The sequence below is a fragment of the Setaria viridis genome, chromosome 9 (assembly GCF_005286985.2).
Source record: "Setaria viridis chromosome 9, Setaria_viridis_v4.0, whole genome shotgun sequence".
Classification (NCBI taxonomy): Eukaryota; Viridiplantae; Streptophyta; class Magnoliopsida; order Poales; family Poaceae; genus Setaria; species Setaria viridis.
In genome coordinates, this window is record NC_048271.2 from 12,502,397 (window position 1) to 12,572,662 (window position 70,266).

The 70,266-nt window shown below is 45.3% G+C and overlaps 6 protein-coding genes and 1 pseudogene across 8 annotated transcripts in view; 5 read left to right on the top strand and 2 right to left on the bottom strand.

Annotated features, from left to right (window-relative positions):
- The window catches only part of LOC117836565 (potassium transporter 27), a 5,254-nt gene extending 463 nt beyond the window's left edge, over positions 1-4,791 (top strand). For 2 of the 3 annotated variants that reach the window (XM_034716019.2, XM_034716020.2), the window contains 9 exons: positions 1-157; positions 748-996; positions 1,113-1,163; positions 2,067-2,327; positions 2,453-2,505; positions 2,633-2,747; positions 2,839-3,093; positions 3,219-4,024; positions 4,139-4,791. The exon at positions 1-157 is cut by the window's left edge. In XM_034716019.2, the coding sequence (XP_034571910.1) occupies positions 1-157; positions 748-996; positions 1,113-1,163; positions 2,067-2,327; positions 2,453-2,505; positions 2,633-2,747; positions 2,839-3,093; positions 3,219-4,024; positions 4,139-4,393 (2,202 nt within the window). In that variant the 3' untranslated portion in view covers positions 4,394-4,791. The remainder of the gene's footprint in view (positions 158-747; positions 997-1,112; positions 1,164-2,066; positions 2,328-2,452; positions 2,506-2,632; positions 2,748-2,838; positions 3,094-3,218; positions 4,025-4,138) is intronic. The other variant, XM_034716021.2, reaches the window with a different exon arrangement.
- A 6,421-nt stretch (positions 4,792-11,212) lies between these two features.
- On the top strand, positions 11,213-12,284 carry LOC117836571 (uncharacterized). Its single transcript, XM_034716027.2, has 2 exons — positions 11,213-11,509; positions 11,883-12,284. The coding sequence occupies exon 2, from the start codon at positions 11,891-11,893 to the stop codon at positions 12,131-12,133; it is 243 nt and encodes an 80-aa protein (XP_034571918.1). The 5' UTR covers positions 11,213-11,509; positions 11,883-11,890; the 3' UTR covers positions 12,134-12,284.
- Positions 12,285-15,190: 2,906 nt separating this feature from the next.
- LOC117835282 (disease resistance protein RGA2) lies at positions 15,191-19,675 on the bottom strand. Its single transcript, XM_034714645.2, has one exon. The coding sequence runs from the start codon at positions 19,610-19,612 to the stop codon at positions 15,539-15,541; it is 4,074 nt and encodes a 1,357-aa protein (XP_034570536.2). The 5' UTR covers positions 19,613-19,675; the 3' UTR covers positions 15,191-15,538.
- A 7,109-nt stretch (positions 19,676-26,784) lies between these two features.
- On the top strand, positions 26,785-32,857 carry LOC117839585 (protein DETOXIFICATION 40). The gene is made up of 7 exons (XM_034719959.2): positions 26,785-27,225; positions 29,136-29,767; positions 29,877-29,933; positions 30,032-30,270; positions 31,602-31,720; positions 31,798-31,884; positions 32,530-32,857. Exons 1-7 carry the CDS (start codon positions 26,944-26,946, stop codon positions 32,611-32,613), a joined length of 1,500 nt encoding a protein of 499 aa, XP_034575850.1. The 5' UTR covers positions 26,785-26,943; the 3' UTR covers positions 32,614-32,857.
- A 1,854-nt stretch (positions 32,858-34,711) lies between these two features.
- LOC117835938 (protein DETOXIFICATION 40) lies at positions 34,712-39,856 on the top strand. Its single transcript, XM_034715270.2, has 7 exons — positions 34,712-35,124; positions 37,764-38,395; positions 38,493-38,549; positions 38,665-38,903; positions 38,982-39,100; positions 39,190-39,276; positions 39,606-39,856. The coding sequence occupies exons 1-7, from the start codon at positions 34,765-34,767 to the stop codon at positions 39,660-39,662; spliced, it is 1,551 nt and encodes a 516-aa protein (XP_034571161.1). The 5' UTR covers positions 34,712-34,764; the 3' UTR covers positions 39,663-39,856.
- Positions 39,857-43,960: 4,104 nt separating this feature from the next.
- LOC117835939 (anthocyanidin 5,3-O-glucosyltransferase-like) lies at positions 43,961-46,463 on the bottom strand (annotated as a pseudogene).
- A 15,596-nt stretch (positions 46,464-62,059) lies between these two features.
- Positions 62,060-66,526, top strand: LOC117839084 (protein DETOXIFICATION 40). Its single transcript, XM_034719333.2, has 7 exons — positions 62,060-62,656; positions 64,465-65,096; positions 65,200-65,256; positions 65,374-65,612; positions 65,730-65,848; positions 65,950-66,036; positions 66,145-66,526. Exons 1-7 carry the CDS (start codon positions 62,315-62,317, stop codon positions 66,205-66,207), a joined length of 1,539 nt encoding a protein of 512 aa, XP_034575224.1. The 5' UTR covers positions 62,060-62,314; the 3' UTR covers positions 66,208-66,526.
- The last annotated feature ends 3,740 nt before the right edge of the window (positions 66,527-70,266 follow it).

Consider the following 70,266-nt stretch of genomic DNA (forward strand, 5'->3'; position numbering starts at 1 on the left):
ACGTCGCCGCTGTTCGTGTACTCGAGCACGTTCCGGGACGGCGTCGGCCACCCGGACGACCTGCTCGGGGCGCTCTCCCTCATCATCTACAGCTTCCTGCTCTTCACCGTCGTCAAGTACGTCTACATCGCCCTCCGAGCAAACGACGACGGTGATGGTCAGTAATTTTTTTCGTTTTCCTAGCTACAAGAAGAGACATGTATAGTACTTCATCTAGAGTGCATGCATGGAGTACGTATTAACAATCATACAGCAGTGTTTTTTTTCCCTTACATGTTGTTCAGATATCAGTGTCATTACTTTTTACTAACTATACCCAATAATATATTGGAAGGAGAAATTTTCTTTAGGGGAAAGACCAATTACTGTCTGTGTCTGTAGTAGGATGGTCCAATATAATGTGTGCAAGACTAATTCGGCAGATATGCATGCACTGGACCATATGACTGATGGATGTTGGTATATGACTGAATTACTTGGACTAATTCGACCAACTTATGAGGCTTTGAACTCAGTCTAATAACCACATAAAGTTTACAATGCAAAAAAAAAAAAATCATGCACTTTTTCCTTCCCCTTGCGCATGCCCAGCCAAAGACTTTGGCTGCAAGACGAGATTGTATAGAAGACTACAAGCGGTCAATAGCTGGCATAAGAAAAGTAGTAAAAACAGAGTAATAGTAACCCCAAGAATTTGATTCAATTTCGTTTCAAAAAAGAAAGAAATTGATTCAATTCCTTCCTCAGGAGGAACGTTCGCGCTCTACACTCTGATTTCGCGCCACGCAAAGGTCAGCCTGATCCCAAACCAGCAGGCCGAAGACGAGCTCGTCTCCAAGTACAACCGCGCCAAGCCACCAGCGACGCTGAGGAGAGCGCAGTGGATGAAGGAGCTGCTGGAGACGAACAAGGCCGTAAAGATTTCGCTCTTCCTGCTCACCATGCTCGCCACTGCCATGGTCATCAGCGACGCTGTTCTAACTCCTGCAATTTCAGGTACTATCTTGAGTAGACTATTTTTGCCATTATCTTGAGTGAATTCAAAGTAAACGTTAAATCTGATTTTTCATAGCCTAACGTATGGTTTTCCTTTGTTCCTGAAAACGTGTCAGTTCTCTCTGCGGTTGGCGGCCTGAAAGAAAAGGCACCTTATCTTACAACAGGTATGAGAAAAAAGAACCCAAAAGTCATGCATTCTAGATTCACTTCATGTAAGAAATCCTTGAAGTAAGTAGGAACCGAATATTGCCACAGGAAAAATATCAAGTCTTAATTTATTTTTGAGTATGACATCTCCACCAACTAAAAAACTGAAGACTTGGAGCAGACTGTCGTTGTTGGCAATTAATGGTCCAGCCAATCTATGCTGATGTTGCGTCATTAACATCCAATTTGCCTGGCTATATGGTTGAAGCAATCTTTACATGGACAAAAATGTATTCTTTGGATGAATATGATCTGGTCACCAAAAAAACTCTCCATGTATAAGGGTACGAATTCAATGACTCTAAACCAAATATACACACTACAAGATGACTCTCCAGGCCTCGATCTGTTATCGATTTCAAATCCGCCGACCATCTAGCTAGGCAACTGAAGACTTAGAAGTGAACTGTCGCTGTTAGCAGTTAAGGTGTGGTTCAGCCTGAGAAGTTTTTATGTGGTTGTAGCGCCAGTATCGTTGTTGTTGTCATCTAATCCAATGATTCATTGCTTGTTTGAACTCCACACAATCAGCAATACATACCAGTGTGAATGTACACACCTCACTGCTCAGTACATGCAAATCGCTCTAGCACCACTCATGTATCATAGAAAAAATCCGGTCGGTCTCTGCGGATTACTTTCACACATATACTATCTCCAAAATATGTGATAGGGACGATGATGGAAACACTTTCAGAGGACTTGTGAACCGCTAGAAAACACTTGGTCTACATTTGCCATGTACCCAAAAATCCTGAAAATGAATTCTCACTTCGAAGAAAAGATTGCATAATTGATTTCATAGTGCATACGAATACGGGGTGTGCATGCATGACAATGACATGTGACATTTTCCACAGATGAGATAGTTTGGATTACTGTGGGAATTTTGGTGTTGTTGTTCGCGATCCAGAGGTTCGGAACTGATAAAGTCGGTTACTTGTTCGCCCCGGTCATCCTCCTTTGGCTTCTCCTCATTGGGGGAGTTGGGGTTTACAACCTAATAAAGTACGACACCGGTGTTCTCAGGGCATTCAACCTGAAATACATCATCGACTATTTCAGAAGGAACAAGAAGAAAGGATGGGTCTCCCTTGGTGGCATACTCCTTTGTTTCACAGGTATACCACTCTGTAGTGTGTCAACAAGTAGTGTCCAGCAGAACAATGGTGGTTATTGCACTCGAATCAAAAGTCTGAACAGAACAATATACACATATACTGAGAATATTGTGCAAATCTCGTAGGCACAGAAGCCCTTTTTTCTGATCTAGGATACTTCAGCATCAGATCAATTCAGGTATGTAAATGCTTAATTAGGCATTAAGTAAGAATCAAAGATCTTATGTGTGAAGTATATAAATTAGAGTACTCATCTCTTAACATAGAAAGTATATCAGAATAACATTTTGTTTCCTCTGCTTCAGCTAAGCTTTGGCTTCGGTTTAGTCCCATCAGTGTTACTCGCTTATATTGGGCAAGCAGCATACTTGAGAATGCACCTAGAGGATGTAGCAAATAGTTTCTACAGATCAACTCCAAGTATGTGTAAAATCCACGCAATTATTTCACTTGTACATATATATACAGCTGAATTCTTTATCTAGGTTTTTATATATCCACTTGGATGCAGTCTCATTATTCTGGCCAACATTCATCCTTGCGATAGCGGCATCGATCATTGGAAGCCAAGCCATGATATCCTGTGCCTTCGCAACCATTTCCCATTCCCAAACACTTGGTTGCTTTCCGAGGGTTAAGATACTGCACACCTCAAGGCAATATTCAGGCCAGTTATATATCCCTGAAGTAAACTACTTGCTCTGCTTGGGTGCTTGCCTCGTCACAATCGGCTTCAAGACAACTGTCATCATTGGGGAAGCTCATGGTAAAGATCCTAAGAGTGTCTCATTATAATTACATTTCCTTTTTCTGTTTCAACAATTAAGCTCAGTTTTTTCTATGTTCACATCTACAAAAATGTGACGATGTCTCTTCCTTCCGTACATGCAGGGATATGTGTTGTTCTTGTGATGATCATCACAACACTATTGTTGACAATAGTGATGCTCCTAATATGGAAGATCAGCATATGGTGGATTGTCTTGTTCTTCATCGTTTTCATGTCATCTGAGTTAATCTACCTATCTGCAATCCTATATCGATTTGTGCATGGTGCATATGTGCCCGTAGCAATGTCAGCGGTCCTAATGGTAGTGATGATTGTGTGGCATTATGTGCATGTGAAGAAATACAACTTTGAGCTCGAGCACTCCGTGCCCCGTGACAAAGTGAAAGAACTCCTTGGCCGCCGTGACGTTCAGAGAGCCCCAGGGATAGGCCTCTTCTACACCGAGTTGGTTCAAGGCATACCACCGGTGTTCCCTCACCTAATTGAGAAGATCCCTTCCATTCATTCAGTGCTTATTTTCGTCTCCATGAAGCATTTGCCAATTCCATCTGTTGACATGTCAGAGCGATTCCTCTTTAGACAAGTAGACAGAGAAGATTATAAGGTGTTCCAATGCGTGGCACGATATGGGTACCGAGACCCCTTTGAGGAGGCCAAGGACTTTGTTGGTAAACTTGTAGAGCATCTCCAGTACTACATCCGGGATGTCAACCTTTATGGTGTGGGTTCTGAGCCAATGATGATACAGTCCTCCAGCTACCGTAGCTCTCATGCTGAGAGCTTTGGCAGCCATGAAAAATCCTCAGTAAAGGCAGTATATGCTGAGGAGATGCTCACACCGGCCGAGTCGTTCTCAGAGCACATAAGGCAAGCTAGTGGAAAGAGCAAGCTTTTTACACAATTTCAGGTGACTAGTCTATAGCACGATTTTTATCTAAACATAAGGGGTTCGTTTTATCAGTATCATTTGTTTTCTGTTCAAATGGTTGCACTGATATGCTTGTTTAATTTTCTGTGTCAGGGAGAGAAGATGAATATAGTAGAGATGATGAAGATCCAACAGGAGCAACAGGCTATCCTTGAAGAGATGAACAAAGGTGTGGTGTACATATTTGGAGAGAGTGAGGTGGTGGCAAGACCCCACTCCTCGCTCCTCAAGAAGATTGTTGTCAACTACCTATACTCATTTCTTAGAAAGAACTCAAGAAATGGTGAGAAGATGATGTCGATCCCCCGTCGTCAAGTCCTAAAGGTTGGAATCTCATATGAAATCTAAGGAATGTGGATGAAGAACATGATATCTGATTGATGATGTCGATTGCACATAACTTGAATGCCAGTTACCAAGAAACACACTATCAAATCCGCTCAATTCTTCTGAAAGTCAATATCTTAATGAGCTGGAGTATTTGGACCTCGAGAAATGACGACATAACCTTCAATCCTCAATCTCCGACAATGACACATGTGATAAGAAATTTTTTTTCCTGAATTTGCATTGGTCGTCCACAGAGAGCAAAGAAAAATATTTTACAGGCATCTTACAATAGCGAGAAGCTGTCTCTTAGTTTTTCATGTTGGTTTTCTTTGGGTTTTTCTTCTTTTGTTTTTTAGTGGTTGTACATACTTCTTCCTTTTTAATATACTATAATCAGTAGGGGATTGCCCCTCCTATTCACATCAAAACAAAACCTTTGATGCCAAGAAAGTCACTGTCAGGATTCCAATTTCGTCTTATGATTTTTTTTCAGTCTCCATCGAAATCACCGAAATTCATGAAACTCATGTTAGGAATAGAACGACAACCTCCTGGTACAAGGGAGGGGTTAGAAGTTGCCATTCGTTCTCCAATGATTATCCAACCTATATAATCATATTCTAATTTAAATTTCCAAAATAGTTTACCAAAAATAATTTTATTCAGTCACCAGCAAAATTTGTGAAATTTCGCCAAAAATTTGAACCAGTGTATTCTTTTATTTGACGGGAATCAATGTGCTTGATTTAATTTACTGTAGTGAAGGATACAGAAATTTGCATGTACGCATTAGTGCTTAACTTTATTACTAAAGTACTGTAGAACAAAGATATTGGCAAAGGGAATCAGAGTTGCAACCCTATTTTATTTTCACCAAATGATTCATTCATACTCAATCTGGAAAGACCACAATGTATTCAGGGCATATAGTACAAGGTTAGGACCATCCTAAGAAACCTGCCTAAACACAATAAGACCACAAAAGTAGATATCACAAGCACCGCCGCTTAGTCAGACAGAACACTACAATCTCTACTCTCTACCCAAAAAAGCCGCAAGAAAAAATCCTCTCTCAAGAAAAAAGATAGAATTTTCATATTCTCGGGAAAAAAAACTCTCAGATAGATTTGTTGTTATGTGAACCTCAAACACAATGCCGTCTTTTCAATGAAGCCCTAGTAGAACATATCCGAGCTGCAGTGCAGAGTGTTGTAAAAATTAATACAACCTATTATCTCGACCTATTTCATCTCAATAAACCTTGTTGCTTGCCACCAATTTTGATAATATGTGACAACAAGAGACTGCTCCTCGAGACTTATAGTTCGTGGACACTCTCTCAAACTGATTTTCACCACAGAAATCACAATAAGTTTTAAATACTATGTCAAACTCCATCGCATATTATATAATAATTATATCTATTTGGTTCGAGAGTGGAAAAAATTGAGAGACAATACATTGATGCCATTTTCTTGCGCCGCTACTCTTACTCATTTTTACTAGTTAGTTCTTGACCATATTGAAGCTTTAGCTATTGAACTAGCATAGTGATGGAGTTATTTTTTATCCAAAAAGATTCCTCGAATTCTATTATAGAAACTAAGTCGGCATCGTTTTACTGACCATCATCCTACTAGGAAATATTATAGCACATGCTACTGCCAAGAGTACCCCAAAAGAACACCTTCACACACCAAACAGTAGAAAAAGTGACCTAACACATTGCCACAAAAAAAGGACTCCACTGCCGGCATATCATGACCATTTATTTGGAACCAACAATGGTATATAAATATTACAAGCAGTTCATTGTAACTAATGGTGAAAAGCTGCTACTACCTTTTCTCGTTTTTCTTTGAAACCAATGCTAGAGTTAGGGTTTAGGATTCTTGAAAAAAATAATAGAGATATAGTCATTGCCGTGTTATCTCTGAGGCCAGCAGTGAGCAAACTCATTGTGACCTACTGGACCGGACTTGAGAAAATCTCATGGCTACACGTCCTCTCTCTCTCTCTCTCTCTCTCTCTCTCTCTCTCTCTCTCTCTCTCTCTCTCTCTCTCTCCTAGATCCATACATCAGCCCTAAGGAGAGGAACCCAATGAAAGCTTTGACCTTTGTTCCCCAACCCCATACATGTGCCATCGAGAGACTGCCTCCCTTCTCATTCCTTGCACCACAAGCAAAAGACTAATGGAGGCTTCATTCACTACAAGAAACTCATTCATTTCAGGTTATTTTTAATAATGGCATAAATGGATAACTTAGATGCAAATATATGATTACTTTTGGTATGTTTATAATGGCATAAGTAAATAATTAGATAAAGATTATGGGGTTACTTCATTTTTTTTATAATGGTAGAGGTGAGTAGTTTAGATACAAAGGTTAATTTAGACTTTTTAAGTGATAGAGGTGGGTATTTTTTAGAAAGTTAGTATAGATCCAATGACTGTTACTCCCTCCGGCTCTTTTTACATGTCACATTTGGTTTGCCCTAAGTCAAACTTATCCAACTTTGACCAAATTTATCAAAAAATATAACATCTTTAATACCAAATATATGCACCATCAAAATATATTCCATGGTGAATTCAATAAAACAAATTTGATATATTGGATCAAGCAAGTGAGAAAAGAAGAGGAGGGGAACAGGTCTCCTCTACAGCCATGGTGCCACCACCAATGCAGGACAATGGAGGCAGCAACGGGATTCATGGAAGAACTGGCTGTCGAGTGTCTATTATGTCTGGTGATAGGATTTTGAGGCAAGATCTAGAGGCAAGTTATAACTACAGATCCAAGTACAGTAGTCTAGCTAGTGATGGGACTCATGGGTGGGAGAGCCCAACCAAAGATGAGAGCGTAGCGATCCATTGTCGGTTGTTTTCTACAACACCAACCTTTGGAGGGGAGGCAAATGGATAACTGATACCAACCGATCACATAATGCCAGAGGTCAATATATTTTAGCAATGTTAGTTTGGAACATAGAATTCATGAATTACGTAGTAGTGTAAGCATCTTCGTCCTTCCCATCTCCTTCCTTTTTGCTTACGCTGACTCCATCTAATTTCCAAATGGACTCTAGAAGTCTTTCAAATTGATTGATATAAATTTCAAGGTAAAAAAATTAAATTAATTCTTGTAAATTTGAGATTGGTATATGAAAACTTTATAATCCATTTTGGAAAAACACTCCAATAGATTCAAACAACTTTTAAATTGACTCATAAAAATTCAAAATAATTTGAAAACTTTCGAATAGATATTACTTGAGAAAACATAGAAATCTAGGTACTCCCTCCGTACCATTATGTTTTAGACATCTCCAACCAGATCGATGAAATTAAGGAAAGCATGTAACTAATCTTTTGCCCTTCGTTCATTCATCTTGGCTCATTGTCGTTCATCACAAACGCCTATTCGCTGCCCCATCCCACCATATGAGCCTCATCATGCCAGCCACTACTCCCTTTGCCTCCCTGACTAAACTCCTCCTACTGTCACTCCCTCCACCATGGCCTTGGTGTCGTACTGGTGGGGCGAACAGGTTAATAATGGGTTGGATGACATGGGTACTACTGTGGCAGAGGTGTGAAGGGAGTATCTAGTTCCTCTCGGGAAATGAAAACGTCCTTCCTCCCAGTAACACCGATCGAGAAGCATGAGATTCTTACATGAACTGATGCGGATGTGGCAGTGGCTCTGGATGTGCCTAAGCACGGCATTGCGCTACAAGGGACAGTCGAAGAGCAGTCTATGAACTGAAACCTTGAACGGGATGAGGAGCTCGAGGCGGCAAAGCTCATAGCAAGGAGAGGTTGGGGCTTCAAGAGGAAGATGATGGCGGCAACAGCTTCGACTTCAGCCTCTAGGCACTGTGTTCATAGTGGCTTAGATAGGGGTAGCACAACATATTTGGTGGTGGGAGGCATGGACGGCAATGGCGGAAGTTGAGGGAGAAGTCACAAACAGCGATGGCGGAGGCAGATGGGAGCAAACGCTCAACCGAAGGGGAAAATGAGAAATAACTTTTCCCTGTACAACTAGCATCAAACATTTTTAGTCCTTCTAATTTGAATTATTGGTGTCAAATAAAATTATATGGAGGGAGTTTTTTTTTAAAAAAAAAAAGAGGACTCCATAAAAGGTATAACCACAAGAATACCAAAAACATCATCATAATCTATAATCTATCTTGCAATATTTGCATTTACAACATCGAACTCTTCTCAACCTAGTAAGATCCTCCAAATGGACAAAAAATCTACCTAGTAACATAGAGCAAAAAAAATTGATATTTACTGTGGTGCGACTTACTTTGAAAGAAAATAATTTTCTACCTTTCCAGAAGGTCCTGCACAAACCCACCATGGCTACCAAGATAGTAGTATTCCACTAAGATTTAGCAAACTACTAGTATCTAGTAACAAGTTTACAAGCATATCAGCTAGCCATGTTCATGGGCTGGGTTCTACAGTTTTAGGCGGTTAGCAACCCAACCTGTTTGCACGTGAATTGGTCCCACTTGAGTATGGTTTGCAGCGGGTTAAATAATTGACTGGGTTGGATTGACCCGGAGCAACTTTACGTTTACACACGGAATAGCTACCATTGTTTGCATGCTAGAGTTGGATCTACATACCCTTGGACAGGCCTTAGTTTTGCTTTGTCAATATTTTTTTGCATTGCATCTTTTTTTGTTCTTTTGCCTGCAAATAGTTTTTGTATAAATATTTTCTCAAATGGAGCAACTCGATATTCTCAAATATTTTTAGATTATTATGTCGGAACCATACCTATTACCTTCTAGGCGAAACACTAACATTTAATGTGAAGTAGAATTTATTCAGTCCAATATTAATTTAATTTAACACAAATTCTTGAATGTATAAATGAAAAGAAACAGGGAAAGAAATTAGTTCAGTTCATTATTAACATTAATATGAATTTCAAGAACATCAAATTGATTAACCCGTAAATCCAATTGTTGTAGCATTTGGACATGCTTTAATAAAAAACTTATTCTTCAAACGTAGTGAAATAAGCAGTAAAACAGGCAAACATATTTCTCATAATAGTTTATTATTACACTTTGGAACTTTCTGTCTATAATATGTAAATTTGGCTAAGTTGTTATAAGCATGGCATATTAGAGACTAATTGCTCCTCTACGTAACATGGTCATTTCATAAGATACGTAGCATCTTGTCTCTAGATCTAAGGACAAAAGACTTCCTTGATATTTACTCTAGATCTGTATACTTCTTGTAAAGATTCAATATCTTTTTTTAGCATAAAATCTTCAATCTTAATGGTGAATACCTCACAAATTTAACTGTTATTGTTATTTTGTTGATAGAGTTACGTCCTTCCTGTGCATACTTTACAACTAGGTTAACTATGTGTGCATGGCACCTCACATCTTTGATACAATTCCCTTCCAATCTTTACACACTCCCTTCAACTAGTCAATTAAATTGTTATTAGAGGTAGCATTTCAGTGGTGATTGTGAATATCCAATGAATACCCTACTTGAATAAGCATATAATATCTTGATACTGTGACTCTAGAAGGGGAGTTCAAATCCTGGTTGTAATACTTTGGAATATCTTTTGAACCATACACCTTCAATAGATTTGAAAGGTACTTTGCAACAATCTTCAACGTTTAAAGAATGCTGGTGTGTGTCCCTTTATTCTTTCTTTGCAAATCCTGACCCTTCAGTGTCTCTTTGAGAAACTAGAGACACAAGCAAGCGTAGAAGCCGGCCATGCTTAGCATGGAAGGGTCAACAATGGAGATCGACCCTTGAATGCATCAGATGTTGGCATCCAGCTCCATGGCGACAAGCTGTGACGAGTTCACGTTCATATCAAGGCACCTAGCCGTTGAGGCAACAACTTCACACAACCCTTGCAGTGCTTGCACGGCCTCCGCCTCAAGGCCTCAGGCAACGCCATCATGTGACATCACCGTTGTCGCCACCCTTTCTTTCCTTTTTTTCTATTTCTTTTTGTTATTTCTCTTTTCATCGGTTCTATTGCTCTGTATGTGATGCCATGTTTCAGTGAGATTCTAAGGTTGAACCTAGAAACTGGCTAAGCGATTCGTGTTTTGTCCGCCCCACGTATCGGCCTATCAGTTAGCCGGGATGATGGTTCCATCCAAGTTGAGTGCGTACTCTATGCAGTTTTTCAACTTCACCAGGTTGTGGTGAGACCGCCTCCATCAAGTGCACTATGAGATCAGTCTCAGTGCACAGTTAACAAGATTGTGTTTGTTGGTTTTTATAGGGATGAAACTCATCTCTCGTACGATGAAACTTCCCCCCTCCTCTATCCTTATAACTACTTGCCAAGTCATGAGCAACCGGGGCTAAAGGTGGTCTTTAGTCCCAGGTGGAATGATCGGGACTAAAGCTGGAAACCTTTAGTCCCAATTGGAAATCCAGTCTCTTTGCGGTTTTCTGACTGGAACTAAAGTCCAATTTGTGATGTGGTATAAAATTTAATATCATGAAATTTCTTATCGAGACTGACCTGAGGAGATTCGTAGGTGTACCAACTACCAAGAGAAAAAATTAAGTATAGTAAGTAGTAAAATGGTTGCATATCTTTGCTAGTAAATCCATTTTCCATTGGCATTCGGTGAACCTTGGATAATTCTCTTGCCCCTTCTTTGCTTTCCTCTTTACCGTTGGGGCAAAAGGGTGTCCCCATCTGGCATCACCGGCTTGGATACACTGGAAACAGCAGAGAGAGGGACAGTTGGATCTTGCATTCTGCAATGATAGTGCAGGGGCACTGGCAGAACGGCAGCACAGAGCAGGCCGACAGCTCACGAGTCCAGAGGATCCAATGAATTTGTTCTATTCATACTAGGGGAAAAGGCATAAAGAGGAGGAGTAAATATTCTGTCCTGAAAGGAAATCAAAGCATGGCATCTTCACCATCTCCTACTGGTGAAGCAAAGCCAAATTTCTACTCCTGCAACCTGTGTATATAAGACAAGCCTGCAAGACACGAGCAGGCAGAAGAAAAGGGGAAGCTCTCACCCTTGCTTGCTTATCCTTGGAGCAAGAGGCTGCAAAAAGGAGAGCCAAGCAAATTGTCTACTGAAGGAAAAGGTATCTTGAATTCGTCAGATATATCTGTTTTGTTTTGAAGAAAAAAATTTGTCAGATTTCTCGACGTTGCATATATAATTGCATCTCTACGTTCCTACCATAAGCTGTTTTTCCCTGCTTCCGTTCTGTTAGATGTATAGGAAAATGGTAGGAACATTTCTAAAATAAAAGAAGAAGATTTTACGAGGAACTGTTCTGTCGATCTATTAGCAGACGAGAGTCTTCGTTCTGCTGTTCTGTTCCATTGGAATGGGACAACAGTCTAGGAATTCTAAAGAATACAGTTCTGCTGGTATCCCGAATAATCTAACTGATCTGCTCTGATATATATGCAAATTAAACAGTCTTTCATTTCTGCTTGTTCTGGCTGCAGGTCCTGCCATGGGTTCCAAGGATGACGCGCCAACATGGGCGGACCAGTGGGGCTCCGGCGACGGCGGGAGCAGCAACGGCAAGGCGGACGATAGCAAGAAGACGGTGGCCGGCAACGTGAAGGCGGCGGCTTCGGAGGGGTTCGTGAAGGCCAAGGCGGCGGCGCTGGTGGGGGCGAGCAAGGTCAAGTCCGGGACGAGCAGCGGCATCAAGTGGGTGAAGGAGCAGTACCAGAAGAGGGCATCCAAGTGAGCTGATGCGGCGGTCATGTACTGAGCAATAGATTTTCTCTTGCGTGTGGGCTTTTCTGCTTTTGGGATGGCTAGTTTGGATGAGCTTGTAAGGCAGCGGGCTTTCTTATGATTTTGCGTGGTTTTAGACTAGTCAAGATGATTTTTGCACATTTCATGCTCTCTCAGGCATAGAGATGAGAGATCGATTCCGGTCAGTGTCAGTGGCGGGGGGGGGGGGGGGGGGGGGGGGGGGGGGGGCATGCACGCCCCCCATGTCAAATTTCTAAAAGAAAAATCAAATTTGTACTTAAATTTTAAATATTTTTAAATTTGAATGTTTAACTATGTCATTGCTTCCGGTAAAAGTGCATGTGCCGTCAACCATAGTAGCTTTCCCTTTGTCCATGAATCTACATAGAAGAGAATAAAAGAACATGACACGGGGCGTGAATTTTTGGGTACCCAACATTTTCTCCTCTAATAATATCAAATTAAAAATCATACAATTTTTTCAATATCAGATTCAAAATTTGGTAATTTTTCGGATATTGGTTTTGAATCCAGGGAGAGCAGTACAAGTCGGATGTTGGATAATTTTAATAGGGGGTGAATCCCAAATTTGGATGGTTGTATACTCGTCGAGTCGTCGTATCGGGATACCATTCATTAGGTCTACCCTGCAGGCCCAGTTTAAATAAGGAGCATCATATCATTGACGCCTTGGGCCTGGCCTGAGTTGATCGTGTAGTAACCAACAATCGGCCCAAAATTAGTTGAAGCCCAATAGCCGCCCACACAACACGACAGAAGCAAAGCGGCGAACGGCGGCGAGCTCGTCCCCGTGGCGACGGCTAACAGGGCGGACCCATAGTGTATGCCGGGTGGGCCACGGCATACCCGGGGGGCCCCAGTTCCTGCACCTCCTCCGACTGCTCATCCTCAACCGTCTGCTTCACAAAGGCAAATACTTGCTCCGGAGACCCTGGGAGACAATGGTAAACACCGCGAGACAAAAAGCCGGCACCGAGACGCACAGATGTTGCTGAGTGATGGTGCTCAGCAAGCCTGCTGAGGTCTACCATTAAATCTTGCCTCTGTTGTTGCTCTTAATCTAAAACTCATGATGCATCTCATTCCCAATACAAAGCTCTTCAAGGATCGCCATTGAATTCTAGTTACGATGCTATTCAGCGTACTCGTCATTTCAGACTAAGAGTTGTTTGGCTCTGACCTGCTAAAGTTTAGCACCTGTCACATCGAATGTTTGGATACTAATTAGGAGCATTAAACATAGACTAAGTACAAAACTAATTGCACAGATGAAGTTTAATTCGCGAGACGAATCTATTAAGCCTAATTAGTCCATGATTTGATAATGTAGTGCTACAGTAATCATTTGCTAATGATGGATTAATTAGCCTTAATAGATTCGTCTCGCGAATTAGCTCAGGGGTTCTGCAATTAGTTTTATAACTAGCTCATGTTTAGTCCTTCTAATTAGCATCCGAACATCTGATATGACACTGCTAAAGTTTAGCACCTGGTATCAAACACAAACACCCCTAAACGAGGTATGAATTTTGTTTTTAGGCTGTAGCCATCGTTGCATCGGTAAGCAGGTGATCTGCTGTTACTTCCTCGAAGGATGCAGTTTTATAGGCATCCATCGTAAATTCAGCTTTATGTTCTCATCAATTCACCCACTGTGCAGTGCGAGCACGTACACACATTATTTTTTGGACAATGAGAGCAAGTAACATATGCATAAGTTAAGGAATAAGCTAGGTGATAGTGTTTTGGACAATTGTCTAGTCACGTTTATTAAGCGGGATATTTTCTTTCACGTGAATGAAGAAGATATAATCAAGACATTCATGTCATTCAAAAAGCGGTGGGTAAACCAAGCAAACAAGTAATATTGTAGGTTTCTTTTATGCTATATTTCGAACTATTTGTATTTCATTTGAACTATTTATATTGTGATTTGTTATTATTTCTAGCTTAATCTTTGAATTTAAGACTTATCATGTTACTTAGTGCATGTGTCTTACCGAATTAGAATATGGTTTTACCAAGTTGTAAATGATTTTATTAAATTGCATAAGATTTTTTTTCAGCTAGCCTGAGATAAAATTTTAGGTCCACCACTGGCACTAAGCTCCAGGGCGAGGAGCGGCTGTTCAAGCCCGGTCGTTGCAAAGCGGCGCAGCCATCCTAGGGTGCTGGGTGCAGAGTTCGCGTCGTCCGTCAATCATATAAGCAGCACCAATCCCAATCTCAGTGATACAGCAATTGCCTTGCTCCAGCTTCAGATGTCAGCAAGGGCCTATGATTGGAATTAAAGCCTACGGTTTAGATCTCAACTCTCCCTCTCCAAAAATGCCATTAATGTGTTTTTGGCTTCTTTTCTGAATGCAAGAATGAGGTCAGTAATGCCTTAGTTCCGAGGTCTGTGTTAAGGCCTTGTTAGGTTGTTCATGATTGAATCATGAACGGATTCGTTCTTGAGGGGAATGAGTGGATCCGGTTGTGTCACTCAATCCTGGAGAATTTTGTTCCGGAGATTAAGACATGGGGATTGATTCTGAGTCGCTAAGAGGCTGGAATAATCAAAACGGGCTGGAATAGAATCAAGGTCGGCTCTATTCCGATCCGAACCGAACGGTTATTTTATGGTAGGTTGGATTTTAACCAAGTCAAATCAATCTGTGCGGAATAGATCTCGTTCCGAGCGGTTCCGAGAGAACCGAATGAGACCTAAGTCAGTAATAAGATGTGGAACGCATCTAATTCCTACGGTGTTGAAATCAACAATTCAAAGTTCGTGTTAGCTCTGTGACCAGGAACTTCGAAATTTAGAACTTGCTGGTAGATTTGGCATCGTTGTTGAACTTGCACTAATTCCGTCTCATGTTTTTGTAGTGTTGGTATTTTTAATAAAAAAACAAATCAGTGGTTTTGACAGTTATTTATTTGAAAAGCAAGAGAAGATTTCCATTTCATTCAGTAATGTCCTTTACTATTTAATAATATGTCTGGCAGCTTTCCTGGATTATAACTTTCTATGTATACCAACTCAACCAGATGGATACCAACCTACTGCTTGTTGGCAATATATGTATGATATTTTGAGAACAGTAGCAATTGATATACAAGACTTACTCTGTAAAACTCTGTTTTGGGCCCAGCAAGCCTGCAGTATTTCTATATCAAGATTTTCTTTTGTACATCAAAGAGCAATCCAAGGGTACTACAGGAACTAATGTTCAGGTACAGCAAAGCAGATCATATAGTATCATTTTCATCACTGGCCTGGGGATTGCAGGAATCATTCTCTGTGTATGATGGAAAGACTTACGGCAAATCATAGGTGTGAAGCAATGGACAGCCTATGTATGATCTGAAAGAAAAATTACATGTCAACTTATTTTGGTCCAATGCATTGTCCATCAATGTAAACTACACCGATGATTGCAATCTTTGGCCTGTCAAGTTCATCGTCACGACACCTCTCAATCAGCCGCGAACCACAGTTGCAGATTGAAAGTCTTTTTAGAGATGGTGGCAGGCCGTTCTCTGGCAATGCTTCAATAGCCGGACAGTTCTCCACGCACAGTTCTTCCAACACAGGAAGCGTGCATAAGTTCTCTGGTAGCCTCGACATTTCCCTACAGTTCCTAATGCTGAGGACCTGCAGCCTCTCAAGCCATGTAAAGTCAAATGAATCAGCAAAGAATGTGTCACATCCATCGATCTCTAGGATCTCAAGAGAAGGAAGCTGATCAAACATGCTTAATCTTAGGATCAGTGTGTTCTCCAGGTGAAGGTTGTACACATTGAGCAGGGAGCTCAACCAATCCAACTGCTCTATTTTGCTGACCTCATCACTTCTTACATGAGAGCACCCTGTTATTCTCAGGTTCCAAACCGAGAAGAGGATCGGATCCTCGTCCACCCATCCACCCTGCACAACGAAGCATTCACTGATCTCCATTGTTCGCACCGACGTGTGGAACTTGTCGACGAGCATCTTGGGGCAGTCATACAGGGAGATATCCCTCAACGCAGTAAGATCTTTGAACCCATCAGGGATGTCACAGATGACATTGTCACAGTTCTTGATTGAAAGAAACTCAAGGGACTTCAGGAGGTGCTGCTGCTGAAGCAGGCTGGTTGCTAGTGACCTCAGCCTGTGACACTGATGAACTCGTAATGTGGTGAGCCCTGATGTCCATCTGCCATGTTTTGATGTTGCCTCCAAGGCTTCTTCTGTTGATGGTTGCTTGTCAATAATCCTTGGCAGCATCTCGAGACCAACATTCTCGATGATCATGATAGTGAGTGAAAGGGGAAGGTCAGGAAAGGTTGTCAGCTTTGGGCAGCTCCTTATCTCGAGCTCACAAAGACATGGAAATGCCATACTTCTTGATTTTGAGTTGCCTGTCAACCATTCTGTGCAATGCAGCGCGCCTTCAAAGATGAGTCTCTTGAGCTTCAGAAACGATTCTTGGTCTGATCGTTGAGGGATAGCACTCACTTTGGTGATAGAAGGCATCCTTCTGATCTCCAGGACCTCAAGGCTTGGCAGTACATGCAGAGGAGGCAGGGTCTTACAGTTCATGCAGTCAATTAAGTACATCGATGTCACATTCGACAAGGAACCAGAGGTCTTCGTCATCCAAGATGGGTATCTGACGCCTCGATACCCCATAATTTCCAGACTCCTTAGGTTGTCATGTGGTTGCAAGCACTCAAGCAACTCTTCATCCTTTGAGATCTCTTTGGTTTGGCCATCACAGCTACTCCATGAAAACTGCAGTGCACTCAGGTACTGCATTCCCTTCAGCATGCCCTTGCTGACCTCACTAACATCAACCTGACGGAGATCCCTGATGCGAAGTTTGCCTCGCAGTTGAGTCATTTGTCGCAAGGTGTCGATGTGCATGCTACCACCAACACAGAATACATCCAACTGCTGCAAATTCGAGAGACTCTTCATGTCACCTGTGCTTGAAAGGAACACCTCACTTGCATACAAATGCCTCAGGTGAATCAAACTTGTAATGCCATTGGGAGGTTGCAAACGAGGAGAATTGCTGCGGACATCCAGCACTTGGAGGTGGTAAAGCTGGCATACTGTCTCTGGAATGTCAATTATTTTGTTTCCTGACAAGTTGAGATAACGGAGGTGTTGGAGTCGGCCGATCTCTGGAGGCAAATATGTTATGTTTGCGCATGACAGGCCAAGGACTCTCATGCTCTTGGTCATGGAGAAGATGTGAGCCAAAACATCCAGAAAATCATCCGATTCACTGAAATCTGCGTGGAACAGAATTGTGCGAACTCGGTACAGGAAATGATGATCAGGGGAAGGCGAAACCTGCAACTCCAAATCCTTCTTCAGCTTGGACAGGTTACTTGTCCTGATCGTCAGGTGACGAACATCCCGTGGGACATCTCCTGAGCTTTCAGTGATGGTGAAGATTCGGCTTGTTGCAACTGCTCGTGCAAGCTCTTGCATCCAACTGTGGACGACATACCTGTTACTTCCAATTGGCTGAAAGAAGCACCTATGAACCAGTTCATCAAAGAGCTCACCGCCGATGTCCTCCAGCCTCATGGCCTCACGATCAGAGTATATCAGTCCCTGTGACACCCACATGTTCACCAATTCTTCCTTTCTGAACACATAGTCATCTGAGAAGACTGCACAATATGCAAAACACTGCTTGAGGCGGGGATCGAGATGGCGATAGCTCAGCCACAATGCCGGTGAGATCCCGCAGACATCTTGGCTCTCCCACAGCTTGTCTTCCAGCACGTTTCTCCAGTGATCCTCATCGTCCCTCCGGAAGTACAGCGCCCGCCCGATCGCCTGTGCTGGTAACGGCAGGCCAGCCATCTTCTTCGCTAATTCTGAAGCAATTTGCTCCATTGGTGACAACTCCTCCTCATCCTCCTCGACGTCATCCCAGTCGTCCCCCAACAGAGTGCATTCTTCGGTATCCTCTGTGCTGCCAAATGCGAAATGCTTGAACATCTTCCAGTAATCATCGGATCCTAGAGGGCCCAGGGTTAACACCGGCATGGTGCCGATTGCTGTCGCAACAGTCTCAGACTGAGTTGTCACAATGATCAAGCTCCTCCTAGCCGCCGGTTTCAGCAGCTCCATTAGATCCCCCCGCTGGTCTTCGACGACGTCGGTGATGCCATCAAGCACAAGCAGGAACCTCTTGCCTGTCAGCTCCTTGTGCAGAAGCTCCCTGGCGTCACCGGCGTCACGATCATGGCCGGCAACCGCGTGGACCATCTGATCCATGAGCTGCCTCCTTAGCCGGAACGCGCCAGAGACGTGCACCCACATCCGCACGGCGAACTCGGCCCTGGCGACCTCGTGGTGGAAGATGAACCGCACGAGCGCCGTCTTGCCGATGCCGGCGTGACCGGCGACAGGAAGGACGCCGATGCCTAGGCGGTAGTGCGGATCCTCGCCGAACCTCACATCCTGCAAGATCTGCTCCACCTCGGCTTCTCTCCCGAAGATGTCATCCTGTTCGGTTTCCTCCGTCTGCCCCGACACGACGGTGGCGTAGTTCCTCTGCGGCGCGGCGTGCTCGTACATGGACGCGCACCTGTACGCCGCTTGCGCCATGGTCTCGAGCGCTTGTCGTAGCCCGTGCAGATCGACGCCGCTGATCTTGGACTTGGAGCTTTTGCCATGGCCGCCGCTGCCGCCGGCTGCGGCAACGGCATTTCTCGGCGGGCTGAAGCAGAGCAAGAACCTGAGCGGGCTGCGCGGCTTCCGCGCCACGGCCGTGGCGGCGGCGGCCAGGCGCGCCTCCTCGGCGCCCGCGCCGTCCCTCGCCACGCCCGGGGCGGCGGGCTCGACGTCGTCGAGGGCGTCGTCCGCGGCGTAGGCGGCGTCGAGCAGGTCCTGCAGGGCTCGCCCGCCGAGGTCGACGGCGCCGGCGTCGGCGGCGTCCAGCACGCGCCACACGGACGGGAGGAGGCCCTCGAGGCGGCGCAGGTGTCCCGCGGCGGCCTCGTCGAGCTCGGACAGCAGCTCGAGGCCCTTGCGGATGAGGCGGGCGAGCACGGCGGCGACGAAGCCGGACGCCGACCATCCCACCGTGGACGGCAGCGATAGCATCGTCCCGGCGGGCTGCGGCGGCGCCATTGGGGTGGTTGCGTGATGTGTTCTTTGGCGGGAGTGCTCGGGTGGTGGAAGATCGGTGGAAGAAATGGTTTTGTGTAAGAAATGGAGGAAAGGCAGCTGTTCTGGAAAAAAAAACAGAGAGAAAGAAAAGTCGCCGGTGGCCGGACGACGTGCGTGCACGTACGCGCGGCGAAAGGGCCGCCAGAGTTTGGACAACATCTTCAAGTTGAAAGTTGGGAGGTGCACATAAATGGGTTGTTGGGCTGCCTTGGAGGATGATTTTACACTGCCAAGTTCATGATCCAGCATGGTAAGTTGGTAGCATTGGCTGGCCTGTTCCATCCATTAGGGGGGAAAAAAGAAAAGGTGTTGGGCTGATCTGACAGCCGGACTGTACAAACAGCCGTTGAAATGAGCTCAAACACAATGGCTATTTTGTACGTCGTACTACATCCCTGACACGGTCTGTATAAAACTTTGCCTACCCATGTGTATAGAATTGAAAGAATTGCATTTATAAAGCTATTTTTCGTAATCAGTCTACTAACATCAATAATCTTGTATTGTCAATCTACATATTTTTTATAAGTTGATGGTTAAAGTTAAAGAGGTATGACTTACAATTCTAAGCTACGAAGTATGTACCAGCAGCTACCTGATAATCGGCTAACCCGCAAGCAACCCACCTATCAAAATGGAGGTCCTAGTACCCCAAGACGCATGTCGCGGTCAATCAGCTCATCAGCTGTCTTATAATTTTCATTTTCAGGCCTCGTTCGTTTTCACCGGATTGGCTCGGAATGAGGTCCATTCCGGGTGGTTTGAAGTGGCCCAGTTTGAAACCAGACTTGCATTAAAAGTGTTGTTCGTTTTAGTCTGACCTGGAACGAAAACCGACCTGGATTGGAATACTTCTACATTAGATAACTCGGATTGAAACCATATCTCCTCACCCCTAGAATGAATCCTGGCCGGATTGAGTGACACGGGTGGAATCACTCAAACCGGACCTAGAAGTAATCCTGGTTGGAATCCAATCCCGGTGAAACGAATGAGGCCTTAATTGAATCCTCTCCCCCTCCGCCCGGTTGAAGTTTTCATTTCAAAAGTTTAAGAAACATTCAACTAGAATTACAAATTATTCGCTCTACGCGGGCCGACTTTTTTGTTTTTTAGCCCTTTTTGCGAAAGATTCTCACAAATAGGCCCCTGGCGGAACCAATTCCAAAAATGGACCCTTAGCTTGGCGCCATCCACGCTGGCGCCAAGCTACAACGTCTCGGCGCCAGCCATCCTGACGCCAAGATCTATACATAGCTGCTGACGCGGATGCCGACGTGGTGGGGGCTTGGCGCCATCCATGATGGCGCCAAGCCTTGACGCCATGAATCTTGGCGCCAAGCTTGGCGCCGTAGATCTTGGCGTCGAGCTATCTACCCCGTACCCCTACGCGTTTCGAACTGAACAAGTATAATTATTCCGAGGAGTATGCAACAACCTAAGCTGTGGTTCAACTGGTTAGGAGGTGGGCTTCTTATCCTGGAGACCTGAATTCGAATCCCATTATTGAATCTTTTTTTCTACATTTTTTTATCCTGGAGACTTGAGTTCGAATCCCATTATTGAATCTTTTTTTCTACATTTTTTTCTCTGTTTTATTTTTTCCTTTGTTGTACGGGTAAACAAACGGTGCAACTTTATTTGACGAAAAAAATATGGAAGGATGCTGGCGCCGAGCTTGACCCCAGTGTTGAACTGGTGCATGTTTACCTGTAGAACAGAGCAAAAAATAAAATGTAGAAAAAATGGTTCAATAGTGCAATTCGAACTCAGTTCTTTAGGATAAGAAGTCCACCTCCTAACCAGTTGAACCATAGCTTAGTTTGTTGCATACTCCTCGGAATAATTATACTTGTTTAGTTCGAAACGCGTAGAAGTACGGGGTAGATAGCTCAGCGCCAAGATCTACGGCGCCAAGCTTGGCGCCAAGATCCATGGCGCCAAGGCTTGGCGCCATCATGGATGACGCCAAGCCCCCACCACGTCGGCATCCGCGTCAGCAGCTATATATAGACCTTGGCGTCAGGATGGCTGGCGCCGAGACGTTATAGCTTGGCGCCAGCGTGGATGGCGCCAAGCTAAGGGTCCATTTTTGGAATTGGTTCCGCCAGAGGTCTATTTGTGAAAAAACAAAAAAGTCGGCTACGCGGGTCGCTTTGGTGTGGTCTTTTGAAAGAAGCAGGGGGGCAATCATCAGGGAGGGAAGGAAGGGTCGCAGGAGCCGAGGGGTCACCATTAGGAGAAGGCTGAACGCCTATGGCAATGTGCTTCGTAGTGCTGGAGAATGGTGCCCGCTCCAGCAGGTGACGACCCATTGTTTCCAAAAGTTTTGTTAGTCTTTCAAATGGTTCGTTTGATTTTTATAAAATTCATTTACAATTTCGTTGGTATACACCAATATATTAAAGCTCCTAACTATACTGTTCAGGTGGGTCTCGCCACGTACTATTTGGGTGGAACTCACGATTCATTGAGTGGGTTCCATGATTAAAAAAATTAATACATTCCCATTCAGCAAGTATGGAAGGTCTCAAGTTACTGTAACGCACTTAATAAAGATTGACAGTTAGGTCTTATATTGTAAATACCTTCTAGAAATATTTATCTCTATGTTGTGTTCCCTACAGTTTTATTATAGGACCTGTTGTGTTCCCTACGGTTCTATTGAGTGGTGGGTCCTATGAGTAAAAAATTATGTTTTTCTCATTCGTCGAGCGGGAAAAATCTCAAGTTACTGTAACAAATTTAATAGAGATGTTATGTCCCTGTCATTCTGCCTCGTAAACAGAAGCTAACACCGTTTTAACTGATTTGTTTTCCAGGACAATAATTCGGAACGGGCGCGAAGGCGCCGATCCGCCTAGTTTTAATTGATGTTTCCAAGCTCTGCTGAATTTTCAAAGTAGTAATCGAATTTAAATTCCAAAGGTCATTTCGTTAAAACCAATTTCTGGATGTGGAACTCGCGAGACGGTGGATGAGAATCTAGACCTGAGCTTTTCGGACAGGGCTAACGAAAGGCCCGTTAGCCCACCCCAATGCTCAGGTTTAACAGCCCGATCCTAGCGCGCACTGAAAATAGTGCACGGCCCAGTCTAACTTGGGCCCAAATTCACAGGTCCAATAGAGTTATCGGGCAGGCCGGGCTAGGCCTATTTTGCTTAGGTCAGGATCTAATAAAGTTATTTTTATTCATTATTACTGATGGCGCTCGATAACAGTTTTGGGCTATGGAGACTAATATTTTAGGGCTTCAATGCCACACTGTTGCTTACTCATACTACATTGCCCATGACCTGTTGTGTATTCATACTACATTCGGTTGTTCAGGAGATTGATAAATATATGAGATAATACTTTGAACAGTGATTTCTATTAAACATAGATTTCGTAAAGATAAGAAATAGATATTTTGAAAAAAATTCTTCATGATGAATTCAGTAGAATATATCTTACACTGTCAACCGCATAACTCTTTTTATATTGATGGTCAAGTGTAATTTTTTTTCCAAACACATGTACTACCTAGCTCAATATACCATAATAGCTGAAGTTGTTGGCTCAAGTGGCCCATTATAGTTGTAGTTGGTGGATTTAGTACTACATTAAAAGTTTAGGGGGAGGGTGGGGACTAGCTTATAATCCTTGTCATTCCAAACGTAGCATCTCCGGGTTAATCCTTTTACACGAATCAAGAATATAAGTGTAAGAGAGATACTATGCGTATGCGGGCGCATTACTTTAAAATGGGGTGTTACACTAACGTATAGGTATGCAAGCTCACCCATATAGACACACGCATGCACATCGCTATAAATGTCTAAAGAAAACGGGCTAGCAGATTTTTACTGGGACGACCACATGCGCTTATTGTCGGAGACTCGAATACGGGTGGATAAGTTTCACCACAATAGACCTAATCAACTTAGGTAGATTAGCAAAGTTAAAAATTATTGACTAGCGAGAATCTTAAGGCTACACTTTGAAATCGAAGAAGCGCGTATCAAAGAACAGGTGCTGCTTAAGAATATTTTCCTTTGTTTTTTGGAATCAGAGGTAGCTTAAGTTGAGAGCATCCATCCTGAGCACAAAAAATACTGTTGGCTTTGTTGACATTAATAAGCTTCGATCCTAACCCAGTCAGCTTACGCGCAAAACAATAGTATACACTAAACAGCAGGCGTATGTGCGTGATTGGGTCCAAAATCCTCGATGTCAATAGACGTCCGCATAGGCCGGCCGCGCCACCGCCACTTCTCCCAGCGACAACCCGGAACCCCCGGCGCCGCGCATCGTCTAGCGCTTGTGGATATGGAAAACGACGAGCTGGGAGATCGATCCTCGCCGTCCCTGCCGTGACGAGGTGACCCCGCTCGGCAGCCGATCGACGAACTCGACAAGCGCATCGCTTTCGGATATACCGAGCCCCCCGGCCACCTGACCTTCGTTGATGTTATCACCACGCTTGCCGCTTGTTCCTCGCACATCTTTGGATTCACATGGACGCCACGGCGTATTTAAATCACTCGTCAGCTCGCGGCAGCTCGGCACGAGCATCAGTTGCGCCAGCAGCAAGCTGCACTTGCCACTAGAGGTAGCAGAGAAGACCAAAGGTGTGCAGCGGTAGTTTCAAAGAAGCTGCGGCGGCGGCCATGAGCAAGCCGCGGGCGCTGCAGGACCTGATGATGGCCGTGGAAGCCGGCCATGTCGTCGACAACGACAAGCTCCTGGCGCCGCGGCGCTCGAGCAGCCATGGCCAGGGCCGGAAGAGCGCGCCGATCCCGGCGCCGGCGGTGGCGGAGGCCTGCTCGGACACGAGCTTCGAGTTCAGCGCCGTGGTGAGCTACAGCTCGGCGTCGCCCGCCAGCATGGTGTTCTTGGACGGCCAGCTCCGGGCGCACCAGTTCCCCGCCGTGCGGTCGCCCTCCGCGGCGGGCACGGCGGGCAGCAGCCAGGCGGCGTCCCCGGTGCGGCGGCGGAGCGCGTCCACTGGCAGCAGCGGCGCCGGGGCGGCAGGGGTGACGACGACAGGGAGCAAGAAGCGCGTCAGCTTCGCGGAGGACGGCGCGGCCAAGGCCGCCGCCGGCGGCGGCCAGGGGAAGAAGAGCGGCGGCTTGCTAGGGTGCATGGGGTCGGCCTGCGGGTCGTCGCGCAACGAGGTGGTGGAGCCGGCCAGGAACGCCAACCGCAAGGTGGTGGCCGTTTGATCGGTTAATTGGTTGGATTTGGAATTTTGGATTTTTAGTGGATGATCTATATATCTTGCGGACGCACGATCATGCAAGCATGCGTGATTGTGCTAGTTCATCGTGAAATCCTATGGCACGTGATTAAAATCACACCTTTTATCATACTTTTTTTTTTAAATTTCCGTCTACCTCTCGATCCTCATCCTTAAGCCTATCATGCGTGTATTTGCATAGAAATACATTCGCACATGTTCTTAATTTCTTTTTCTATTCATAAAATATTTTTTCCCCACCTTCATAGATGCCACGATGTCCCACCTATTGCAAAATGTAACTTTGTGCAGCCCACATTGACAGATGCCACATGTCCCGTCTTGCTCGTGTCAACCATCACATATTTTTTTCCTCGAGAAAACATAGAAGAAATTGATGGAGGCACGCAATAGTAAAAAAAGAATAAATTACACCAACCATGCATTAATTTGTATGGTTGTTTGCATGTTTTACAACTTATTAGATTACTCCCACTGTTCCCTTTTGATAGACCTATTTCATCTTAGCACAATGATCAAGGAGAATGAACTCTGATTATCATCTAATAAACATGTCATTATGTACTCCTCGTTATCATATACATGCACCTCGGTATCGATATCATCATATACATTGTACCAATTATTTTTATAGAGGTCGAACTGTGTCAAACACAAGACACACAACTCAAATAGGACTATCAAAAAAGAAAAAGTTTAGTCTTGCAAATAGTTGGGCTGCCCATGCGGCCGTGTGCCCGTGTTTGAGTTCGTACGCGCCTGGGCCCATTTCAGCAAGGCCAGGTTGTTCGGCTGCACCGCTGCACGAGATGACGAGAGTAGTTAGGCGCAGGGCAGGCAGTTCAGACGAGCACTCACAGATTTGGCGGAGGCTTGGGCCTTGGGGCCCAAATAGCCTAAACTTTTTTATTTTGCGAGTACAAATGGCCTAAACTTTCTTGGCATGACTATACCATTTCTTAGGCTTGGCCATACACTTGCTGTTTGGCAATTCGGCCCGTTTATACACAGTAGAATGGTGACCAACCCACTTAGTCCGGAATGGGTTCCGGTATTCGAGCGCGCTCCATTTCAGCCCAGAAATCGCCCGCTTTGTGAGAGAAACAAAATCGTCACAACAACAGAGTAGCTATTTTTTTTTAAAAAAAAACAGCACGGATATTCTTAGAACAAAGCTTTTGACAGAATAATTATTCTATTAGTATTTCATTTACGTGATACAAAAGTATACTCTTTACCTTTTTTTTTCAAATTCGAATCTACGACGGGCCCGCCCTTTTTTCTGTACATCTCTTCAGCCTTTTCTGTACAGATTGCGAAACGCCAACTATTTGTTGCTTTTGACATTGGACGACACAACAACAACATTGCTCTACAAAACAGTACTATGCGTATGATGTGGCGGTACTCTTTCTAGAATCTAGAAACCGGAGTGGAATTTGCATCTGCGCTCCGCCAGGTATCTTTTACGTGCAGGCCCCGTCAGGGGAGCAGTTTTCAACCGGAGATCGTCCGCCGCTGTCAGTACGCATGTCTCTGTCGGCTTGAGGTCAGTGCGGGCGTGTCTTTGTGGCGATTAAGAGTCCACCACATGCAAGAATTTCTCAACTGCTCATGTCTAGAAAAACTTTACCGGTGAAGCCAGGATTTCGAGCCTCATCAGCTGCCACTAGATTTGGCAGTTTATCTCACGAGGAGGGAGAGATAGAGCTCATGTGAAGAGCGTGGGAAGAGGTCGAAGCGCCTCCAAGTCATGGCGCACGGCCCATAACAATTATTCACTCCTACTGACAAAAGTATAAGACCAGTATCTTTTAAGTACGAATTTAATGACATCAACATTGTTCTACAAAAATAGTACTACGCATATGATTGTTTACCAAAGACTTGCCCGAAATGCAGAAATGCCTCCTAGTCCTAGAAGCAAATAACAACCATGCATCGTGTCGCGTTTTTCTCCTGTAGCGTGTCGCCATGTCCATACCACCGCTAGAATTTTTAATGCACCTCCGCAACTACCCGGAGAAGCCAGCGACTGGCCGAACCCGCACAGTGAGCAGAGCACCTACTGGTAGTTTCTATTTTTATTCAGCTTCAAACAAGGAAGTTTCATGGGAAAACTCGCAATAATAATCCACACAAAAATACAAACATTCCACGACAGTGCGCGGCAGCCCCGGACGATAAATTCGCCGCCCGCCTGGCCCCAGCAAAGCAAAGGCCGCAGCGATAACCCCACGGTTGCCTTCGCCTATCCGAGACACCCCTGCCGCCCAAGAACGGCTCGCCGAGGCGCTCCGTGTCTATAGCTGCCGCCGCCTATAGCAGCAGCAGCGGCGGCGGCGGCATAGCCGCGGCTCCGCCATCGTCCATGGCCGGCGGAGGCGGGGACGAGCACGGCGGTGGGTCGGGGGGCCGGCTGGAGAGCATCCTGACGGACGCGTCGTCGCCGTGGACGCGTCGCGCGTGGGCGGCGGGCGGCATCGAGCTGCGGCTGCTGGCGCGGCTCGCGGCGCCGGCGGTGGTCATGTACATGATCAACTACCTCATGTCCATGTCCACGCAGATCTTCTCCGGCCACCTCGGCAACCTCGAGCTCGCCGCCGCCTCGCTGGGGAACACGGGCATCCAGATGTTCGCCTACGGCCTCATGGTGCGCCCCTCTCTCGCCCTTCTCCAGATTCCCATCTCGCGTTCTGATTAGACTTTACCATGGATAGCCATTTTGTTTTTCCGGATTGGCCAGGAAAACAACAGGACATTTCTTTTTCCTGATCGAACCGCTTGCACGTCGTCTGTCACATTAACAAGAGTTAGGGATGTTTGATACCCCTGCTAACCATCTGTCACATCGAATGTTTGATACGGGAGTATTAAACCTAGTCTAATTACAAAACTAATTGCACAGCCTAATTCGCGACGAATCTAGCCTAATTAGTCCGGTAACTATTTGCTAATAATAGATTAATTAGTCTTAATAGATTCGCTTCATCTGTGCAATTAGTTTTATGATTAGCTTATGTTTAGTTTTTCTAATTAGCATTCGAACATCCGATGTACCCCTGCTAAAATCCGATGAGCTCCTGCTAAAGTTTAGCTTTAGCTCTCGTCCAGGAAAAACCCAGAGCTCCAGAACGCCGCCAGATAAGGACAGCGCTAGGTTCCGACTTTTGACCAACATGCACACCCCTGATGATGGCTCTCCAAAATAATTGAAGGAGGAGTATTATTATCGGAGCACGAGTTCCTCTCGCTCTCGTCTTAGTCTAGTATATGACTGTATGTGGACTTGTGGAGTGCTACGAGAACTAGTCGTGTGCGTGGCCGCTGAGAGAACTCTGATTCCTTATCCCAACCTCCGGCGAGCGAGCAGCAGAGCGGCACCACCCGCTCGCTAACCGGCCGGCCGCCGGCCGGTTAGCGAGCGGGTGGTGCCGCGGCCGACGAGACGAGGCGTGTGCGGTTGCTGGGGCAGCCACGTAACAATCCAGCTGAGGGCTGACCAGCAGTATAATATTGCTGACGAGGCCTGTCGCTCTGCTGGACTGCTACTGCTACGGTACAGTACAATGCTTACAAGCATGGGCCGGTCCGCCGGCAGTGTGTCATGGGCTCAGGCTCACGGCCGTGGCTTCTTTTGTTCTAGCTCCATCGTAACGTCCTCCCGAAATTCGTTAACTCCTAGAGGGTCTCTCTCGAATTTTGTTTGCCTGCTGAACGAGGCAGATTTTGAGATCACGAATTGTTGAGGCGAGGCAAAGCGAACGTGCTGCCGAGTCAGACCCGGCGGCGCCGCTCGTGTAACGACGACGAGGAGGAGGAGGAGAAGGAGGAGGACGACGATATATATGCAGGCCGCGGGATAAAACACGGGGGCGGTCACCGTCGTGGACGTTGCCGTCGATGTTTCCAGTGGCTCTCGGTGGCCGGCCCCTCGTAGCGCACCAAACGTTAGGATCTGGAGGTTTCCCTTGACTCTCTCTCCAAGCGGAACAAAAAGGATGATGCAGAAATGATTACACCTGCACATTATATATATGTGCTCACGCGGGCGCGGCCATGTATTTTTTACAAAATAATTTCTATATTCTATGATTCTATAATTACCGGAATTTATATGCCTCTCTGAATTTTTAATTGACTTTTTGTTCAGATATTTATTCCAAATGGTCCTCGTTTTTTCTTAAAAAAAAAACCCTGCATCGAAATCCGCATCGCACAATCAAATAATTAGTCTGTCTGCAAATGGACCTTGTTTAAAATAAGCCTACTGTCTGTTGATGATTTATTTGTAGCTCTAGAAACAATCATGTTGCTGCTTGGTGTGGGGTGTGCCCATGGGCCTGCATCTCTGTCGGCTTGCTTGCTTAGTTGGCTTTTGGGCCTTATAATACTGACAATATTATGGAGTCGGCCCAAGTCTGTTTAAATTCATCCCTTGTGATTCAGGGTCAGGGGCCACCCAAAATCAATAGCCGAATGTTTCTTTTCTAACCACCTGATGGAACGAACAATCATAGATTTCAGTGTTCATGTCATCCCTGCATCATTTGCAATTTGCAGCTGGGCATGGGCAGTGCGGTGGAAACACTCTGCGGCCAGGCCTACGGCGCCCAGAAGTACGAGATGCTGGGCATCTACCTGCAACGCTCCGCCGTGCTCCTGTGCGGCACGGGAATCCCCCTAGCCATCATCTACGCCTTCTCCGAGCCGATCCTGGTGCTCCTGGGACAGTCACCGGAGATCGCCCGCGCCGCGTCCATCTTCGTCTACGGCCTGATCCCGCAGATCTTCGCCTACGCCATCAACTTCCCCATCCAGAAGTTCATGCAGGCGCAGAGCATCGTGCTCCCGAGCGCCTACATCTCCACCGGCACGCTCCTGCTGCACGTGCTGCTGAGCTGGGTCGTCGTCTACAAGGCCGGCCTGGGGCTGCTGGGAGCCTCCCTGGCGCTCAGCATGAGCTGGTGGGTCATCGTCGCCGCGCAGTTCGCGTACATCGTGATGAGCCCCAAGTGCCGGCACACCTGGACTGGGTTCAGCTTCCAGGCGTTCTCGGGCCTGTGGGACTTCCTCAAGCTCTCGGCCGCGTCTGCATTGATGCTCTGCCTCGAGACCTGGTACTTCCAGGTCTTGGTGCTCATTGCTGGGTTGCTCCCGAACCCTGAGCTCGCCTTGGATGCGCTCTCCGTATGGTGAGAAATACTATTCTTCCCATCATTCTACCATATCCCCTGTGATTTACAGCTCCAGCTAGAAATTAAGTCAGCAACTTTTGTGTTGACTTCTTCTTGTCATCTGCAGCATGACTATTTCAGGGTGGGTGTTTATGATTTCAGTAGGATTCAACGCCGCTGCGAGGTTCGCGTCTCAACGAAACTGCAGCTGAAAATTTATGCATGGGTTGAGTATGGGAGTTTCTAACTTACGTTGATCCTGACGTCTGAACCTTTTTCCAGTGTCAGAGTGAGCAATGAGCTTGGTGCCGGCAACCCAAAATCTGCATATTTTTCAGTGTGGGTCGTGACTGCGGTCTCTACACTAATCACCATCATCCTTAGCATTGTGATCCTCTGCCTGCGCAACTACGTCAGCTACTTGTTCACGGAGGGTGAGGTGGTCTCAAACGCCGTGGCAGACCTCTGCCCGCTGCTTGCCATCACGATCATCCTCAATGGAATCCAGCCTGTTCTGTCAGGTTAGATTTTAGATACTTTTTTTGCAATGTTATGAAATTTTAATTTAGTTATCGCATAATCTAAACAAAGAGGCCTCTCGATTTAGATTAAATCGAGAGCCCTCCTATTTTCGAAGGGAAGAATATGTCGGAAAGAAACAAAGACCAAAATAGGGAAAAAACGAAGAAGGTAACAATCAAATTGAAGAAGTAACAAATCGAATCGGAGCTCGAACTCCGGTGACCTTCGTGTTAGGGCCGGGCTTGGGGGTAGGGGTTAGGGTTTCGGGGGTTGGGGATTGGGGTTGGGGAGGGGGAGGTGGTCTGTTCCTGTTGGGTCTAAAGGGATGGTCGGGGGAGGTTGCCGGACCGGCGGTGGTGCCGATGTGTGGGCGGGACGGCAGGACGGCGCCATCGCCGCCCCGCCACGGTGGTGGAGGATGGTGGTTGGGCAGTGCCGGCGGTGGGGGCTCATTGCTTTGGTCGGATTAGGGTGGGAGCGGTCGTCCGAGCGGCGGCAGCGCCGGAGCCGGAAGAGGCGGGGGAGCTCATCCTAAAAGAGTAGAGCGTGGGAGGAACGGGAGGGAGAAGTGGAGGTGGTGGGGGAGAGGGAGGGGAGGGGAGAGCATTTCTCGCTGGCGTCGCCTTCGACACCGGCAATGGGGAAGCTGGTGGCAGGGTGGGGCGGGTAGGATTCGTCGTTGTGGAGTCACGGGCGGAGAAGGAGCGGCGCGAGGAGGAAGATGACGGGATGGGTTTTTTTTCCCGCGGGAGGCTGGGAGCGGGTAAGGAGGGGGGCTCTATGCGGAGTCTTATGTGTAGACCCCTCTCGGTGTATCCACCTCATTTAGTTATTGTGTAGTCGATATTTAGTACTCCCTTCGTTTCAAATTATAAGTCATTTCAACTTTTTTTGAGGCTCAAAGCATCTCAAGTTTGATTAAATTTATACAATAAATACTAACATTCATGATATCAAATAAAAGTACCATTAGTTTCTTCATTAAATATATTTTCATAATATATCTATTCGGTGCTATAAACTTTTATGATCCTCTCTATAATTTTGGTCAAATATAAAATAATTTGACTCTCTAAGAAAGTTGGAATGACTTCTAATTTGGAATGGAGGGAGTAGTAATAAGTATAGCATAAAAACCCTTCTTTACCCATTGTCTAATAAACATGTGGTGGACAAGTGATTACCATCTCTTTCATTCTTAATTTAACTTTGAGTGCCGAATGTGGAGCAGAAACCAACAACATCTTGGTAACCACAGACATATTGATGATATGTTGATCGATAATGGATGGCGATTTGAACATTTCTAACAAGTGAATAATTAACATAGGTGTCGCTGTTGGGTGTGGATGGCAACAATTCGTAGCCTACGTGAACATCGGCTGTTACTACGTAGTTGGTGTTCCCCTTGGCGCCCTTCTCGGGTTTGTCTTCAAGCTTGGTGTAAAGGTAATGTAACCACACACATAACGTTTTTACTTTGTACCATATTATCAACTCTAAAGACGTCACTTGTGTCCTGACAGGGTATTTGGGGTGGTATGATTGGAGGAACTGTCATGCAGACGGCCATTTTGTTGTGGGTCACCTTGAGAACTGATTGGAGCAAAGAGGTAGCCATTACTGAAATTTACAGAAGAAAGATAAAATTTTCATTTCCATTTTGTATCAGGTGTCCATTATCCACAATTACAAATTTAAGCTACCTTCGGTCCCAAGATCTGAACTAATTAACTTTTTGGGTGGCGTAAGCATAAATTTGTTAGTTGGAGAAATTTGGCAGTACCCTTTACTCCCATATGTAGTAGGTACAAGGACTCTTACAGGCCCTTTTATGGAAAATTATGTGGTGGGTACGCTATTTTAGCCAATCTATATGTTGGATTAAAAGGTTTGGATGACCTAGAAGGACCATTAGGTATAAAAAAAAGAGTTATCGTAAAAACTCACCACTTGCAACCCATTAGGTTTACAACACAAACTTTTAGTACCTTCAATATAGGAAAGTGTGGCTACAAGATTCTTTTCTATCATCCAATCACTTATGGTTCCGACATAAAACATTGGATGGTGCAATTTACCAGATTGGGTACATTGTGAATTTGTCGTGAATTTGTGATTGAAGAACCTTAATTTACTCCTTTGCAGTACTGTAGATGAGTTATCAATCTATGCATACATGTTACATATTACCTCCGTCAACATGTACAGTTAACTTTATTGTTGGTACTGTGTTTTCTGCTTGGATAATCTTTTAGGTAGAAGAAGCACAGAAGAGGTTGAACAAATGGGAGGATAAGAAGACGGAGCCCCTTCTTGCGGGGGTCAGCAATGGCAATTAACTGAAACTTCACTATCCATCATCAATCATGCACGATGGACCCTGCAAATCTTTCCCCGGAGTGTTTAGATTTTTTTTTACAGTATCAGTGATATCAAGCGCTGAGAAATGGCATACATTGAGAAGCAGTGTACTCACATGTCACTAATTTAGTGAGGCAGAAAGGAACCGAGGTATCTTGTATGGTTGAGTCAGAGAATTCGAGGCCTACACTGGAGTCGACAATTTAAAATTTCAAAATCGTATATGATCGGATGGACCCTGAAGCAAACTAGGTAGTTGGAAGAGTGCTATAGCTAGACGGAAGCTTTGTAGTTTGGGGTGTTCTAACTCCTGAACATTTTTCCGATGCGAGTCAGCATTTTTCGATTGGGTATGGTGCAACGGATAGGCTAAGAAACAATATCTTGGTGCATTTGTCGAGTTAGGTGATGGCAGTATCGGAACGGTGCAGTAGGTAAAAGAAATGGTGAGATGTGTGTGTGTGCATATGGATGAACATTACAAGTGTCCGCTCAAAAAATGTAGAGAAGCAAGATGGTGTACATAACATAAATAAAATAGTTGTATGTATAATAAGTTTCACGTAGAGTGCACAATAACGCACCCGACCGGCTCTCGCACTGAGGGGTGTTTGGATACTTAAGTGCTAAACTTTACCAATGTCATATCAGATGTTCGGATGCTAATTAGGACTAAACATGAGCTAATTATAAAACTAATTGCAGAACCTCTGTGCTAATTCGCGAGATGAATCTATTAAGCCTAATTAATCCATTATTAGCAGATGGCTACTGTAGCACCACGTTGTCAAATTATGGACTAATTAGGCTTAGGGGGTGTTTGGAAAGGGGTACTAAACTTTAGCACCCCACTTTTTAGGACATTTTAGCACTTGGGCTCCCAAACAGGAGTGCTAAAAGGGGTGTGCTAAAGTTTAGCACCCCATTTTCTTTAGCACACCCAAGGGGTGCTAAAAGGTGCTAATGGGTGCTAAAAGTGGTCCCAATCCTATTTTTTCCCCTGGTGCCCCCCTCTTTCCTCTCCTCTCCTCTCTCTCTCCTCCCCGCCACCTGCCTCTTCCGCCTGCCCCGCTGCCTCCGCCGCCCGCCCCCGCCCCCTCCGCCGGCGTGCCACGCCGCCTCCGCCCGGCCTGCCGCCACCACCTCACGGGCAGCCGCCAGCCCGGGATCCGACCGGCGCCGTCTCGCCCTCTCCGCCACCTGCCTCCTCCGGGCGCCCCTGCTACCTCCGCCGGTCGCGCCTCCTCCGGCTGCCCCCACGGCCTCCGCCAGCCCCGCCGACCACGCCACCAACGGTGGGCCCCGCCGCCTCCGCCGGGCACAGCCGCCGCCTCTGCCAGGCCCCGCCGCCGCCGTCCGGGCCCCGCCTCCATTGGCCCTGCCTCCAACACCCGCCTCCCCCTGGCCCCGCCTCCTTCGCCCGACACACGGATCATGGAGGGGGCGCGAGGGAGGAGCGGGGAGGGAGGCGGCGGCGGGAGGAAAGGGAGGCGGTGGTGGTGGGGAGGGAGGTGACGACGGTGGTGGCAGGAGGGAAGGGAGGCGGTGGTGGCGGGGAGGGAGGCGGCCTCCTCCGCCAACTCTCGAGCCTGCCTCCTCCGCCAGGCCGCCTCCGCCGGCCACGCCGCCTCCTCTGCCGGGCGGCGAGGGCGGTGGAGGCGGCGGATGGGGTGCAAAGGGTGGTGCCAGGTAGGGGAAATTTGGAGCTTGCTTGGATTTCTTGAGTGGATTATAAGAGTAGAGGGGTATAATTGTCTTTTGCAAACTAATGTGCTAAAGTTTAGCACACTATCCAAACAGCCTTAAGTGCTAAACTTTAGCACAGTGCTAAAGTTTGTGCTAAAGTTTAGCACCCTCAAATGTAGTGCTAAAGTTTAGCACTTGCTATCCAAACAGGACCTTAATAGATTCGTTTCACGATTAGACTCCGTCTGTGCAATTAGTTTTGTAATTAGTCTATATTTAATAATTTTAATTAGCATTCAAACATTGACCTGTGCTAAAACTTTAGCAGTAGTTTGGCTAGCTACCGATGCTACCCGCGGCCGCTGGTACACTATAAACAAGCTGTACGCTCTCAGTCTCTCACCAAATCTTTGTCCGGTGGTCAGACGAGTGAGAGAAATACCATGGGTAACGCCGCCGAGGCTGCGGGCGACAGCAAGCCGCTGCAGAGCCCGCTGCTGGCCGCCTGCTCTGCGCCGCCGCCGGCGACCACATCAGGCGGCGGCGGCGGCCACGAGGTGAGCGGGCAGCTGGAGAGCATCCTGAGCGATGGGTCCCTGCCGTGGCCGCGGCGGGTGCTGGCGGCGTCGGCGGTGGAGCTGCGGCTGCTGGCGCGGCTGGCGGCGCCGGCGGTGGTGGTGTACATGATCAACTACCTCATGTCCATGTCGACGCAGATCTTCTCCGGCCACCTCGGCACGCTCGAGCTCGCCGCCGCGTCGCTGGGGAACAACGGCATCCAGATGTTCGCCTACGGGCTCATGGTACACGCCCCCTCTCTCATGTCTCATCTGACGGCGATAGTGCAGCTGCAGCCTTTACGTAATAAAGTACTTGGCGTGTTCGATTAGTGTGGTTCCCTTTGTCCTGAATGATGATGATGACTACCCGCTCCCAAATGAGATGTGTTTTTTTTTTCTTCTGTCTTGCGTGTCTGTCCTATGAATTTTTCCCGGGAAAAATCATCACGTCTTCCACTTTTCCTTCAAGCCATTCTGACCTCATCATCACTTTATCGAAATTGATGTTTATGTCATGTCAATATATATTTTTTACAAATATGTATTTCTTAATTTAATAAGATCATAGGAATAATGAGTATGCAAATTGTATGGCCTACTAGTTAATGCAATAGTAGGATTCACGGCTAACTTACCAGTGTGGTGAGACTGGACTAGAGAATAGTTGTGCGAATGCTACCGCTAGTCCGCTATCGTACGATAGAAAAATGTTCCAAAATTAGTGTAGGAAATAAACTTGATTATATAGGCATCGTACAAGAACGTTAGAATTGCTCGTTATAGAATTTAGATTTTGTGATTTTCTTGTTTTGAGGTCGTTATGCCAGTCTGTACGGATGCAGGATGAACAATACCTAATATGCTGACATGACATTTTCGTGCTGTGTCGATGCAAGCACCTTACTATTACTGTACTAATTGGTGTACTAATTGGAGGCTCCTTTTGAAGCTTTCAGATGAAGCTACCTAGGATTCCTAGGTGGACACTCTAGAAAAAAAGAGAAATCCTAGAAATTCTCACAAAAAAGCAAAACATCCGACCATCAATCGATAGATTCAAATTATCATAGCCATTGGATCTATTATATTTTCTAAAAAATTACCCACTTATACCATTATGAAAATAGCCTAAAGTAACCCCCTAAATTTATATATAAATTACCCACTTCTGCCATTATATAAAATAAACTAAAGTAACCCCCTAATATTCATAAAAATTACCCACTTATACCATTGTAAACAATATTTAAAATAACCCCCTAATTTGCAACTGAATTGCCTACCACTATTACTTAAAGCCCCTTAAATTTGCATCTATATTACCCACACATGCCATTATTAAAAATAACATAAGGTACCTCTACGTTTGAATCAAATAACCTTAATTAAAAATATACAACAATATATGATTCTAAATCGTCTATATCTTGCACTAATGGTATACGATATAATAATTAAGGTCTATACGTATGATGTGTGTCACCATTTATATCCTAATTAAAAATATACAACAATATATGATTCTAAATCGTCTATATCTTGCACTAATGGTATATGATATAATAATTAAGGTCTATACGTATGATGTGTGTCACCATTTATAAGGATATAACGTGATAAGAATATAGATTTCTATGTTAAAATTGTATCTCAAACTTAAGGTTCGTTAAACAAATTCAAGGACATATCTGCGATGCAAAGTGAAAACTTAAAGATTATAAATGTGGATGAAAATATTATAGAGTAATTACTAACTAAAATCTATCACAATTGGATGACGATATTAAGTATATATCTACATAAGCATTGTGTGTTCGAATATTTAACAAACGAGAGCTAGCTTATGGTAATAGTTTTTTTAGCAATGTAGTCGCATTTTTTTTCCATTGGAGGCTCCGCATTAGTACCATGAGACAAGCCAAAAAAAAGAGACAAATTCTCATAAAAATTAAAAACGTCAAACACCAATCCTGTAAACTCTAATAATCATAGCCATTGATCTATTATATTTTCTAAAAAGTTACCCACCACTATTATTGGGAAAATATTCAAAAATGGGCTCTAAACCTATATTTCAATTACCGAGCTTAGTTATTATAAAAAATAATCTAAAGTAACATTCATCCAATTTAGTAATACACATCATTATAAAGCATAACTTAAAATATCATTCTAAAATTTTATCTATGTTATCCACGTATATCGTTATTAAAAATAACCTAAAGTAAACACCTAAATCTTAATCTAATTATCTTCACGTGCATCATACAAAAATATCAAAAAAGTAAATTAATATATAATTTTAAATTACCTATTTATGTCATTGTTAATAGAAAAATATTAAGTTAAAGTATATAGACATGATGAGTACTACCATTTAGACCATTTATACATGCATGTGAGGAATCAATGAAAAATATTGATTTGTATGCTAAACATAATGTATGGAGGATTGGAGGTGTGATACAAAATGGAAAAAATATGAATATGGATGAAAAGTGCATTGAGTAATTATTAATTAAAAGTCAATCACAATTGGACAAAGATAGGTACATATCTATATAAGTATTATGTTGAAGTACTGAAAAATAAGAGAGTAGTAGGTAAACAATTTTAATTATTAGCTAGGAGTTTAATTTCTAGATAATTTTTAAATACAATAGCTTCTAAAAATATTAGCCCGTGCTCCCGCACGGGTTGATGGACTGGTATTCTAAAATACGTATCGTGCCATGCCGCACATCATGCTAAGGGCACGACGTGTTCGTATTGTGCTAGCACAGTTCAAAATTTATCACACCGTGTTGTGTTTTGGTAGACTATTTTAAACATCTGAAGCTCAACTGCGTTAATAGGGCTTACGGTGGAATTGTGCAATGCAGCTTGGCATGGGTAGCGCAGTGGAGACGCTGTGTGGCCAGGCGTACGGCGCGCTCAAGCACGACATGCTGGGCATCTACCTGCAGCGCGCCACCATCCTGCTCATGGCCACCGGGGTCCCGCTCGCCGTCATCTACGCCTTCTCCCGCCCGATCCTCATCCTCCTCGGCGAGTCACCGGAGATCGCCGGCGCCGCCGCCGTCTTCGTCTACGGCCTCATCCCTCAGATCTTCGCGTACGCCGCCATCTTCCCCATCCAGAAGTTCCTGCAGGCGCAGAGCATCGTGGTGCCCAGCGCCTACATCTCCGCCGCGACGCTCGTGGTCCACGTCGTCCTCAGCTACCTCGTCATCTTCCAGCTCGGGCTGGGGCTCCTCGGGGCCTCGCTCATGCTCAGCATCAGCAACTGGGTCATCGCCGTCGGGCAGTTCGTTTACATCGTCACTAGCCGGCGCTGCCGGCTGACGTGGACCGGCTTCTCCTGGCAGGCATTCTCCGGCCTGCCGGAGTTCTTCAAGCTCTGCTTTGCCTCTGCCGTCATGCTCTGCCTCGAGACGTGGTACTACCAGATCCTCGTGCTCATCGCCGGCCTGCTCAAGGATCCCGACCTTGCATTGGCCTCATTATCTGTCTGGTAATATTCCCACGTCCAGGAACATTAGCAGTTAACAATTCAGTATGTTGTTAACTTGATATATATGTGATGACTGAATCGTGTTTACGCATTGCAGCATGACAATTTCAGGGTGGGTGCTCATGATCTCAGTTGGATTCAATGCAGCAGCAAGGTAAACAAAAGGCATTTTCTTTGCATTATTGTTAGGATTCTTCTGCGTTACAGCTAGCTGAGCTTGCAGTCAGACTAACCTCATGCAAACTGTTCGTGTGTGTGTGCTCTTTCAGTGTAAGAGTGAGCAACGAGCTTGGCGCCGGCAACCCCAAGTCGGCGGCGTTCTCCGTCTTGGTGGTGACGGTGCTATCGTTCATCCTGTCGGTGATCATCTCGATCGTCATCCTAATCTGCCGGGATTACATCAGCTACATCTTCACCGAGGGCGAGGACGTGTCACGGGCAGTGTCCCAACTGACGCCACTGCTGGCTTTCACTCTCATCCTTAACGGCATCCAGCCCGTCCTGTCGGGTATGCAATAGCCAACACATTGCGCATTGTTACTGCTGTTACTCTGACTGGCATCTTAGATGCGAATCATTTGAGCAGGGGTAGCTGTTGGGTGTGGATGGCAAGCCTTCGTCGCCTATGTCAATGTCGGCTGCTACTACATCGTGGGCATCCCCCTTGGATGCCTCCTCGGGTTCTACTTTGACCTTGGAGCGGCGGTATAGAACCTCTGCACATGATTTTATAAATTCATTTTGTGGTCTACTTATTATGTGTTTGATTGATACTTTTGATATAAATTACGCAGGGTATTTGGTGTGGTATGATTGGGGGAACCCTGATGCAGACACTGATCCTGGTATGGGTTACATTCAGGACCAACTGGAACAAAGAGGTATATTGCAATTATGGTTTTACAATCAGAATACCATTTTCACGTTGTGTAGACATTGAAAGTTTTCAATTGTTTAACCCTGCCTTCATAAAATTAGCACAAAACCAGTAAGAAAAATATTAAAAAAAGACTAGAAAAAACTATATTTCTGTGAGGGCACGTATAGATGAAAAAAACTATAACCCTGCCTTCATAAAGAAGTTTCACTCACAGTTTGTAATTATTTTACATAAATGAAATTTTTTTAATCGTATCATACGGTGCATCCCTTTTAAGGCTGTGAGGGCACATATAGATGAATTTACACATAATCACTCGATTAATTTCAGGTGGAAGAAGCCTTGAAAAGATTGAATAAGTGGGAAGATAAGTCCCCTATATTGTGAACCACAAAACGAAATAAGTCTTGTGTTTCTCAGAGAAGGTTGTAATGAGATATGGTCCTTTTGTTGTATGACCAAGAATCATACGAGGATATGGATTATCAGACCATGTTTCATATTTATATTTCCAAGTATGCTACATAAGCAAGAGTGTATTTAATTCATTGATGACATAGATCATACAGTGCATTATTTCATCCTTTGTTGTTTTCAAGATTACATGCAAGACACAAACATCTTAAAAATAGTGTACATAAGGTTTCATCCCATGAAACTAGCTAGTTTCTTCTCTCACCTTATAAATAGCGTGCCATGTCACCACAATTATCTACATGGCAGCTCATTTATTGTCCATAAAACTTGAGAATGGCCTTATGTCTTGTCTAAATATAGGTGTCTTGTTAAAATATATTACGTGGCTCCTATGTAGGTTGTGTAAGTTAGATAAGCATGTTAACTATAAAGCCCATTAGATCTAAAATCAGAAGTTTAATTCAACATTACAACAAAAATAGATTCAACTTTTTATATAATTAGATCAACATTAAAAAATAATAGATTCAATCTTACTATTACTAATTGGAGGCTCTTTTTGAAGCCTCCAGGTGAAGCCACCTAGGATTCCTAGGTGGACATTCTAGAAGAAGAGAGAAATCCTAGAAATTCTCACAAAAAAGCAAAACATCCGACCATCAATCGATAGATTCAAATCATCATAGCCATTGGATCTATTATGTTTTCTAAAAATTACCCACCTATGCCATTATAAAACTAGCCTAAAGTAACCCCCTAAATCTTTATATAAATTACTCTGCCATTATATAAAATAAACTAAAGTAACCCTCTAATCTTCATCCAAATTACCACTTATGCCATTATAAATAATATTTAAAATAACCTCCTAATTTGCAACTGAATTGCCTACCACTATTACTTAAAAAACTTAAAGTAACCCCTTAAATTTGCATCTATATTGCCCACACATGCCATTATTAAAAATAACATAAGGTAACCCGAATCAAATAATCTTAATTAAAAATATACAGCAATATATGATTCTAAATCGTCTATATCTTTCACTATTGGTATATGATATAATAATTAAGGTCTATACGCACAATGTGTCTCACCATTTAAGGATATAAAGTGATGAGAATATTGATTTCTATACTAAAATTGTATCTCAAACTTAGGGTTCATTAAACAAATTCAAGCGCATACCTGCGATGCAAAGTGAAAAGTTAAAGATTATAAATGTGGATGAAAATATTATAGAGTAATTATTAACTAAAATCAAACACAATTGGATGAAGTTATTAAGTATATATCTACACAAATATTGTGTTCAAATATTTAACAACGAGAGGTAGCTTATGGTAATAGTTTTGTAGTAATGTAGTCTCATTTTTTCTATTGGAGACTCCGCATTAGTTCCCACGAGACAAGCTAGAAAAAAGAGATAAATTCTCATAAAAATTAAAAACATCAAACACCAATCTTGTAAACTCTAATAATCATAGCCATTGATCTATTATATTTTCTAAAAAGTTACCCACCACTGTCATGGTGAAAATATTCAAAAATGAGCTCCAAACCTATATCTAATTTACCGAGCTTAGCTATTATAAAAAATAATCTAAAGTAACCTCGTAATCTTCATCTAATTTACTAATACACATCATTATAAAGCAAAACTTAAAGTGTCATTCTAAAATTTTATCTATGTTATCCACGTGTGTCATTATTAAAAATAACCTAAAGTAAACACCTAAATATTAATCTAATTATCTTCATGTGCATCATACATAAATGTCAAAAAGTAAACTAATATATGATTCTAAATTACCTATTTATGTTATTGTTAATATAAAAATACTAAGTTAAAGTATATACACATGATGAGTGCCACCATTTATACATGTATGTGAGGAATTGATGAAAAATCAAAGTGCCACCATTTAGACCATTTATACATGTACGTGAGGAATCGATGAAAAATATTGATTTATATGTTAAACATAATGTATGGAGGATTGGAGGTGTGATACAAGATGGAAAAGTAAGAATATGGATGAAAACGTGCATAGGATAATTATTAATTAAAAATCAATCACAATTGGACAAAGATAGGTATCTATATAAGTATTATGTTGAAGTATTGAAAAATAAGAGAGTAGTAGGTAAACAAATTTGATTATTAGCTAGGAATTTAATTTCTGAATAATTTTCAAATACAATAGTTTTTAAAAATATTAGCCCGTGCGGGAGCACGGGTTGATGGACTAGTATTTTCTAAAACATATATCAACATTTTGAAAAAAAAACCACATTCAACATTTTTTGCAATCTATTTATCATCAAAAATTAGATTCAACATTTTTTAAATCTAATTCAACATTTCAAAAAAAAAAACCAATAGCTTCTTCTTCAAGGACACTAGGACATTAGCACCGGTGGCAGTAGCAGCCAGCAGCGATGCACACGCGGGGGAGGGTGAGAGACTGGCGGCACGCTCGTGGTTGAGGAGGAGAGGCCGGCGTAGCGCGGCAGGGGAGGTGGCGGGGCCGGCGGCGGTGTGTGGAGGGAGGTGGTGGGGCCGTGGAGGAGCACGGCGCGTCGGCGAAGGAGGCGCGCGATTTGGCTGGTGGATTAGCGATCGACGCCGCTGCCACCACCCATCAATATCTACTGGGTCTATGTCCAACCTCAACCAGTTACGCCGCCGGCAGCCAAAATTAAAGCTGCTTTTGGCAATCCTTTTCTCTCTTGACGTTCAATAGCGAGCCATCCAGCGAGCAATAATCTGGTCAAAAAGCGAAATCAACAGGGAAAATTTCAAAGGGGCTCATCATTTGACTTAACTATTACCCATAAACATGCTGTCAACACGAACTTAGCATAGCTCAGCTAGTAAAGTTTTCTTGTGGTGGAACCTACTAGCAGCGTTCGAGTCCTTAACTCGGCACTAATCGGCACTACTAGCAGCGTTCGAGTCCTTAACTCGGCACTAATCGGCACTGATGCTCATATTTTCCACTCAATGATTGATGATGCAGCAGCAAGTGTGCATTGAAATGAATAATCGGAGACGTGGATGATGACATCCGCTTTCGTTCCTTCCATATACTTATGCACTAAGTAAAATATCTAAATTAAGTACTTTTAGTTCTGGGATAATATAATGAGGTTACTTTTTCTACTACTACCTTTCAACTTTTTAATCTTCTCATGATGATTCAGCTACTACCTGATCCACTTTTACGATACCACCCCTACCCACAAAGTTTTGTCCTACCACTAGTGGTTAATAAAAACTTTTATGTCTTCATATATCTTTTTTACAAAATACAGTACGATGCTCACATACTTACACTTATAAATACATGCATGCAACCCTACCTCTATAAGTACCTTCGAGAGATTGAGCCGATCGTACAGTAGAAAGGAAAACAGATAGATAGATGGCGTTTTCATTTTTTTTACTTCTTTGTTGCCGGTTTTTAGCGGCATGAATTGAAGGCTAACCACACTTGACAGCTGGCTGGCTTCTCGTTCCGGAGGAGGGGACAGGGGAACGTGTGGTCGCCGTCTTGTCTGCAAAGGATCGCAGCATTCGCGTCAGCACATTAAGAACTAAACTCATCGTCCTGCTGAACCAGATGCGAAGTGCGATCCTCACCATTTAGAGCCTGTTTGACTCTCAGAGTTAAACTTTAGCTCCTGTCACATCGGATGTTTGATATTAATTAAAAGTATTAAATATAGACTAATTACAAAACTAATTGCACAGATGGAGGCTAATTTACGAGATGAATCTATTAAGCCTAATTAGTCCGTGATTTGACAATGTGGTGCTACAGTAACCATTTGCTAATGATGGATTAATTAGGCTTAATAGATTCGTCTCGCGAATTAGCTTAGGATTTCTGCAATTAGTTTTATAATTAGCTCATATTTAGTCCTCCTAATTAGCATCCGAATATTGATGTGACAAGGACTAAACTTTAGCCTCTAGAACCCAAGCAGCTCCGTAGCTATAGCTAACTGGACACTAGTGGCCTCTCCACATCTCAATGCAAGCCGGGTTGGTTTCTACAGTGTCAGCCACCATGTTATTCTGGCTTATTTTGTTTTGCTCTGCTAAAGAAATATTCATCTCTCGCCATTTCCCTCGATTTTCTCATTTACATGATAGTCATAGTACATCAAGGACACGGTCTATATACATACGTGCCGGTATATATGCCACACTGGAGGCAGTAAGACGTTGACATCAATACAATATTGTATTCAAAGGAACATATTTGAAATTTTGACTTTACGGTATTTCTTCCAATATTACTCTTGTATATACAAACTCATAGCAAAAAGGTCAACTTGTAAATCGGTACTCCCTCCGTTTCAAATTATAGGTCGTTTTAATTTTTCTAGATACATAGATATTATTATGCATCTAGACATAGGGTATATCTAAGTGCATAACAAAGTCTATAAATCTAATAAAGTTAAAATGACCTCTAATTTGGGACGGAGGAAGTAGCTAGCAATTTCAAGTCCAACCGATGCCTATGAAAAACGTTCCAAATCTTGTCGCCACAATAGCAACAGCTACAGAGGTGGTGGATACACCTAGCTATGACCACACCTCTTAGTAAATACTGTACACACGCGCACATGGTGCAAATGGTTTCGAATGCCTCTGATTTTTCCCTCCTAGACAATTGAGCACTACGGCAAGCCTAAAATCCATATATATATATATATAAAACAAAGAATAATGACCCGTTCATCACAATTCACGTGGCGCGTTTCTCCGTAGAGGTTCTGCTTTTCTGCAGGTCTGTCAAGAACTCATCAAACGCCACGTCAGACGACGCCCCTGTCTTGAGAGCATCTACGGCCATCTCCTTGGCCACCATGACCCTCTGCCGAAGCTCCTCCCCTTCGTCAGATGCCATCACGAGTCTCACCTTTGTTTCAACCTCCTCTGCCTTCACTAGCTCCTCCTCGTACCCCTCCATCACCACACCCACCTTCATCTCCTCCACCATGAGCACCTTGTTCATCCGCTGCTCCGCATATAGCGGCCAGCAGATCATCGGCACGCCAGATGCGATGCCCTCTAGCGCTGAGTTCCACCCACAATGCATCGCGAACCCTTCGATGGATGGGTGCCGCAGCACCTCGCTCTGCGGCGCCCAATTCTTCACCACAAAGCCCCTCTCCCTAGTCCGCTCCAAGAAACCCTCGGGAAGCAACGATCCCAAGTCTGGCTCGGCGGAGTTACTTTGGTGCTCAGGTGGGTTCCGCACGACCCACAGGAACCTCTGCCCGGAGTTCTCTAGCCCACGCGCCATCTCCCTCAACTAAGCTTTGGAGAACCTTCCCAAGCTACCGAAGCTGAGGAAAACTGTTAGGAATAAACCACGCTATTGGTGTGTCCATGCGTGCGGGTCAAGTCTGTGCGCGGGTGCCGGCGTGGTGGTGCAGCACGAGCGCACGTGCATGCAAGTTTGTTGCGTGGCCGGTGTTGGATAGATTGAGTTTGTTAGTCTGTTAGTCAGTCAGTTAGCGAGCAGGAAGGTCGAGGAGGTGCATGCGGGAAGGCCGGACGTGGAGGTTAGCTCTTGATAAATCCGTAGCCTATATGTAGCCATGAGTTCCTCTGTATTGTTTTGCCAAGTCCAGTGGCCGGTTCACGGCCGCGGCGTTCGTCGCCATTATTGCTCTGAGTTCATGCTCGAGTTGAGTTACTGAGAGCGAGAGAGATAGAGAGTTCCTGAGCGAAGCCAAAAAAAACGACGCTCCGGTCCGGTTGGGTGTCCAGCCACTCGAGGCACGCGTGCCTCTCGCTGATTCCTCCCGTGTTCCCAGGAAGGACCAACGACCCGATGCAGTGGACTGACGGAGTTGAACGCCTGGGCGTGCAGAGGCCACACCTGAGCGCTTCAAGAGCCCGCGACTCCAACCGGTCGAAGCTGTTCACGAGAATGCCCCTCGCTTCGAGCATGCGCGTGCACTGGGCAAGCCGTGCCTTGGCAATGTCGCTGTCCCGGTCCTGCAGCGTGGCCGCCATGTCGAGCGCGCGGATCGGCGGCACGCCGGGGAAGTGGAGTACGGTCTCGGGCATGTCCTTAATTGGGGACGGGGCGGCGGGGTAGTATTCCGGTAGGCGGAGCATGATGGCAAGGTAGCCGAGCGCGGAGGCGAAGAAAAAGTAGGATGGGATGCCGAGCTCGGCGGCGACGTCGAGCGCGTCCGCGCAGAACATGTCCAGCACGAGTGCTTCGACGTCGGGGAGCGCGCCCATCAGGAACTCCCGGAGCGCCGGGTTGGCAACACGCATCACGTCCATGATGCGCATGACGGCGTGAGGGTAGTCCTCCCTGCCGCAGAACGGAACGGGGAGGAGGTGGAACGCGATGTCCGGGTTTGCGGCGGCGAGGCGCGCTATCGCGTCGGCCGACACGGAGTCCTTGTCGGGCGAGTCGACGACGGTGATGACGACGGCCAGGCCACGGCGGAGGAAGAGCTTGGCCAGCTCCACCATGGGGTTCAGATGGCCGACGCCCAGTGAGGGGTAGAGGATCACGCTCTTCTGCGCCGCCATGATGGCCATGAGTCGGCTCTCATTTTTGACGTGGGAATGGGACACGAGATGGAGATACGGGGCCGCCGTTCTATCGGTAATGCTACAGCTTGGCCGTCCGGTGGATCGTGAAAATATCGGACGCGGGTCCACACGGAAAAAACATATTACGCTTCTTCACCACACCTTGCCTCCACGCATTAGTTCTTATCCTTTCACTTTTCCCTCCTCTGGTTCCTTCCATGAGAAACTACTCCCCTTCTCATCCAGGCATCCAGCCCACACACACTAGATGCTAGTGAGATTGCAGGGTCATCCGCCCCCACACCCCCAAAGGCCAAAGCAGTGCGCCCACCGAGCTCCCGCTGGGTGCCGCCGCTGCCGACCTGGGTCACGAGCTATTCCATTTGCGTCGTTTGATGACATGGTCGCAGGATGCTGAGTTGCTTGCTGCCATGCCAGTGGCCGAGCCATGCGCTTGCTCCTACTCATGTGCCTACCGGGAGGAGGTCCATGGTAGGGGAAAATGGATGTATGCACCATGACTCCATGAGAGCATTCTATTGTGCTCTGGAGGAAGAAAACTCCACGTTTAGAGGCATCAGTAAGCCATGATGCACCGAAACTTTATGATGTTGCAGTTGGTATTTTTGAGATGTTGGGATTAGTGTTTGCTGATGTTGCACTAGATGGTCTTTGATGTTGCAATATTCGTTTTGAGATGTCCAGTTTCATGTTCAGTTTTTCGATGCATTGGATGGTTTGAGATGTTGGGATTAGTGTTTCCCAACATTGCATAAATTAATTTGAAATGCTACATACTTTTCCTTGATATTGCAGCAAGTGATATTGTTGCGTTAGCCATTTCTCGATGTTGCATAAGATTTTCTTAAATGTTTCGATTTGTTGCAATTGTGTAAATTGTACAGATTTGAGTTCATCTCAATGTTTCAATATGCGATTTTTTTGGACTTGTTGGCTTGTTGCAATAGTTGATACTGGAGTTGCAACATGTAATTTCTGGGTGTTGCACGAGGTGATTTGAGATGTTTCAGTGGCGATAATGAGCTACTCCATGGCATTGAGCTCCTCGACTGTGGGACCAGCTGCTAGATTCCACGGTAGGTCTGGCTCCCCCAACAGCGGATTCCACGGTGGGGGGCTGGCCATTCCACGGTGAGGAGCCAGCCTCGCTGATAGGGAGCTTCTTTGTGATGGATACGAGGCTCCTTTATGGACAAGGTCTCTGGATCTGCACTGGACTTTTCAATGTTGCAATAGCTTACCTGAGATATTTCGCTAATTGACCTTCGATGTTGCATCATCTATCAAGTAAATCTGCAATGTTGCTACTGTTATAAGTAAATATTACATGTAATGGTTTTTAATGTTTCACACATGTGCGACTGACATATCGAGATTTTCGTTGATTGATTTTTCATGTCGAATATTTGCTTTTGAGATGTTGTAGTAGTTAAATTGTGACGTTTCGCTTGTTGGTTCGAGATGTTGCAAAAAGTTTATTAGCCTAATTTTGCTGTTAGGGGACCATGGCATATGGGATTTTGAGTTATGAACTCGTTTTTGTGGATAGACGCGAGACGGGTATGTCCGACCAGGGAGGAGGAGCTGCTTGTTGAAATGATGGCTTGCCGAACAGAAATCGATGTTACTTGCAACATTAAGCAAATGTTTCGGTGGAAGTTTTTTTAATCTAATAGTAGCGTCCCAGCGTCCGATGCTACGTTCGGACGTCGGACGTCCGGGTGCTAGCAGCACCCCGTTCTATATATTATCATAGCAAGCCTTCTAGCTCCTAAGTGACAGGGAGACCATGATAACAGAGGATATAAAACAGAGATGCAGGTCACAATCACCCATCCCACACGGAGCCTATTAAACACAAAAGCTACCCAAGCAGTAATATTACAGGGTAATATCATGTGGTGCATTCACATCCATGCAGCAACCAAAACAAAAATCTAAACAACAACCACATGGCTTCTAAAGCAACCAATCAATTCCCAACTACTCACAAGCTGTTGGGGATAGTCAAAAAACTAAACACCCTCGAGCGTCGTTCGTGGGTAAAAACTCTCTACCTTGCGAGTTCTTGACCAAGGAACAAAACTTAGTTAACCTCGTAAGTTCTTATGGAAACTATTCTATTAGTAAAAATCGTACCCTCGCATCTTCTTTGTGGACTCGAAGCTGGCAACTGATAGCTGATGATTAAACTCTAACTGAGCTAACCCTCGAGTGTTGCGAGTTAGTCCTGAATGCCGAGCTTTCACCTTCTTACTATTTACTCAGGAACGGAAGCTGAAGGGAGACTTCGCGAGGTTACAGGTTCTCGGAGCAGCATGATGAACCAGGCACCGTGAGGTTGGACAACTATCTCGAATCAAGGGTGGAGACACGAGGCTTGAGGTCGATCTAGCGCGAAGGTGAAGTCTTGAGGTTGAAAGGATGAAGGCATGAGAAACGTGATCACGTGAAGGAATTCAATTTGTACACGTTACCCCAAATGACCTTTATGTACAACATATTCTAGGAATATAGTGGTTGAGGAAGGATATTTTCGAAATGTAAAGTGGCTCATGGGTCACTATAAAAGAGGAATCTTACCCCGTTGCAAAGGGAGACCCAAGTGTTATCTCTTTTTATTCACAAATCTGTTCAGTATCAAATTTCTTTGAGACCAACAGGGCACCCACTATGTTCTCAGCCACAAAACAACCCACAATGCCACAACCAAAGAAGAAGAAGAACACCGCAGGAAACCACCGAGGGCGAAAGAGAGCAAGAGAGAGGACTTGTCCCTATTGATCAAGACGATACAGACACCTTAGAGGGATTAAAAAGAGTCGAGGCTAACCTACGAACAAGAAGTGAGAAAAAAAGATAACTAGATTTGACTGGAGGGCTCCAATCATGGCCTATATCAGGGGACATTTCGAGCCTCATGACGAGGCTGAACTAAGCAGAATGTAGCAAAGGGCTAGGGGCTATGACATAGTTGATGGAGAACAAATCTGGAATATCGGCTCCTTGGTTAAGGTGCATAACCTCGGAGAGTGGAAACAAATTACTAACTGAAATCCATAGTGGTTTTTGCGATTCTCACATCGGAACCAAAGCCTTGGTGGGTAAAGCCATAAGGCAAGGTTTCTTCTGGACAACCACAATCCTCGATGCTTGAATCTTAGTAAGAACTTGCGAGGCCTGCCAAAAGACAACCAATTAGCAAAAAGCGCCTTCACTACGAGTACAACTGATACCGTCAACTTGACCGCTATAGAGATGGGGCATGGACTTGGTGGGATCACTACCAACCGCTCAAGGCAACTACAAGTTCGTAGTGGTGGTAGTCGACTACTTCTCCAAATGGATCGAGGCTAAGCCGTTGGCGAACATAACCTCAAGCTTTGTGCAAAAGTTCTTTTGGCAGAACATCATCTGCAGATTCAAAGTTCCCAGAGAGCTAATAGTAGACAATAGCAAGCAGTTCGATTGTAATGATTTCAAGGAGTTCTGTGCAAGTATAGGAATCAAGGTAAAATTTGCCTCAGTATATCATCCACAATCCAATGGAGCTGTAGAAAAAGCAAATGGCATAATTTTTTTGAGCATCAAAAAATGCTTGTACGACCAAAAGAAAGGAAAATGGGTAGATGAGCTCCCAAGAGTCATATGGTCTCACAACACCACAGCCTCGAGAGCATTAGGCTTCACACCTTTCCGGCTTCTGTATGACTCTAAGGCAATGACACCTGAAGAAATCAAGAACGAAAGCTTAATAGTGGTAAAAATCAAGGGTACATCAGACAATGAAAAGATCGATAAAGATATGATAGAGCTTGGCATACTCCAAGCAGTAGAGAACCTTGACAAGTACCAACAAGAAACAAGAAAGTGGAGGGATAAGAAGGTAGTGAAAAAAGAAATCAAGGTGGTTGATCTAGTTATCAAAAAGAGAAAAAACTGGGAGAACCTTGGGAAGTTACAAGAGATTTGGGAAGGGCCATATGTTGTCACTCAAAGCAACAGGCAAGGATTCTTTTACCTCTCAGATCAGCTTGGAGCAGAATTGCCACACTCTTGGAATGTGGACAACTTATGCAAATATTACCCATAGTCACTACGCTTACAAAAGCATTCGACTTGTGAATCTATAAACAATGTCGAGGGCACAAAATTTACTTATCATATTTACTTTTTCGCAAATGGATCGTACCCTTTTCCTTGCTAGGGGGCTGCACACTGGAGGCAAGGTTTTTAACGAGATAGATCCATGTAAACCCTTTGCATTCTAATGAAGTACAATTCCCCCTTTTATCTTATGATTGTCAAACCTCGAAGAGACTTGTGTTTTTGCACAAGATCTAGCCAAAAGCAGCAACAAGTTGTGAAACCTCGCATTTCTGTGCGACAAAAAAATTGCGTTTCTGCGCAAGAAGGACTTGCGTTTCTGCGCAAAGTCCAGCCTAAAGCAACAACAAGTTGTGAGATTTTGCATTTCTGTGCGATAAAAATTTGCTTTTTTGTGCAAGCATGGGGCAGAAGCAACAACAGGTTGCAGCACCAATTTTAATCTTTAAACACCTCGAAAACTTGCGTTTCTGCGCATTTGAGCCTCACTCCTATGTGACAAAGAACTTTTATCCAACCTCGCAGGCTTACAAGTTTTAAATGATCAGCTTTCATAAAACATTCCACCCAACCTCGCAGGTTTACAAGCCTTATGGTCGAAGCAACCAAGAGTTGCGATTTCAACCCAACTTTACGTAAATTTTTAAGTCAACAAAACTCGAGGACAAGTTTTTGTCGACTTATCTTTAAAATACTCAAATACACAAACTTTAGCAGAAGTGATAACATAATCTCTAATAAAAAAAGGCACCTACCATCGCATTTCACACAAAGGAATGAAGGGGGGTTTGACGTTTGTTTTTGAAAAAAAAGGCTCTTCATCCCTTTGTGCGAAAAATAAACTAAGGCAATGGATCAATAACCCCTTCAAGACTAACAAATAATTGTACAAGCATCACAAATCTTTAGTAACCTAAACAAATCCTTCGCAAAAGGGAATAGGGGGGTGACATTTTTCCAAAAAGAAAAACAATATTCATTCCTTTTTACTACAAGTTTTGTTACAAGTCCGAAAAGAATTTCTATCGCAAAACCAAAACTCGAACCTCGAAATCTCGCGGCTCCAAGGGCCAAGGGCTCGAAGCCTCAGGCAACGCACCGGGCACAGCAACCAAACATAAAACACCCTCGAAGCAAAAAGGATTCGTGAGAACTAGCGCATGAATAAAAAGCACGAGAGATGACAAACACAACAATTAACTACCATGTTTAAATAGCTAAGGTCGAAAAGCCATCCTGTATAGCAAATGTTTACAACCACCAAATATTACAACCAACAAATGTTTCACTTCCTAACCCTAAGATTCAAAACAAACTAAATCAAGCCTCGAGCCTACGCCTCGTGCTGCCCAAAACCACCAGCTTCACCTTCTTCCCTCGATTCGTCTCCCTTGGCCTGATGAAATAATACCAGTAAGAAAACAACCAGAAAAGGTACAAACATAAAACAAGAGATAAGAACACAAACCTTCACAAGTCGATCACAAGTAACTATTCTCGCATGATCGCATCTAGAAGCTGCCCAGAATTGTTTCATGAAATTTTTCTTCACAATTTTAATGTTTTTAGACATCTCTTGTTCGTCAAGCTCCGAGGCTAAGGGAAACTGATAGCTGCGTACCCCAAACTTCAGAAATTCAGAACAGCCCTCACTCTCCAGCAATTTTAGCATGCCCTTGTAGCAAAAAGAGGTCGCGTAGTCGCTAGCCCTAGCAATGACCAAGGGCAAGGACTCAAACTCTTGGTCCATCCAATCAAACATTTCTTTGGCACCCTTGTCAGTAGGGAAAGGAAAGGGCTCTGCACCAAACTCTGTCAAAGCAAGTTTATATCCATCGTGAATCTGTGCAAACCTAATCTTCAGCACCTGTTCCACTTCATTAATAAAAACTTTCTGGTCCTCGAGGCTCTTGCCAGGCGTATGGATCATCGTATCCTTTTCGGCGCAAGCTTTTTTCAAAGATGAAATAGTTGTTGAATCTTTCTCGATAGTGCGTCACAATTTCTCCAAAACTCCAAGATTGTCTTGTGAATTCTTCTCCAAATTTTCTACCCTCTAAGCGAGGTCACTACATGTTCTCACAAGCAATTCTTTGTTCTTCTTTAAATCTATGTTTTCCTCAGAAAGAGAGGTCTTGAGATCATTTAAAGCAGTATTCTCTTTCTTCAACCTCGCAATCTCAGCCTTGAGCTCGACAATTTTAGTGCTGCGGGTAAGTGCAGCTTTCTCTTTCTTCCGAATCCCATCAACGGCAACCTTCCCACCAATCACAACCTAAAAAGAGAAACGACGAAAAGCAAGTAAAAAACTGAGAAAAAGATCGCATTACTAAACCACTTAAACCTCGATAGTCGCAAAAGCAATACCTTATACCTGAGAGTAGCTATTATTCTTGCCAACTGATTAGGATCGTAACACTGCAAAGACTTCTCATACTCTGTCAAAATAGCGAACATAATATAAGCAAGCAAGTAAAAAAGAATCAAACAAAACAAGAGACATCATCAAAATACTCACCCTCGGGATCAAATGAACTTCCTCGAGTATCATCTTGAGTAGAAGACTTAACCCTTGTAGGAACCTGAGGAATTTTCTCTTCTTCCTTAGCAACCATGCCCTCCTCAGGAACCTCGGAAGAAATATCAATTTTAGCCTTTCCCAAAGCTACCTCTGCTATCTCATATACAACTCGAAGTGAGTCCCTCGATCCCCATAGAAGTGGCGGATTGAAAGGATCGTCATCCTCACCTGACCCGGGCACATGCACATACAACAATTTTTGCTTAAAATCCGTACCAAAAGCTTTGTTGTAGTCGAGCACAGATTGAGGCAGAGCAAAACCCTCTGGCATGGGATCCACTCTTAGAAGCAATGAGGGTTCGTTGTATGGCTCTCCAGCTACGCCAACAATATTTTGCAATTCTATAAAAAATTTAATAGAGGCACCGCTGGAATCTATGAAGCTTAATTTAGGCGAAAATTTGACGACATTTTACCTGGCTCAGCAGGCACCGGGTCAGGTTTGTCACTCTTGGCAGCAACAGCAGCCTTGGGGTGCAGCTCTTTTTGAGAATTCCTTTTCTCAGCCTTGAGGCGCAAAGACGAAGCCAGAGACAAATCCTCATCCAAAAATCCTTCATCGTCATCATCATCATCTAGGACATTTACAATTCTTACTCCGGATTTCTTTCCAGATTTTTTCAACTTCAACCCAGCCAAGGCTTCGGTGGCTTCGAGCTCTAACCTTGTGGTATCTAACTTGGCCTTGGGCTCGCGCTTTGTAAGCACAGAGCTTTTGCCAACCTCGGGCCTTTTGCCGGAAAAGCTCAACTGCTGATCAGCAGAGGAGCCCTGACCAAGTAAACTTTTCTTCTTAAGAGCCTTGAGGCTAGAGGTCTTGGATTTCTTGCTAACCTCGACCATAGGCAAAGAAGCTGAGTCATCAGATTTCTTCTTCTTCTTCTTCCCTTTCCCCTATTTCCACCAATTTCAACCGAACCAGTCGCGCCAACCTCGCGCATCCGCTTAGAGGGTTTGCGAGGTTTGACGTGAGGTTCCACCTCTATGCCCATCTCTGAAAAAACACGATTCACTCGAAGACCATGCGTAACAAAGTTACAAGCAGACAAAAATTCTACAAGTAAACAAAAATTCATTCTTGTGACAGGGCCCCAAAATATCCACAGCCCGCCTCTCGATTTCGTCAACAAAAGCACCAGCATTAGCCCCCTTCGGCAAACTCAATCCAAAAATAGGAAAAGGAATCGGTCTAGGGTACCATGGCACTATCTTCATCACAATATTCTTTGGCACCCATCCACGAGAAAGGGGCCAGATGTCTGCAGCCAAAAATTCTTCAACTAAGTGTCGCCCGGCAACAGACAAACAAGCAAGAACAAAGGCATCCTTGCAAACCCGGAAAGCCTTTGTCCTTAAGAATGGTGGAGCAGTTGTAATGTTCAAATGGAGACATCGAGCTGAAGAATGGGTAGAACGGCTGACCATAGCCAGAAACCTCGAACATGTCCATCTTGATGTAAAACCAATAGCTAAGCCACTCGTCGTCCCATCTGTTCTTCTGTGCCATAGAGAGCTCGACCCTGGAAATTTTCTTACTTTCATTCTTCATCCGGGTCATAAACATGCAACAGCCGAACTGCGTCTCAAAAGCCCCCTCTTCATCATCAAACTCAACCCTCTTCTTTTAAATATCAAGCTCGAAGAGCCTCGCAAAACCATCAACATCAATCACGCCTCCAAATGTGCGCTCGATCCAGTGAAACTTAGAAAGCGTCATGAAGGCATTAGGCGTAAGCTGATGAAGATTAGCACCATATCTATCCAAAATCTGAGGCAACATCTTATCACAAGGAAACCGCATGCCGGCAATAAAGAAATCCCTAAAGACCACAGCCTCACCAATATTGGGTTTTGGCACAAGCTCCTCGTCGGGAGGCCTAGCAACACCCTCGGGAAAATAGCCCTTCCTGACATAAAACTCAATAGTATTCTGTGAAACAAAAGAGCGCTCAAAGCGAAAGGTTGGAGGGAAAGTATCCTTGCCAACCATAAGCTCCGATGGGTCAGCCTCAACATTTGTAAGATCCTCCCCACTATCACTATCGGAAGAAATCTCCAAATGATCAGAACCCTCGTGAGCCTGTTGTCCCTCGGGAGCGTCACCACGCAACCTTGCTTGCTCTGCTAACTCTTCAGGAGTCATCAATCTCATGGTTTGCATAATTTGAGGCAGCTGAACAACACATAACAGTAAATCAAAAAAGCAAAAAACTAAAGCAAGAGGCAAACAAAGAATGAAAAATATAGATAAGAACAATACCTTCGAAGCTATGAAGATCGACGAAAACAGCCAAGGAAGCATGAATCTCAAAGCACTAAGCAAACACCGCGCAAACTCACAACAAAAAGCGAGGGTAGCCCCAAGCGACCTGCACCTCCCGCCTTTTATAGGGGATCTAACGGGCGTGAACGGACACCTCGAACCTCGACTGAAGCCGAAGCGACAACCAATCAAAAATCAGCACGTCAGGCATAAAAAGTAACTGTTGGCTCATCTCTCCTCCGACGGTCGAGGTCAAATTTTTAATAGAACGATCCTTTGTCATGGGTTCGGCCCGTCGGAGTCGACCCTCGCCCACGAGGGGCTACTGTTGTGGATCACCAAAAAACTAAACACCCTCGAGCGTCGTTCATGGGTAAAAACTCTCTAACCTCGCAAATTCTTGACCAAGGAACAAAACTTAGTTAACCTCGTAAGTTCTTATGAAAACTATTATGTTAGTAAAACTCATACCCTCGCATCTTCTTTGTGGACTCAAAGCTGGCAACTGATAGCTGATGATTAAACTCCAACTGAGATAACCCTCGAGTGTTCGGAATCAATCCTGAACACCGAGCTTTCACCTTCTTACTCTTTACTCAGGAACGGAACCTGAAGGGAGACTTCGCGAAGTTATAGGTTCTCGGAGCCGCATGATGAACCTGGCGCCACGAGGTTGGACAACTATCTTGGACCGAGGGTGGAGACACGAGGCTTGAGGATCGATCTAGCGCGAAGGTGAAGTCCCGAGGTTGAAAGGATGAAGGCGTGAGAAATGTGACCATGTGGAGGAATTCAATTGGTATACGTTACCCCCAATGACCTTTATGTATGGCATATTCTAGGAATGTAGTGGTTGAGAAAGGACATTTTCGGAATGTAAAGTGGCTCATGGGTCACTATAAAAGGGGAGCCCTACCCCGTTATAAAGGGAGACCTATTGTTTTTTCCTAAACTTCCAAGTGTTATCTCTTTTTATTCACAAATCTGTTAGGTATCAAATTTCTTTGAGACCCACAAAGCGGATGCAGGTTAATGCAGAATTCCTCACCCACCCTACTCTAGATGAGCAGTAACACACTAACACCATGTCTTCATAGGAACAACAACGACCACACCACATCATCTCGCTTCTAAGTTCTGAGAAACCTAGGCGTCATCTAGGCCCTTTCGCACCTTTGGTAAGGGTGTGTTTCGGTGATAAATGGCAACCTTATGCTTGTGGCTAACCCGTGTGTTTTGAAGCGGATATACCATTGGTTATCTCGTCACGGGTATATTGGAATGTAGCCCCCTAATTTGAATTGAAAAAACGGACATGGAGAAAATGCAACAAGGCTAAGGACCTTTCTAGAACTAAGTGTCACAAGGATACGAAATACACTTAGTGTAGTATAGGTTTTTCTAGTTTGTAGCTCATGGACCGTACTATTAAAAGGGGTTTCGATGGTAGTATTTTGATCATGTGAATCTAGCCATGAAAATGATGCACACTCATTACTCTTTGGCATTTGGTAGCTCAAATAACTCATGGAAGAAATTAAGAAGCGAAGAAATCGATGAAAAACTCAAAGGAGATTGAATTGGATGAGTTATAAAGATAAGGGGACCGTTGGATGTTCCGACGCCCTATTTTTTTAGTTGCATCGGATTAATTTTCCAAGGCTAGAATCTTTGTAGGGAGGCATCACTTGTTCCGATGCTACCATCAGACAAATTGGTACAGACCATCGGACAAAGCATATTTTCAAACTAAATTGACAGAAGGTTTTTGGATTTTGGGCCTTCAGCACCGGTTGATCCAACGACCTACGTATGATCATCGGATGAATGCGTCGAAGCAAACATATTTTCAATTGAAGCTGACGGAAGGTTTTTGGCCAAACTTCATTCAACACCGGATGATCCAATGCTCAGCTCGAGGCCGTCGAAGAAACCATCGGATGAACTTTTCACTGTTACTTTTCTAACGGCTAGAATTTGAACTTGTGAGTGGCCGGATGTTTCGACGCCCCGGGGATGGAAACCATCGGAACATCCGATGGCGTGCTTTTCTGCAGCACTTTTCTAACAGCTAGCTGGTGTTCTCTAGCCTATTTATACCCCTCCTCTGGGTCATTTGAGCTCCACTTGAACCCTGAAGACTTCAAGCAGCCTATGAGCAAATGAGAGTGCGCTAGAGCCAAAAGTGATTTGTGATTTGCATGATTAAGGACTTCTCTTAGTGCTTGAGAGTGATAAGTGTGCATCTAGTTCGTGGCTGACCTTAGTGCTTGTCAAGTGAAGCATTGAGGCTTATTACTCTTGGTGGTTGATGTCACCTAGATGGTCTTGGTGATTCGGAGGTTCTTGATGAGCTCTTGGAGATTGTGGCAGCCCTAAGAGGAAGATCTTGTACACGGTTTGAAGTCCGCCATTCTAGAGATGGAGAAAGGACATTACAGTTTGGGCATCACTATTTATCTAGGTTAAGATTTTTTTTCTCATTTTAAAAATTAGAAAAAAGCCCCCATTCAAACCCCTTCTTGGGCCACTAATCCTTACAAGTTCTAACTCAATGAGCCAATTCCCAACAACCGACAATGAGCCAATTCCCAACAACCGACAAGCAGATGCAATTTACTACAAATTTCCCCAACCACCCTACATTACTTCAATGTCCGCACATCAACGAAAACAAGCACAGCAAATGATATAGCTTCCAAGTTCTAATCGAACCAGCTAATTTGGAACTACTGATAAGCAGCTGCAAGCTAAGGCAAATTATTTGCGCATCGGCCCTACGCACGTCAACGAAAACAAACCAGCACAGCAAATCATATAGCTTCCAAGTTCTAATCGAACCAGCTAATTTGCAACTACTGATAAGCAGCTGCAAGCTAACGCAAAACTTTTTTGCAATGACACGGATCTTGTAACTTTTAGGGGAAAAGTAGCACACATGAGGAAGCGGATTCCGAACCTTGCATCTGCTTGGTGACCTTGGCCTACATCTCACGGAGCGCGGCGGCCTCCTCCTCCATCTCCTTGAGGCGGCGCTTCATCTCGCCGAGCTCCTGTAGCTGCGCACGCGAGCACGGGTCAGTACCACCGCTAGGGTTTGGGCGGCAAGGAGGAGGTGGTGGCAGAGGTGAAGGGGTGCGGAGCAGGACCTTGGTGGCGGCGGCGCTGGCCCCGGACATGTTGACGTCCTTGCCGTCAACGGGGGGATCGAGCGAGGCGGAGCGGGTGGACCAACGTGCGGCGGGCGTAGTGGAACGCATAGAGCGCGGCGAGCGAGCTGGAGAGCAGCACTGCCAGCGGCGGCGGTGGGATCCAGTGGGGAGCGGAGGGGGCTTGTGGAGAGGAAGGAGATGAGCCCGAGGAGGTTGAGCAGCGCAGGCGAACTAGAGGCATGCCATACCATGCCGCCCGTTGTGCCAGGAGGATGCCATCCCATGGTGGGGCAGGCAAAGAGGCTAGCAAAAAGCTGTCGGATTGGCCGCCTGGGAAGAGGGAGGGTCACGGACTTTGCCGACGCGGCGGGTGGGGACGGAGAGGAGGGCACGCGAACGGAGAGAAGGATGAAGGGGAAGCGGCGGCGGGGAGCAGGGCGATCAGGAGGAAAGGAGAGAAAAAGGGAGAGGGATGAATGGGAGGGGGTGGCAGCTTGGGCTGCGGGCGCGTGACCGCGGGGCGGGGCAGGGGGGGTTTCTCGTAAAGTGGAGGCGGGCATCTTTCTGCAAAATCGACACGATTTCCAAATTTTCTCTTCTTGGTGTTGAAATATTTTGGAACCCAGAGGGCACAGTGCAAAGAAATCGAACGTGTTCAATGCAGCGCAAGGGCCTGCGTGGACCTATCTACGATTATAGAAAGGGTGAAGGATTTTTTTTCAAAATTGCGTGAGCCTGTGGCAGCCTCCGGACCACACGGTCGGCCGCGATCTAGCGGCAGCGAAAAAAGGCGACGTGGCCAGGCCGGTTGAGCCTGCAGGACCCCTGAACTTGATTGGCGAAACCATGACTGACGTCTCGTTGTCAAAGGGCATCTCACGTACTACTAAAAGAATAGCGCTGATTAAATTCTTAAATAAAAAAAGTGAGCACATGGGCTTAGTCGAAAACTCGAATAGTAGGTTCCACTATTGGCATTTATATCTTTATATGTTTGATTTATTCCGGATTTGAACCAGCAGTATAACAATTTAAGAAGGTCTCTAACTCATCAACTGCCAACATACGCTAGTAATGACAGTGGGCATTACATAGTACCTGCCTGAGCTGGTAGACATCATCCACGACTCGGTCCCCTGCTGGTTCTAGCACATAACTTCCTTCACTGTTTAGTCTGATACCCGGTACGTGACAGAAACAAGATACGAGTAGCAGTACCCGTCACCTTGGAGGTTTGGACTCCGTGATCTTGAAGAAAAGACGTGGTCTCGTCCTCACGTCCTGTAGCCAACAGCATCGTCGGGACCAGGGCATCTATGCAGCATCGATACCACAGCTCTAAAATCAGAAGTTTAATTCAACGTTACAACAAAATAGATTCAACTTTTTTTTATAATTAGACCAACATTCAAAAATAATAGATTCAATATTTTCTAAAACATGTATCAACATTTTGGAAAAAAATACCACATTCAACATTTTTTGCAATCTATTTCAACATCTTCAAAAATTAGATTCAACATTCTTTTAAATCTAATTCAACATTTTGAAAAAACCCAATAGCTTCTTCTTCATCAAAGATAGTAGCACCGGCGGCAGTAGCAGGCAGCAGTGATGCACACGATGGGGAGGGTGAAAGACCGCGCTCGTGGTTGAGGAGAAGAGGCCGGCGTCGCGTGGCAGGGAAGGTGTCAGGGCCGGTGACGGTGCGCAAAGGGAGGTGCTGGGGCCATGGAGGAGGCGACGAGTGCGGGGGGAGGCGGCGCGACCGTGAAGGAGCACGGCGCGTCGGCAAAGGAGGCGCATGAGGCCGCGCGATTTGGCTGGTGGAGGAGGTGCTAGGCCGACAGCGGCAGTAGTAGCCACCATGGTGTGCTAGGGTTCGAGAGGGATGGAACTGGGTTGCTCGCACGAATTTTAAAAAAATTGAAAGTTATATAGGTTTCCCGCTCTATCCACCCATACCCACACACCCATACCCACATGGCCACACCCACCTTCCAGCCCATAAACATCTTCAAGAACCAGGCAGGTCAATCTGTCATCACCTCATAAACATGTTCAAGAACCAGGCAGGTCAATCTGTCATCACCTCATCCCACGCCAACCGCGCGCATATATATATATATATATTTTCCAGTAGTGTCTGCGCTAGTACTCTTTTTTACAGCCAAGTCCTGGTCCTTGATGTTAAGTTTCAGAAATCCGCATACGATATCTATCTATCTCTGATTAAGCAAAGCAATTAAATAATGGCGCCGGACGCTCCTACTCTAGTGGACGTGCAGCTTCGCCCGGCGCTAGTAGTTGGTTGGACCTCGTACTAAGATTGTCTAAACAAATACCGTAATCCCTTTCCTTTTGTTTAGAAAAGAGGAACACGGGAGCACGTATAATATGCCTGACGAGTGACGACGAGCAATTTAAAGGGCACGTCTCCGCCGCCGGGCTGCCGGCCACAAGAGGCTGCTACTGCTACCGCTTACCAGTGAGTTGTGGTGGCAGCTGCTGCTCCTTTTTACACAATGTTTTCGCTGCCGCGGGAATCCAGCAGCCTGATTGTTAGGTCTATATGTTTGCGATCCTGTTACAGGGATGTTTGATATTAAATATAAATTAATTATAAAATTAATTGCACAGATGGAGGTTAATTCGCGAGACGAATCTATTAAGCCTAATTAGTCTATGATTTGACAATGTGGTGCTAGAGTAATTATTTGCTAATGATGAATTAATTAGGTTTAATAGATTCATCTCGTGAATTAGCTCAGAATTTCTGCAATTAATTTTATAATTAGCTCATGTTTAATTCTTCTAGTTAGTATCCGAATGGCATTGGTCTGCCGCCATTTTTTCTTTTACTAATTTATTCCCTGTCAAGTCCGATTCGATCCGTGAAATCTAAACACCTGCTACGTTTTTTTTCCTCGCACGGCCTCCTCCTAATCATGCTGTCAGGTGTCAGCGCACGTAAGATACTTTAGACAAGCAGAACAGAAGCAGCAGCAGATGTGTACGATGCTGTTGTCTCCATCGTATAATATACCAACAACAAGAGTAGAAACAAAAGAAGCAAACAAGGATGTACAAGTATTTCTGTCCTGCTCCGGCGGCGGTCCAGAGCAAATCCGGGCGTGCCTGTCAGGCGCCTTGAGGAGGAGGGTGAGCGAGAGGGATTAAAATCGGCAGGTACGCGACACGTAACAGGTGACGCAACAGCGTGGTAGCATCCGCGGGTTCGCGTCATCACTGACCGCATGCAGCGGCGACCCCCCGGCCAGTTCCCGTGTAGCTCCTACCTAGGTGGCCAGCTCTCAATTGTCCCACGCAAATAATGCTACCATCGATGTGATCTGCACTGGACACGCGCATCGCGCAGCTAGCACGTTTAGAACTCGGCCATCGCTACTACCTACTCCTTGGAGCAAAGCCAACGGAACCGTCTGGACCGTCTCATTATGGGTAAGATTTGCCTTTTTCAGGTTGGTAGCAAGACGACGCTCGTCAGCGCGCGAGCACGGCATGCCGGGCTCAGGAAGCTAATGACAAGCTGCCTGTTCACTGGCCGGTCGAGCATTAACGCGTTGCGATACTGCCCCCGATCGGGAACGAGAGCTGCCAGTACTACCTGCAGTCCACCGCGAGCGCTAGCACGAGGGCAGCTGCCCGGCGCGAACCAAACTCCACCACGTCACTTTAATACAGTTACAAAAAGGAAAATAAACAACAACCAATCCGCCATTTCACTTCGTCCATGTATACAACCAACTTGTGTTCCTCCTCCGTGCGCCCGTCGCGACGACCTCGTTTATATAATCCCCCACGCCCACACAGCTAGATCCAAAGCGAGGCAACAAAGCATCTTCTACCCACGAGCGCACACGGCAATCCGCCCACGCCGCCTGACCGACGGCGACGATGGCGGGTGGCGCCGCCGGGGCGAGCAAGCTGGAGAGCCCGCTGCTAGCCGCGGCGACGGCCAGCCACGCCGGCAGCGGGCACGGGGTGGAGGCGGTGAGCGGGCGGCTGGAGAGCATCCTGAGCGACGCGTCCTTGCCGTGGGGCCGCCGGATGTCCGCGGCGACGCTGGTGGAGATGCGCCTGCTGGTGCGGCTGGCGGCGCCGGCGGTGGTGGTGTACATGATCAACTACCTCATGTCCATGTCGACGCAGATCTTCTCCGGCCACCTCGGCACGCTCGAGCTCGCCGCCGCGTCGCTGGGGAACACGGGCATCCAGGTCTTCGCCTACGGCCTCATGGTACGCTGCTCCTTCCCTTCGTCTCTCGAGATTCTACTCTATGTACACCAAGCAAGTATTCGTCTCGATCCGTGATGCTCTCGTCATCTCTCTATTAACCATCAGCCCTGACGACCATATCATCCTTTCCTTGTTGGGCTCGTCCAATCACACTCGATTGTTCCTTCTTATCTCTTAACAAAAGTTATCATGTGCTCGAACCATTTTTCTTCTCTTTAGCGCGCGTTCTTCATCTTCTTAGCAAGGACAGAGTAGCAAAGCGAAACGATATAAACGAGGTGATTAGCGATCGACGCCGCAGCCAGAAGCTGTTTTCGGCAGATCCTTCTCTCTTGACGTTCAACAGCGAGCAATAATCTAGTCAAAAAGCGAAATCAACGACGGGCATTCCGAACGGGCTCATTTGGCTTAATTATTGCCCATAAACATGTGGTCAACACAAACTTAGCATAGCTCAGCTGCTCAGCTGGTAAGTTTTTCTTGTGGTGTAACCTGCCAGCAGCGTTTGATGCTCATATTTTTCACTCGATGAGTGCTGATGTAGCAGCAAGTGTGTCGGAGTGGATGATCACATCCGCTTTCGTTCCTTCCATATATAGGTATGCACTAAGTAAAATATCTAAGTACTTTTAGAAGTTCTAGGATAATATAACGAGACGAGGTTACCTTTTCTACTAATACCTTTCAACTTTATAATCTTCTCATCGATGATTCAGCTACTACCTGGTCTACTTTTCCTATACCACCCCTACCCACAAAGTTTTGTCCTACCTACCACCAGTGGTTAATAAAAACTTTTATGTCTTCATATGTCTTTTTTGCGAAATATAGTACATACGAAGATGCTCATATACTCACTCTTATGAATACACGCACACAATCCTACCTTTATAAGCGCCTCCGAGAGATTAAACCGGCAGATTCTTGAGATTGGCGAAACCATGACTAATGTCTCGCTGTTGAAGGGGATATCACCTACCACTGAAAATATAGCACCGATTAAATCCTGTGAGCACATAGACTTAGTCGAAAACTTGAACAGTAGGTTCCACTATTCGCATTTATATCTTTATATGTTTGATTGATCCCGGATTTGAACCAGCAGTATAACAATTTAAAAGCGAAGGTCTCTACCTCCTCAACTGCCAACATACGCTAGTAATGACAGTGGGCATTACATGGTACCTGCCTGAGCTGGTAGACATCATCCACGACTCGGTCCCCTGCTGGTTCTAGCACATAACTTCCTTCACTGTTTAGTCTGATACCCGGTACGTGACAGGAACGAGATACGAGTAGCATTACCCGTCACGTTGGAGGTTTGGACTCCACGATCTCGAAGAAAACACGTGGTCTCGTCCTCACGTCCTGTAGCCAAAGCAGCATCGGGACCAGGGCATCTAAGCAGCATCGATATATACCACAGCTCTAAAATGATAAGAACAGTCATTCATAGATGCTCGGAACACAACGCCAAGCGTGGCCAGCGTCGCTGTGTGGAACCAGATTCCAGAGCCAAAGGCAAAGATTCCGCCGCTGATTCGACGGCCGGCTGCCCGCTGTCGATCCGCTGCCAGTCTATGCCGGCCATCACCACATGACACGATGGAATGAATAGCTCCAAATGGAACCGTGCCACGGCACACGTAACAGGCCTCTGCATTGGCTCCTCCTCATCGCTTTTCCTGACGCCGACGTCCATGGACCGTGCGTCTCGATTTGATCTGCAAAATAATCCAACGATCGATAAGCCCTGGGAATGAAGAACTCTGACTGACGGCGGCGGCTCATGGCCGGACTGTGTGCAGCTGGGCATGGGGAGCGCGGTGGAGACGCTGTGCGGGCAAGCCTACGGCGCGCACAAGTACGACATGCTGGGCGTCTACCTGCAGCGCTCGACGGTGCTGCTCATGGCGACGGGCGTTCCGCTCGCCGTCCTCTACGCCTTCTCCCGCCCGATCCTCGTCCTCCTCGGCGAGTCCCCGGAGATCGCGTCCGCCGCCGCCGTCTTCGTCTACGGCCTCGTCCCGCAGATCTTCGCGTACGCCGCCAACTTCCCCATCCAGAAGTTCCTGCAGGCGCAGAGCATCATGGCGCCCAGCGCCTACATCTCCGCCGCCACGCTCGCCGCCCACCTCGCCCTCAGCTACCTCGTCGTCTACAAGCTCGGCCTGGGGCTCCTGGGCGCCTCGCTCATGCTCAGCGTCAGCTGGTGGGCCATCGTCGTCGCGCAGTTCGTCTACATCGTCACCAGCCGCCGGTGCAGGCTCACGTGGACGGGGTTCTCGTGGCAGGCATTCTCCGGCCTGCCCAGCTTCTTCAAGCTCTCGCTCGCATCCGCCGTCATGCTCTGCCTCGAGACCTGGTACTTCCAGATACTCGTGCTCATCGCTGGACTCCTCAAGGACCCCGAGCTTGCGTTGGCATCGCTCTCTGTCTGGTAACATTATTAATTATTCTCTGGTAACATTAGCCTAAGTGATACATGCATTGTTTAGAAATCAGAAGATTAGGTAACACGTTTTTTGCGTGCTCTGTTGTAGCATGACAATCTCAGGGTGGGTGTTCATGATCTCGGTTGGGTTCAATGCAGCTGCCAGGTAGGCTAATCGTTCTGAAATCTAGCTAACATTAGCAACCAAACTGAACTCGTTTATACATTGAGAAGATTAGTAACAACACGAGCGGGAAATGGTCATTTCTGTATATGATTTCAGTGTCCGGGTGAGCAATGAGCTTGGCGCCGGCAACCCCAAGTCGGCGGCGTTCTCCGTCTTGGTGGTGACGGTGCTGTCATTCATCCTGTCGGTGATCATCTCCGTCGTCATCCTGCTCTGCCGGGACTACATCAGCTACATCTTCACCGAGGGCGAGGACGTGTCACGGGCAGTGTCCCAACTGACGCCACTGCTGGCTTTCACTCTCATCCTCAACGGCATCCAGCCCGTCCTCTCCGGTCAGTAGACAGCAGAGCACATTACATTTGCTAGCTCCTGCCTCCTAGTCACGGCAGAGAACGAACTGGCGCCTTCACTCTAGAACGCGTAGATGGTGAAAATGTTTTGGATAACAGGGGTGGCCGTGGGGTGCGGATGGCAAGCGTTCGTCGCGTACGTTAACGTCGGCTGCTACTACGTCGTCGGCATCCCCCTCGGGTGCCTCCTCGGCTTCTACTTCGACCTCGGAGCGGCGGTAACACATCTCTGGACATTGTTCTTGATCCCTTTCACCTTTGACCTTTTTATGATGCCTTCGATGTATGACCAGAGATGTATCTGTCCAAAATAATGCAGGGCATTTGGAGCGGCATGATTGGTGGCACACTGATGCAGACCTTGATCCTGATCTGGGTTACATTCAGGACCAACTGGGTCAAAGAGGTATGTTGGTTTGCCTACTATGTACTAATTATGCTTTTCAAAAGACATATTTGCATTTTGACAAGAACGGGAGATGCTAAACCCATGCCGTCTGTCCTTTGGTTGCAGGTGGAAGAAGCGCAGAAAAGATTAAACAAGTGGGAAGAAAAATCTCCCCTATTGCTAGATTAAGAATGAAATGAAGTTTCCTCTATTGGCAACCCAAAAGAATGAGGCATGGATATGGTCCTCTATTATTGGGCCATCAGTGAAACCGGGGGTGCGCGATGTGCTCATCACAGAAGGAATTTGATGCGCCTCCTGCAATGAAGGACCTTATGGACAGCGATTCTGCAAATGTTTAATGGAAGTAGCTGCTTTTTGAAAACCATTGTTAAGTGCTAGTTAATTTTGTGGTACTCATTTATTTTGTGTATGTTCCTATCTGAGAACTCAAACAAATTTGTTGAGAAATGCTTATATGCGATTGCTTGGCCACCTGTTCAGCTCAGCGTGATGTCGACCACTCGGAAAAAACTCGCTCCGTCCCTAGACACGAGTATTGTATTGGGAGTTCTGAAAAATACAAAACTATTTTGTTTTAGATAAAGGAAGCTTTTTATTCAAATACAAAAAACTATTATGAGACGATTGGAGTTTTAAACAATACAAAACATTATTCTTGATGAGAATGGGAAAACGAAAACAAATGAGACCTGATCTAAAGGGTAGGTAGGTAGGAGAGATGAGCTTCCCGCCTTTTCCACTTTTTGGACAAACCAGATTCTTCAATCTTGTAATTCACGAGGTGCCAAAAAGACTTATCGTCCACTTCTCTTACCTTTTCCACTTTTTGCACTCTGCATTTTGTCCCAATTCTTTGTCTTACTTGAGTGGATTATTAGTGTCAATTGTTTTCTTTTTTTTTAATATTATTAGGTCGCTTGTCTGGGCCCGATTAGATTCAATGTCACTTTCATTTAGTGAACGATTCATTAATATGATGAGTCCATGTTTCATGAATATCTTATTCACCGATGAATTATATTGCCAGATATAGCGAATCTCGGAGTAGTACGGAGAAGCGTATAGAGCTAATTAAATGACTAATGGATGTCATTTTTCTAGTTCCAATGCATATGAGGAAATCAAACAAACGACACATTTTTCAATCACAACTAGTATGGGTTATTAGGGGTAATATGGGGCCTATTTGGTTATGGTTGCTTATCCATAAGCAACTTAAAAATAAGCAAATAAGTTGCTTATAACCCAAACACTCTTGCTTATAGACTTGCTTATAGGTTGCTTATGCATAAGCAAATAAGCAACTTTTGGGTTGCTTATGGTTGCTTATGGGGCACTTTACACTTCCTACCCTCATTCTCTCTCCTCTCTCCCCTTTCTCTCTCCTCTCCCGTCAGTCCGTCACCACTCTGGCGCCGCTTCCACCCGCCGCCGTCGGCCGCCTCCGCGCCGCCCGCCGCCGCTCCCGCCTGCCGCCGCCGCTCCCGCTCGCCGCCCGCCGCTGCTCGCGCCCGCCGCCCGCCGCCGCTCCCGCCCGCCGCCGCCCGCCTGCCGCTCGCGCTTGGCCGCTGCCCGCTTCTTCTGGCGCCAAGGACTAGGAGCTGGTAATTAGTAGGGGTAGTGGGAAATGGGATGGCAAGGGCAAATGTGTCAATAGCAGTCTCATTTATTGCAAATAAGCAACCCAAACCAAACACCTAGACTTATAAATAAGCAACTACAATAAGCAAATAAGCAACTTATAAATAAGCATCCATAACCAAACAGGCCCATGGTCATCTCTTATTACTACTATTATGTCTGAAGTTTGCTAAAAGAACATTTATTTTGGGACGGAGGGTTGAATCATCGGGGTAGCTCCTTCATTAATTGCAACAACAATGACATACTCATTCATTGCACATTTCTGTTGCATTATTTTTTCCCAGTAGTACAAACAGTTTTGCCCCTTGTAATGAATAATTGTGTTGTAATAAATAGGCTCCATTAATATTGTTGATAGTACAGCGTATTTTTTCAAGCAAATTAATTGTTTTCTTATTCGTGCCTCAGGAAAATATCAGTACTCCCTACTCCCAAACCTTGAATCGTCACACAAACAGTCATGAAAATTCTAAAAAATTATAATTAGATCTACATCAATCATCCCTCGAATCAGCATCAGCAACGCCTAAAACCATGTCATCCATCATACACACGTTTTCCATCACGAAATGATTGATACTCCTCCATTTTTGGTTTGGTTTAAAGTTTAAACCCAAACATGTACATAAACTGACTTGAACCGTGTGAACTGTTAATCCGATCAGCATATGCAGCCTTCATCGAGGAAGAAAGCTGGTGACCGACCTGAATACACTACTCCAGACCTATAATAGTGAATCCTCCACTTATTGACTATCATAACTCCACTACTCCAGGCCTGTAGTAGTGAATCCTCCGCTTATTGGCTATCATAACTCCAATAAGCAGAGGATTCACTACTTCAGGTCTTATTTTGTCATGATAAGCAGAGGATTTCCTGGCTCCAATACCCTTGTTTTCTTGGAGGCTTTGTGTGAGCTAGATCCAGAGTCCTAGCATACTAATTTGTCCCTTCCATGGCTCGGAGCCTTGACCAAATGCACGAGGTTTTTTGCCTCAATCCATATATAGATAGAATTCCCTATTTGATAACGCCATAATGCGTGCTTCCTATTATAGCTCTGAAAATTCCAGACTCGGTTAATTTAACATTGGTTTTAGCTTACATTCCTAATATGACACTTCCATCTATTCCATTAGGCATTTCTGTCAACTCTTTAGGCATCCTTTCTTGTCTCTAGGTCTCATAAGAGTTAACGTGGATATACTCCAATTAGCAATAGTAAGATTTGTGTGGCGGAACTGCCCAAATTAACTTAGCTAAAGTACATTTAAGTCACCTAACACGCAATCATGTACTTTAATCAAGTTAACTTGGTAGTCCGTCGGATTTCATCCGATAAACCACTTAACACAGGATCGAGAAAGCAGAGCTCACACGAAGGTGAGTGGTTCCAGAGATTACAATAGACCATCCAGATTAAACAAGTGCATCAGAATTATTACAACATCGAGTTCGAAATTCAAACATAGTTTGCAGAGTTTCAAGCAGCAGAAATAAATAGGCGGAAGCTAACATCGTTGACGGATATCATGATGAAGCCAATCATGACATCAATGATCCCGGTCCTCGCCGTCCGAGGAGGGATCCCATTCGACCGTCCACCCAGAAGGAAGCTGGGGCAGCCAAGTGCCACTTGCAGCAAGCTCAGAGGCGTCAACATCACCTAAAAGAGATATGCCACAACAAGGCTGAGCGACTACGCTCAACAAGACTTAACCGACTGGTGGTACTATTCTACCAACACCTAGACATGCAAGCTTTTTGGCTAGAGGGGTTTATTTTTGCCAAAAGAAACTAGTGTAGGTCCTTACTTTCAATATTTTAGCCACATATTCTATGTTCATTTACCAGTCTAAGTTAGCAACTATACTAAGCAAGCATAGTTTCCAAACAATTCGTGCAGATAACCATATTAGACCATCTTCATCTTTCATTCTTATTCAGTGTAGCATAATGACCAAGTAGTCCCAAACTGTGAGAGGCAGATAAATCGATTCGAATTTTTTAATCATGCATGGCGAACCTAATCCCACAACATCCACGGACCGCGAAGGGTCACTTCATTTGCCCGTCGTCCCCATTAATTCCCAGACCCGTGTCAGGCCCACTTCCCTCAGTACAAGGCTCCATAGACCTGGCCTCTGCCGTTCTATGACCACACTTGTCATCACATACGGCCGCAAGGGAACTCCGTTCCAGAGACAGTGGAACGATCCGCTCACGTTCCGGTTCAATCAGGTATTAGGCTTCCCCATCCCATACTAGGTATGAGATTAGTACTTTCAAACACTTGATCACGAACACTATCACATCTCGACCTTAGTCCAATTTCATGTAGACATACGGGGCAATCCACCGACTACCAAAGTAGTTCACAGAGCCGTACCCCGTCCATCGTCCTTATAGTTGTAACAAAAAGAAAGCAAACAACTCCTATAACTCACGAGTGACAGTCAATCACTCGACTTTTACCGAGTCCTATTAAGCATTGCAACTACTCGGCCTATCATACTAGTGTTTAGATCAAAGGGCGCTAATTCATGCATCTACGGTTTCAAGCAATTCCTATAAACGTA

Excerpts from the sequence above, each read along its gene's own strand:
- LOC117836571 (XM_034716027.2), top strand. The coding sequence starts at position 11,891 with ATGGGTTCCAAGGATGACGCGCCAACATGGGCGGACCAGTGGGGCTCC.
- LOC117835282 (XM_034714645.2), bottom strand. The coding sequence starts at position 19,612 with ATGGAACAGGCCAGCCAATGCTACCAACTTACCATGCTGGATCATGAA.
- LOC117839585 (XM_034719959.2), top strand. The coding sequence starts at position 26,944 with ATGGCCGGCGGAGGCGGGGACGAGCACGGCGGTGGGTCGGGGGGCCGG. Across the intron at positions 29,768-29,876 it reads TTGGATGCGCTCTCCGTATG|CATGACTATTTCAGGGTGGG; the intron begins GTGAGAAATACT and ends TGTCATCTGCAG. Across the intron at positions 30,271-31,601 it reads AATCCAGCCTGTTCTGTCAG|GTGTCGCTGTTGGGTGTGGA; the intron begins GTTAGATTTTAG and ends TAATTAACATAG.
- LOC117835938 (XM_034715270.2), top strand. The coding sequence starts at position 34,765 with ATGGGTAACGCCGCCGAGGCTGCGGGCGACAGCAAGCCGCTGCAGAGC. Across the intron at positions 35,125-37,763 it reads TGTTCGCCTACGGGCTCATG|CTTGGCATGGGTAGCGCAGT; the intron begins GTACACGCCCCC and ends TGTGCAATGCAG. Across the intron at positions 39,277-39,605 it reads GGACCAACTGGAACAAAGAG|GTGGAAGAAGCCTTGAAAAG; the intron begins GTATATTGCAAT and ends GATTAATTTCAG.
- LOC117839084 (XM_034719333.2), top strand. The coding sequence starts at position 62,315 with ATGGCGGGTGGCGCCGCCGGGGCGAGCAAGCTGGAGAGCCCGCTGCTA. Across the intron at positions 65,097-65,199 it reads TTGGCATCGCTCTCTGTCTG|CATGACAATCTCAGGGTGGG; the intron begins GTAACATTATTA and ends GCTCTGTTGTAG. Across the intron at positions 65,613-65,729 it reads CATCCAGCCCGTCCTCTCCG|GGGTGGCCGTGGGGTGCGGA; the intron begins GTCAGTAGACAG and ends TTTGGATAACAG.